This window comes from Ammospiza caudacuta, chromosome 23, assembly GCF_027887145.1.
Source record: "Ammospiza caudacuta isolate bAmmCau1 chromosome 23, bAmmCau1.pri, whole genome shotgun sequence".
Lineage (NCBI taxonomy): Eukaryota > Metazoa > Chordata > Aves > Passeriformes > Passerellidae > Ammospiza > Ammospiza caudacuta.
The window spans coordinates 6950876-7022255 of NC_080615.1; the positions used below are offsets into that span (position 1 = coordinate 6950876).

General features: G+C 45.9%; 1 protein-coding gene across 4 annotated transcripts; it reads left to right on the forward strand.

The window, feature by feature from the left end:
- Positions 1-913: 913 nt before the first annotated feature.
- Positions 914-29666, forward strand: TRIM29 (tripartite motif containing 29). Of its 4 annotated transcripts, none has more exons than XM_058819050.1 (9): positions 914-1860; positions 9897-9992; positions 11153-11386; positions 11839-12037; positions 16699-16782; positions 20175-20234; positions 22111-22212; positions 23673-23752; positions 26228-29666. In XM_058819050.1, exons 1-9 carry the CDS (start codon positions 1015-1017, stop codon positions 26288-26290), a joined length of 1764 nt encoding a protein of 587 aa, XP_058675033.1. In that variant the 5' UTR covers positions 914-1014; the 3' UTR covers positions 26291-29666. The 4 variants fall into 4 exon arrangements, with proteins under 4 accessions (XP_058675033.1, XP_058675034.1, XP_058675035.1 ...); XM_058819051.1 differs by having other exon boundaries at positions 22114-22212; XM_058819052.1 differs by lacking the exon at positions 20175-20234.
- The last annotated feature ends 41714 nt before the right edge of the window (positions 29667-71380 follow it).

Below are 71380 nucleotides of genomic sequence, written 5' to 3' on the forward strand. Positions count from 1 at the left end.
CCCAGGAATTCAGCTGCTGGAGACAGATAATTTTTAATTCTTTTGTCACTTATTTTCTCTGGCAAGAGATATTTTGACCATCTAAGCTGCACCATGTTCCTCTTCCAGGTGTGTTCCAGTTCTGAGGGCATTTATGGGAAGAGCTACATGGGATACACCTATCTCAGAGCACACAGTGGAGGTTTTGTTTCACCACTCATCTTTTGGAGGTTGCCTGGCCTGTGGGAAAAGCAGGCCCAGCCAATTTTGACCTGTTCTGATCCGTGGCTGGGTTATTTCCAGGTCTAGATGGACAGACCTTGCACAAACCCAAAATAAAACCAAAATAAAGATAATAGGGCCATTTAAACCCAGCATTAACCATGAATTTCTCCTCCCTCCTGAACGCAGCAAGCCCCGGGGGGAGCCTGCTTGAAGAATGCTTTATTCTAGGCGTTCATTTTAATTACAACCCTAATTATTTTGGTGCACGGCTATGACCCAGTTAACAAACCCACCTTGGGCATCTTGTGGACTCCCCGACCCTGCCCATCTCTGCAAGGAAGGAACAAAATTATTTTTGAAACAAGTGGTGGAACTGGTTGCTACATCTTAATGAAAATGACTTTTTTTTTCTTTTCTTTTCTCTTCATTTTTTTTTTTTTTTTGAAGGAGACATTTCTATGTATATAAACAGCCCTTCCTCCCCAACCTGGTTAGACAAGAATGTTCCTGGGTGTGGACTGCCTTGTATAATTAACTGCACAGCTGGAGCTCTTCTGATCCCTCCACGTCTGCTCCTTTCTTTCCTCCTTCCTTTCTTTCCCCCTCGCATCCACCTGGGCGCGATCCGGGCGCGCTGCTCCTCCTCGGGGAGCGTCACTGGGGCAGGAAGGTTCCCTGAATTCTGCATTCCAGAGCCATTCCTGGCTGGGAGCAGCACCAGGCAGAGCCTGCCTGCCTTGGAGGGGGCTGAGAGCCGGGAGCTGGAGCAGAGAGCGAGCAGAGAAACCCCTACAAACCCCTGTTTAGGCCATGGAAACGGGGAGTGCAGCCAGGACAAACGGCACCGCCAGCAAGCCCGAGGACGTGAAGAGCCCAACTACCCCCAAAAAAGAAGAGGAGGCCAAGAAGGCCACGAGCCCTGGCGGAGGCGAGAAAGAAGCTATAAAAGGCACGGGCGGCGCTGCGTTGGAGACAGGGCAGATCAAGAGCTCCCTCTTCTCTGGGAGTGACTGGAAGAGGCCCATCATTCAGTTTGTGGAGTCATCCGACGAGAAGAGGTCAACCTACTTCAGCATGGACTCGGCCGACTCCAAGAAGATGCAGTTCAACAGCGGCCAGATCGGAGACATGAGGAGACCAGGCCTCAACTTCCCGGAGAAGGGCGACCTCAGGAAATCCCTGTTCTCCTTGGATTCCAAAAAGAGCTTCCTGCCCGCTGATGGGGAAGGGAGGAAGTCCCTGTTCTCTGCGGGGGACCTGAAGAAATCCTCCCTGCCCCTGGTGGAGACGGGGGACCTGAGGAGACCCTTCAACAAGGCCGAGCGCGCGGCGGGCTCGCGGCCCCGCGTGAAGCTGGAGGACGTTCTCTGCGACTCCTGCATCGACAACAAGCAGAAGGCTGTCAAGTCCTGCCTGGTGTGCCAGGCCTCCTTCTGCGAGCTGCACCTCAAGCCCCACCTGGAGGGAGCGGCATTCCGGGATCACCAGCTGCTGGACCCCATCAGGGACTTCGAGGCCAGAAAGTGCCCCGTGCATGGCAAGACCATGGAGCTGTTCTGCCAGACGGACCAGATGTGCATCTGCTACCTCTGCATGTTCCAGGAGCACAAGAACCACAGCACGGTGACAGTGGAGATCGAGAAGGCGGGCAAAGAGGTAATTTTATTCTCCTCTCATTCCTCCTTTCATTCCTTAAGTTCCTAGCAGCCTGCAGATGTCACGGCACAGCCTTTGCTCCCCTGCTCCCAGGTCATTTTTGGGGTGGAATCCTGGATGCAGTGGTGCTAGTGGGAAGTGTTTAGTGGAAACTGATATTTCCTGGCTGCTGGTGGGAAGTATTTAGTAGAAACTGATATGTCCTGGCTGCTGTTTCCATGGGATTGGTGGTCTCCTGATACTGCCTGCAGCAGCACAGCTCTGCAAGCTGCATTTAGGGATGGAGAACCTGGCTGCCAGCACACCTGACTTCCAGCAGTGGCTGAATCAAAGCCCTAAATGCCAAGTTTTTAAAAATTTTCTTGAGTTTTGACAGTGGTTGTGTGGTGTTGCCCACAGAAAGTCAGGATCAGCACCTCCAGAATACAAATTGTCAAATCAGTGGCTGCTAAAGTTACTCATGGGTGCTAATGACTATTGAAAATTGCTATCTCAGCTCATTAGAGTGAGATTAGGTTTTGTTGCTTTTTTTTTTCTTTTCTGTTGAGCCACACCTATGGAAAAAAATCTTTTGAAGTTTAGATGAAAAAAAAAAACCAAAAAAAACAAACCCTGGTGCAAGCACGAAACCTGATAATTTACCCTGAAGTGTTACTACAACACGTTCAGAGGATGGACACCCAGGGAGATTTCACTTTTGTTTGCTCAAAGCCTCCTGTTGTTTGCTTTCTGGGTGGATGAGGAGGATTTCACTTGTTCTAGCAAAAAAATCAGGGTCTTACCACGTCTGTTGCTGCACATCCCCGTGGTAAAAGGAAGAAACTTTCTAAGCAGACAGGACAGGAGAGATGCCAATAAAGAGAGCTGTAAAATTTTAATTATATAAAACAAGGCGCCTGGAGTCACACAGTCAGGAGCAGGAAGGGCACTAAGATCTCCTAAACCCCAAACCAGTGCTGTGATGTGGTGACCAGGCAGACAGAGGTTCCCTTGAGTTCCCTTCATGGGAAGGACAATTTTACTCTTCCCAAGGAGCTCGGAAGATTCAGCTCATCAGGCTGAGAGAGCATCTTGTGCAGAGCTTATCTCTGGCTGCTCTGGTCTTTTCTTGCCGTGTCATCTCCAGTTTGCAGCCCTGCTGAAACCAGACAAAGCCTTTTCCACGTCTCAGACAGCCTTTCCCAAATTCCTGCAGGGCTTGCCAGCCTTGCTGTTTGTTCCATAATTGCCTGAACTCGTGGTTTTGATGTCAGCCCTGACATAAAGCCGTGCCTGGTGTCTGCCAAGGTGTCCAATTCCTGCCTGCAACGAGGTGAGCAGCTGCTTCCTGAGGAAGCAAAGCTGCTCAGATCCTTCCTCCTGTGCTGGAGACACCTCCAGCACCTTGGTTTTAAAGGCACAGCCATGGATGAGCAGAGAATGGGGTTTAAATGCTGATTGATTCCTGTCTCTGAGTCTTTTTGCCACCTTCAGCTCTGCTGCTACTCAGCCTAGAGGATTTAGGATTTATCAACATGAATCATGCCCATGTGTGAGTTTCTCCTGACAGAGTTTGATCGTGTTGTAACTCGAGCGAGCATTCACTCAGACAAAAACAGCAGCAAAGCTGTTGCCTACTAATGATTGTTCCCGCCCCTGATTTATTCACCAGAGGTGGAGCCTCAGCAGGAGCCACAAAGAGCAATGAATATTTCCAAGCCCCTGGTGTTTGACACCTCTCCTTATCACATCAGCCCAGCTGGAATTTGTGACCACAGACTGGGAGGGTGCCTGGTGCTGCTGCCCTTTTGGAAGGGATAAATCACAACCTCACACCAGGTCACCTTATCCCTGCCCAGTTCTCCTATCTTGGCATCCCAGCAGCTGCAGAGGGGCTTTAAAACCTTCAGATCCATCCTGCCGCTGGAATAAAGCTGTGTCCTGGCAGAGCTTTTCACTTTAAAACCTCAAAAATCCATCCTGCCGCTGGAATAAAGCTGTGTCCTGACAGAGCTTTTCACTTTAAAACCTCCAAATCTTGTGCCATTGGAGTGGTGACCAGCACAAAGCTGTGTCCTGACAGAGCCTTTCACACCTTGCTGGGTGTCCAGGATTTATCTGCAGGGATTTCCTCACCCCTGGCTGCTGTGTGGCTCCAGGACTGGGGAGGGTTCCAGAGCTGGGGTTTGCTTTGCTGCACTGCCAACCTGGGAGCTCAGCGATTTGGTGGCACAAAAAGTGTCACAGAATAAGCTTGGTTTGGGTGCATCTGCCCTTCAGAGCTGCAGAATTAATGCAGATTTCAGCCTGGCTTTGCTGCGGGGAGGAGAGGGGCTGTGCTGTAGAGAAAGGAATTAGGAAACGCTGCTTGTCTCACGGAGCAGACGGAGCAGAGTAATGCAAACAAGCCAGAACAGACACCTATAGTTAGGGCAGTGCAAACCTGATATCTCTGTCCCAGACAGAGAGCACAGCCCCATCTTCCACTTTTCAGCAGCCTGGGGTGAGAGTCACTCACCCCCTGTTCCTGCTGAGCAGACACAAGTGAAGGAAAGGCACAGGGACTCAGACACAGACATTTGCCTGACTTCCCACCCAGTGCTATTTGCCTATTTTACCCAGCAAACCTTTAATGCTCTCCCCAGATCCACTTTGCATTAATTTCCTGCTGCAGCTTTAGAGGAAAAGTAACAGTTTGCACCAGAACCGGCACAAAAAACCAGCCAGGAAAGAAAAATCTGTGAGGCTGGGGAATAACAACTCCCACCTGAAAAGTGAGAATGCTCCACAGCAGCTTGTCCAGGCCAATAAAACCCTGATTTATCAGCAGAGCCCCCCCTTGGAGCCAGCATCCTTCATCCTGAAAGGGGATCCTTCATCCCAAACCTGTTTTACAGGGCTGCTCTCCAAAGGAGACAACTTCACCTCTGCCTGCCAGTCCCAGAGCTGGAAACAGCCTGGCATTGCCTTCCAGCTCCAGCCCTGGTGCTCAGCATGCCAGGTCAGCTCTGCTGAAAACCACTTTGATCTGGTTGTGTTTTGCTCTAATTCTTTATCTTTTAAAGCAAAGTTCGCTGTGGGTACAGGAAGGGGAGCTGGGTGTTCCTCCTTCCCACAGAGCTGCTTTGAAAAGGGTTTTTTTTACAAAGGCTTTGAAGGAAACCATCCACAGAGATGGATCCAGAGGGGTTCCCATTCCTGCATCAATGGCACTGAGCAGAGAGCAAACCAAATTAAATTTTGGAAGGGTTTGGGGGCATTTCTCAGTGCTGCAGCGTGGCTGGGAGGTTTTACCCACACCAGCTGTGGCTGCTCTGTGGACGCAGCTCAAAATAAATTTGTCTGTTTGCCTGAATTCTGCATTAATCCTCCACACTGAGGACAGAATCCAGGCAAAATCCACGTGTTTTGAAAGCAAGGAATTCCACTCTTGGAGAGAATTCCTTGCCTTCAAACAAGTGGAATTCCAACAAATTCCACTTTTTTTCAGGCAAGGAATTCTCTTCCAGCTGTGCAGACTCAGCTTTTCCAGTGGCATTTTATGGGATGCTGGCAGAGTTTTCAGGGGTTTCAGCCCTCTCTGCTTAACAGAAACTGGGATGGGAAAATGCAGTTGTGCACCCAGAGATGGATCCAGAGGGGTTCCCATCCCTGCATCACTGTCACTGAGCAGAGAGCAAACAAAATTAAACTTTGGAAGGTTTAATTCTATTTAATTCTAACAAATCCACTTGTTTTAAAGCAAGGAATTCTCTCCAAGGACTCAGCTTTTCCAGTGGCATTTCAGGGGATGCTGGCAGAGTTTTCAGGGGTTTCTGCTTAACAGAAACTGAGATGGGAAAATGCAGTTGTGCACCCAGCAGGAATCATGTCCCAAACACCCCCCTGACTTTCCAGCCTGGCCCTGCACTGGGACAACAAGCTGGAGCAGCACTTTGTGCAGCTTTCCCTTGGTTAATGAGCAGAGCTGGGGACACAGGGCTGTTCCCAGGCCGTTCAGGGCGTGATGCTGCTTGTGCTGCTGCTGCCTCCTTGCACAAAGCGCTTGCATCATCGCGCGGGGCTCTGTAATCTCCCATCTGCAGCTCCTCCACAGCACCAGGGCTGGGTTCAGCTCCTTGGATGTACACTCTGAACTTTCACTGAAGCCTCTTAACTGCCCTAATTAGCTGAGGCTCTAATAGGGGATCCAATCTGAGCATGGAGGTTCTCAGCGCCTTCGGTTCTCAGCCTGCTGTGCTCAAAAATTTGTCTAAATGTGAATTTCCTGGCTTTTCCCACACTATTCCTGTTATTTCTGCTCTGGGGGACCCCCGCCATGGGGGTGTTGCTGTTTTAGCTCTCATTAGGATCTTCTGAACCCCAAATCCTCCAATGGATTTCTTCTAGAGGGTCCATCAAGGATTTCTGAGCCTGGAAAATCTGAGGAATGTGAAGACAGGTGGGAGTTTTCTCTTGGGGAGTGAAGCTGAGGCACTGCCTGTCTCTAACCCCTGTGGCCCTCATATTGTGATTATATTTCTGTCATACACATGGGCAGCCAAAGCAACCTTCCAGTGAGAAAAAAGGCATTAAAACCATGAGGAAATCACCTATTGAACCCTTGGTGTTGTGCTTCACCTCCAGAGAACCCTTCTGCCACCAGTGCTTCTCCTATTCCAGACTCTCCCTGAACCTCTTTAACATGTTTTCCTATGTTTAGGGTATTTCTTTGTAGTATTTATTTAATTTCTTGCAGCACTCCACAGTCCCACCTCCCCTCACCTCCCCTGCCCCTGCTGCACTCTGTGCTGGTGCTTCCCCTTTGCCAGATCTGGCTGAGTGTGGGATTTGCATCCTGGCCATTGGGAGCATCTCTGTAATTTCCATTTGCAAGTCATAAACCTGCTCCAAATTGTTGTGTGCCTCTGCTCCTAAGTGGCTGTTCCACCCCACAGCACCTTTCTGGGGGGTGTTTGAACTGCTGGGAGTCACGAGCACTTTTAAAATAATAGTTCCCAAAATTCCTTGGAGACCCATCTTAATTAAAAAGGAACCATAAAAGCATAATATTGTTATCACCACCTTCCAGCCATCACCTGATATTTTTCTTTCCTGTCATTTTCTCTGCAAATCCCTTGAGTTTGGGAGTGTCTAGGTGGCTGTGAAAGTTCTGCTCTTCCCCAAAAATTCCTTCCAATCCTTCTCTGTAGGACTTAACATCCTTAAAAAAGGATTTTACATCCTTTTTTTAAAAGGATGTCCTGATTTTTGGGGATGAGGATGGAAATAATTGCTCTGGAGATGAGCTTTTCACTTCCTAAGCAATCAATGCCTGCTGGATGCAGCTCTGTGGCTCAAGGAAATCCCTGGAATTTGGGTGTAATTTCTCACGTTGGTTAATGCAGTGGATAAAAGGACCTAAACCGTTTTCATCTCATTGCATTTCCCTGCTGTGCAGAGTCCCCATGCACAGGACATCTCCCCCTGCACGTGGCAGTGGAAACCAGCAGGAATTCCTCCAAGCCACTGTCTTGAAAATGTGAAAATTGTGGGATCAAACTCCTCTCTTTGTTCTTTCCATCAGTAGCAGGGCAGATTTCCTCATCTGGAAGCCAGTGTGGGCTCCCTGGTGAAGCTGTGCCACAAAATCCTTCCCTGTGTGCCCTGAATCCCTGCAGAGGGTGAGAATCAGCTCATGGCAGCGTTCAGGCCATTGCTGAGGGTGTGTGGGTGATATTTAGAAATCCAGAGCTCTCCTAACTCCTAAAAACAGTCTGAGGATGCACTGAGACACCTCTGACCATGCTTCCCTTTTTTCTGCCCACTTTTCCTGTGTTTTACAAGGCAACAAAACCACCATCCAGTCCTTGTCCCTCCACAAACAGAGATTTTCTGGGTTGGAGCAGCTGGGGCTGTTGGCTCTCAGAGCAGCTGTGCTGGATTCCAGCTCCAGAGGCTGCTCAGACACTTGGCTGGCATCAGGACAACAGCTCCTGTCTGGGCTGGTTCACAGCTCCTTCCCCGCTCTTCATTTCCAGTGCAGAACTGAAAACCTTCAAACCCTGATCAATAAAAACCCAGATTTTCATGTTCCACCACATTCTTGGGTGGACAGCTGGAGTGTGAGAGTGCATTTATCCATCTGTGCCTCTAATTGTTGGCCTGGATTTCAGTGGTTTGGGTGAATTTAATGATTTTGCAGAAGATCCCACACGACCAGCAGGCTCTCAGGACTCTCCTGACATGGCAGAACATGGAATTTCTGCCAGCTCTGGAATTCCTCAACAGCTCTGGGCTGGGTGTCCCGCAGCCAGATTGCCTCCAGCCATGGCTGAGACCAACCTGCACACACATGAAATGCAGAAATGCCCCAGCAAAGGGTGGGACAGGGATGGAGAATGGGAACAACCCAGGGAGGGATTGCTGGAGTTAATGGGGTTTTGACAACGTTCAGGTCCAGGGCTGATCCAAGGAAAAAATGATCCAGGGTAAAAATGACCCAGGGAAACAGTGCATGGTCTGCACTGCCACAAATTCCTGTGCAGGTCCCAGCTCTGAGCTTCTCTGGGAATCCACTGCACAACAAAATGCAAATAATCCCAGTGAAATTGCTGATCTCAGCCCAGCAGGTTGACTATACCTCTTCCCTCCTCCTTTTGTGGCTTTTTCTTTTTTTCCTTTTCAATTTTTTTTTTTCCAAGCATTCCCCAGCTCCATCGCTACATGAAAGCTCTCAATTCAGAGCAAATTAATCCACAATCCTGTCTAAACAGAATTCCTGCCGGAGGCATCGTCCTCTTGTTGCAACACTCGTCCAACGTCATTCCGTAATTGCACGAAAACTGTTATTGCTGCACAGGCACACCCTGGGCTGGGCCCTGCTCTGCACACACAGCTGAATTTTGAAACAGCTCCCTTCCCCTGCAGCTCATGACTCCCATGTGATTAAAGGCAGCCTGGGAGGTGGGTGCTGCTGCTTTGCTGAATCTGCTGGGTCGGTGCCCGCTGGCAGCACGTGATGCCAGCTGGACCTCCCTGCTGCTCTGCTCAGCACAGCAGCGTGGATTTGTGTCCTGGTTTAGGGCAAACTGGGGAGAAAACCTCCAAAAGGGGGCCCCTCCAGAAAGCAAACCCTCACCAACCAGTCTGGGAGGGATTCCTCGGAGAGAAGTGGAAAGAACCTGTTTATTTAATAGGAAAACACCCCCCAGCACACAAAATGAGCAATACCAGGTGACACCACTCTGTCACCGCTATGAAAAAGATGACAAATTCAGAAAGTCTCTCCTGTGGGTGCTCGCTGTGTTATCAATCCCTCGACCACTGGGGCAGCTGCTGCAGCCACAAGGTGCAAATTCTCGGTGTTCCCAGGTCCCAGTCTGGAGCAGGTTCAAGTTGGTCCAAAAAAGGGAGAGGAGAAACAGTCCAGGGAAAATTCAGACTGCTTAGCTAAACTAACTAATGAGCAGAAGCAAGAGCAAAGCGAAAAGCCGAGCAAAAAGCAAAAGCAGCACCATGTACTGCCCTGTCTCTGTGTCCCGCCAGCCATGGGGGAGCGGCTGATAGCAAAACCAAAACAAAACTTCACTTTTCAGAGCCAGTCTTGAAGGCACAGAACATGATATCCAGCATGAACAGAACACACAAATGGGGGTACAACCTCACAATGTCACCCTAGGACAGGGTGATGTGGGACAGAGAGAGAAACAGCAAGGGTTTGTCACAGTGGCTTGTGAGAACTTTCAGGGAGTTGTGAGGATGTGAGAACTTGTTAAGCACAATCAATTTGCAGGTGGTGTTATTCTACTTTGTCTTTCTGTTCTTCTCAAGGACGGTGTGTGAGAAAGGTGCTTTTGTTAAGCAGCCAATCAAACAGAATCTATCCTATCACTCTATAAAAAACATGTGGTTCTCTTGAATAAAACCTTCTTTTGCTCTTTTTACAATCCTGCCTCTCACCTGTGTCATTCTCTGTGCAAGAGTGACACAGCAGGGCAGGCTGGGGCTGGTGGAAGGGGCCACCAGCTCACCAGGGTCCCTCCCCTCTCATCTCCTCTCCTCTGCTCTCCCCACAGACGGAGCTGTCTCTGCAGAAGGAGCAGCTGCAGCTGAAGATCATCGAGGTGGAGGATGAGGTGGACAAGTGGCAGAAGGAGAGGGACCGCATCAAGGTGCATTCGAGGGGCCCAGTTCCCCTCTCCCTCCTGTCAGCCCCAATTCCTGCTCCCCTCCTCTCCCTCATCCCTGCATCCCTTCCTCACTCCATCCCTTCCCCAGCCCTTATCTCATCTCCAAACTCCCAGCCAAATCTTGGAAACAACAACTCCCACTGAAGTCATCTTGCGACATTCCCTGCGGGGAGATGCAGCCCTGATACAAAACCAAGGCACCTCCCTGCTCTGCCTCCTTTTTTAGGTCCTTTGTGGCCCTTCCATCACCAGTAGCCAGGCAGATTTAGAAACAAAATCCACAAATAACCTGCAGGAGGGCTCTGGGTTGCCCAGACTGAGATAAGACAGCAGGAGCCGATGAATTTACCCACACAAATGTCTTATTTATGGTGGAACAGCTTTTTCCATGCTGAGAGAGAGCTCCTTTGTAATTCTTGCACCGTGGTAAGGGTTGGAATAGAGTCATGGTATTATTTTTTTCATTTATAGCCTAACTGAATAAAGCAGTGAAAGCACAAGTTGGAGACACCCCAGAAAATTTGCATAATATTAACAGGCAAAGCCATTCTTCTCCCTTTTATGTGGTGCAAGCACATTGGCTCACCAGCTCTGCTTTTCATCTGCTTTATTATTACTATTATTACTATTATTATTATTATTATTGGAAACCTGACCTAGAAATTCTGACTCTCAATATAGTTACATCCCCAGTCCTTCTGAGGAATATTTCAGAGGCACCTCGAGGTCAGGCTTGTAAAAAGAGTTTCAGCACCTTTCATCCTTTGAAATGGTGGGAATTTGGTCCTCAAATAATCCAGGAGCCAGAGCCCTGATTTAGAAGGTGACAGAGTGTTTTTAAATGTCACCTGTGAGTGCATGAATTGAAATTGGAGAAGTGCTCTTACCTCTGGGAAGGCAGGGGAAGGCAGTGGCCCTTTTGGATTGCATCCATGTGAATATTGCAGGAACAGCTATTGCTTCTCTTGGCACAACTTTCCTGCAGCTGAGACATGCCTAGCTGGAGTTTCCATACCCTAAATGCTGAATCCTTGGATTTATCCCCCTCTGTGTCTCTCTGCTAGCAAAGAACTCAGTGAAATTTTAATATTTTCTTGCTCCTCTTTCCCGCTGCCTCCTCTCTGTGCCCCTTCCCCACCCAGAATTACACCACCAACGAGAAAGCCACGGTGGACCAGCACTTCAAGGAGCTGATCCGTGACCTGGAGAGGCAGAGGGATGAGGTGAAGGCTGCCCTGGACCAGAGGGAGAAGATTGCCTCGGAGAACGTGAAGGAAATTGTGGATGAGCTGGAGGAGAGGGCGAAGCTGCTGAGAGAAGACAAGGAGAACAGGGAGCAGATCCACCAGATCAGCGACTCCGTGCTCTTCCTGCAGGTGACACAGACCTCATTTCCCTTCCCTTTGTCCTTGTGAGGACAAGATTTGTCCCAAAGACAAGCCCAAAAAAGTGTGAGATGTGTGAACTCTGTAAATAAACTGCCGGCATCAAGAAGGCTTGTAAGGAAATAGTGGAACGGAATGATAATAAAATCCTGTGACTCTCAGACAGTCTGAGCCAGCTGACTGTGATTGGCCATTAATTAGAAACAACCACATGAGACCAATCACAGATCCACTGTTGCATTCCACAGCAGCAGATAATCATTGTCTACATTTTGTTCCTGAGGCCTCCCAGCTTCTCAGGAGAAAAAATCCTAAGGAAAGGATTTTTCATAAAACATGTCTGTGACACCTTTCCACTTTTGGATTCCAACACCAACCAGCTCCCTCCAATTCAGCCTCCACACCTTTATGCTCCTCATTAATGCCATCCCTTTCTCTGGCAGGAATTTGGGGCTCTGATGAGGAATTATGTGCCCCCTCCATCCCTCCCAACCTACAGCGTGCTGCTGGAAGGGGAGAGCATGAGCCCATCCATGGGGCTGCTCAGGGATGATCTCCTCAACGTCTGCATGAGGCACGTGGAGAAGATCTGCAAGGCAGACCTGGGCCGCAACTTCATCGAGAGGAACCACATGGAGAACGGTAAAACATCCCCAAAATTCCCCTCCCTGCTTCCCCAGAGGGCAGGCTCAGGGCTGGTGAGGATGATGAGCACTCCTGGTCAAGAAGAAAGCAAGCAAAGACCTTGGGGGAAGGTGGGAGTAGCAACTCCTGTAGCTGGAATGAATTCTGGAAGGAGCCACATGGAGAATGGTAAAACGAGATGGAGAACGGTAAAACATCCCAAATATTCCCCTCCCTGCTTCCCTGGAAGGCAGGGTCAGGGGTGGTGAGGATGGTGAGCACTCCTGGCGAGGAAGAAAGCAAGCAAAGACCTGGGGGGGAAGTGGGAGAAGCAGCTCCTGTAGCTGGAATGAATTCTGGAAGATGAGAGTTAGAAGAATGAGAATTCTGGAATATCAGAGGGGGATGGAATCAGCTGAGCTGCCAGATTTAGGGTATCCCATACAGGACACCAAACTGGCCCCACTCCCCTGAGTTTTGGTTCATTTTAGGGTTTCATGTTTAGGATTTAACGTGTGAAGTCAAGAGCAGCCACCCTTCCCTCCTGCCCTGTGCCAGGCTCCAGCAGTCCCCTGGAAATTTAGCAGGACATTTTCCAGGAGGGGAAACTCCACAGATCTGCTGAGGCAGCTCAGTGAAGGGTGAATTCACACAGGAGAAATGTGGGATGGCAAGTTTGGAACCCCATTTGTGCACTCAGCACATGGAGGGTGCTGGTGTGACATCAAATATTACAAGTGCAGGGTTTCAGCACTGGAATACCCTGCAAGCACCTGCCACTGAGAAGGAAATATTTGAAAATGTAATTTTCCAAGTAAAAAAAATGGCTCAATTTGGGTGTTCAGCTACAACTTGAGCTGGAATGATTCTGATAATATTCCCTGTTCCACGTGGGACAGCTTTCCTGCCTGCCCTGACCCAGGCTGTTCACTTCAGTGGTGTTTAAGGTGAACAGAGAGGTCACAGCCACCACCACATCAGCAAAACCAATCTTTTAACTTTATAGCCCACTTCCTCACAATTAGCTGTGAATAAAGGACTTGTCTTGCATCACACCTGAGATCAGGACATCCTGCTCACTCACACCTGAGGTCAGGACAGAGCACCACAACAGGGCTGTGCTGTCTGCACTTCCCAGACCTTTGTAACCCTGGGCACGTTGCCTAATCCCAGGGGATGACCTCTGGCAGCAGGGATGGGAATCAGTGGTGACCTCACCTGGATGGTTATCCAGGGATAGCAGGGATGGGAATCAGTGGTGATCCCATCTGGATGGTTATGCAGGAGAACAGGGATGAGTGGTTATCTCACCTGGATGGTTATTCAGGGATAGCAGGGATGGAAATCACTGGTTATCTCAGCTGGATGGTTCTCCAGGAGAGCAGGGATGGGAATCAGTGGTGATCTCAGCTGGATGGTTGTCCAGGGACAGCAGGGATGAGTGGTTATCTCACCTGGATGGTTATCTAGGAGAGCAGGGATGAAAATCACTGGTTATCTCACCTGGATGGTTATAGAGGGAGAGCAGGGATGGGAGTGAGTGGTTATCTCACCTGGATGGTTCTCCAGGAGAGCAGGGATGGAAATCACTGGTTATCTCACCTGTATGATTGTCCAGGGACAGCAGGGATGGCAATGAGAGGTGATCTCACCTGGATGGTTATCAGGAGAGCAGCGATAGGAATGAGTGGTTACCTCACCTGGATGGTTCTCCAGGGATGGGAATCAGTGGTTACCTCACCTGGATGGCTATCCAGGGAGTGCAAAGATGCCAATGAGTGGTTACCTCACCTGGATGGTTGTCCAGGGACAGCAGGGATGGCAATGAGTGGTGATCTCACCTGGTTATCTCACCTGGATGTAATCTCCCAGCCACTGAGGAAGCCCAATACCAGGGCAACAGTGGGTGATATCAGGATAAGTGGCACCCTGCTCTTCCAGGAGGATGTGGGAGGCCAAAAGGTGCAGGAAATAACCTCAAGGACAGCTCATGCAACTCAGGAGCTGAGGAACTCTGCTGCAGATCTGCAAAATTGTTGATAATTCACTCAAATTCACAGTATTTACTGGAGACCCCTCCTGTATCAATAATTACAGAGCCACCATTCTCCATCAGACATGAATTAAATGGACCAGATCCTTCTGGACCAACCTTTCAGGAAGGTCAGGGATCCCAGAAGGCTCAGGATGCACAGCTAGATGCAGGTTTCAAAACTCTCCCTGCCTTTAAAGTAGCACCAGAAATTGAATATTACTCATCTTCCATCACTGTAACATTCCTATTAAAATTCCCAACCCTCCACATGCTCCAGAATTACTGAGAAATTTGACAACAACTCAATATCAATAGATGACAAACAGATGCAAAAATCACTTCTGTGCATTTTTCTTTCTTTGTTCACCCGAAGCTGTGCAGAATTCCCATCTGCTGGGTTTTGCATTTTCCTTGGGCATTTTTAAAACCCAACAAGGTTCTGCAGCTGCTCAGTTCTGGTAGCTCAGGATAAAGCCTGATTACTTCTTGATTATTTTAATTGGGGTCTCTCCCATGTTACTGATGCCCGAAGCCCTCGTTTTTGTTTGAAATTCATAAAATCCAAGTGCCAAAATTGTTTTTAACTCCTGCCAGAAACCTGGGTGCTTCCAGGTGCTTTACCAGGGACTCAGCTTGGATTCTGCCCTAATGAAAAGTTGGGAAAAGTTATTTATGGCAAGTCCCAGGAGCTTCAGAGCTCTCCATTCTCCAAGCCATGGTTGCAGATGAAAGAGGGCAGCACTCTGCATCCAGTGGCTGCCAGGGAATTAAATCCATTAAGGAACTGTGGAGTTATTAACTCAGACTCCCCCTGAGTCACTGCAACAAATTCATTTGCAGCTGGCTTGATCTTCCACTGTAAAAAAAACCTTCCCAGGAAGAAATATTATATTAATGGAATGAAAGCTGGTTAATAGCAGACTCCAAAGGGAATCCATGTCCTTTTAGTTGTCATAACAGGCACCTGTGTGGTGAGGAGACAAATAATCAGGGAGCTTAAATAGCACTGAAAGAAATGGGAGAAATAAAAGAAAAGTTTGTTCAGTGACTTGAGAATCAAAGAATGGAGCTATTTAAACACAAAAACTGAATTTACTTCCTTGCAGAGAACAATAGGTTTGTGGAGGCCTCCAAAGAATGTTTTCATGAGCAAGTGTAGTGATAAAGCCTCATTGCCTGTGAATCAGTGTCAGAAATCCAAACCCAGGCTGTTTGATCCATGAAACCTGAACCAGCCACCCTTGCCCAAGGGTTTAGAGCTGTTTGCAGCTCAGCTTTAGCATCTCTCTCTGAAAACTGGAGAAGCCAACCCATGTAACCCCCCCAGAAGTGATTTCTGGGGCTTTCAAGAGTGGCAATTCTCCATCAGCCACGCTGTGCTCAGGTGAATACAGTAAAGGAGCCAAACTCAAACTTTTGGACTAATTTTTAGCCACACATCATCATTTTGGTAAAAATGCCTCAACTCTCAGGTCCCTATGGATTTAAAAGATACGGAGTTTGCTGTGAGGTTGAATGCTTCACCTGGGCTTTGCCTCTGAAGGAATCTTTTATTTCAGACCCCGGCGAGCTCCAGAACTGCTTTGGCTCCCAGACAGAGATGCCCCAGGGGGATAAAGACCCCCAAAGTGCATCCTGTGCTCCCTGGAGCTGGGGGTGCTGGTGACAGCTGGTTGAACATGAGCCAGCAGAGTGCCCTGGTGGCCAAGAGGCCAATGGCTCTGCCCGGGTCAGGAATGGTGGGGCCAGCAGGACCAGGGAGCTCACTGTGCCCCCGTACCTGGCACTGGTGAGGGCAAACCCTGAATGTTGTTCTGGCCAGTTCTGGTCCCTCAGCTTGGGAAGGGTGTTGAGATGCTCAAACACAAGGCTGGAGAGGGGCTTGGAACACAAACCCTGTGAAGAACTTTTGAAGGAGCTGGGTTTCTTTAGCCTGGAGAAAAGGAGGCTCAGAGGTGACCTTATTGCTCTCTACACCTTCCTGAAGGGAGGCTGCAGACAGCTGGGGTTGGTCTCTGGCAGAAGCAGAGGACACAGGCTCAAGCTATGGCAGGGAAGGGATAGGTTGGATATTAGGAAAAAAAATTTCACTGGAAGAAGAATAAAGCACTGGAATGCTCTTCCCATGGAGGTGGTGGAATCACCATCTCTGGATGTGTTTAACAAAGACTGGACATGAAACTTGGTGCTATGGTTGAGGTGTTATGGCACAGGTTGGACTCGATGATCTTGGAGGTCTCTTCCAACCTCATCATTCTGTGATTCTGTGATTGTGTGATTATGTGAAATTTCTGTGTCTCTGAGATTCTGTGATTCTGCAATTCTGTGACTCTATGACTCAGAGATTCTGTGACTCAGAGATTCTGTGATTCTGTGTCTCTGAGATTCAGTGACTCTGTGATTCTGCAATTCTGTGATTCTGCAGTTCTATGATTCTGCAATTCTGTGACTGTGATTCTGCAATTCTGTGATTCTGCAATTCTGTGATTCTGCAGTTCTATGATTCTGCAATTCTGTGACTCTGTGATTCTGCAATTCTGTGATTCAGTGACACTGTGACTCTGTGATTCTGTGATTAATTCTGTGATTAATTCTGTGATTAATTCTGTGATTCTGTGATTCATGCCCTGCTCTCCCTCCACAGGGGATCACCGGTTCATGATGAACAACTACGAGTGGAACCAGCCTGACAACCTGAAGAGATTCTCCATGTTCCTGTCTCCCAAAGGTAAGGATGGCATCCCACAGCTGGGCAGGCTCCCTTCCACCTCAGGAAAGCAACTTCACATGATCCAGCCCAAAATTTGCTATTTTCCATATCTCAGATCCATCCCTCTGCACATTTTCTCTCCAGTTACAGAGCTTTTGCCTCAAAGCAGGCAGAAAAGGTTCTCAGTTTTATGGGGAAGAGCTGGAGTGGCTGAACTCTATCCAAGAGTGAACACGGGGCAGTTTTGAAATGAGTTTCCAGGATAAAATCAGTGTTTTTCTTCACCCAAAACTTATCTCTCTGTGCTATCAAGTGAAAGCTGCATTCAGATTTTACTTTCACTACCAAACATAATTTTTCCTAACAGTGAAAGGACAGAAGAAGTCAGGAACAACAGAAGTCAGAAGTCCTTAAAAAAAACCCCAAAACCAGGAGTTTGGATCTCCTCTGTGAGCTCTGACAAGAGCCCTGGTGATTATTTTATGTCCCTCTTGCAGTGTGGCCACTGCAGGGTGAATATTTGGAGTGAACCAATATTTCCAACACACCCAGCTCTAAAATCACAGCTGGCATTCCCAAACTGGCATCCAGAGCAAGGAGCTGAGAGTGCTGAAAGCCCAGGGAAGGCGAGGAACAAATGAACAGGGAGAGTGGCACCAAACAAGTGACCAAATTTCAGCCCTGCTGGATTTGCCAGGTGTTTCCAGCTGCTGCTCTGGGCAGGGACAGGGCCATGGCAGCAGGGACAGTCCCTGAGGGCACATTCCTGCCCTGTGCTGGTGTTTCCTGAGGAGAACCCAGACCCCAACACTGAGCCCTTTGTCTGCATTGCCAATTTGCCCTTCTGTGCCCTCAGCCCACGCCTGGCAGCTCCCTGAGGATGTTTGGAGCAGGGCTGGGATTCCCATTTCAACTCGGCTCTTCCCAAGTTCAGGGGCAGAGTGGTGATTTTTTAGACTTGAGTTTGTTTTTCTGCTCTCTTTCCTCAGGGTTTGCAGGCCCTCTGCTGAGACCACAGGCTCAGCCCTGCACCCAAAACTTTCCAACCCTGAGGGAAATCTGAAAATCAATTCTAACCCAGCACAAGCTGAGCTTATCTCTACCCAAAATCTGGAGCTTTCAGGTGGAAACAGCCCCGAAGGCATTAAAGGGGTGTGACAGGGGGGAACACCAGGCAGTGTCATCCCCTGGGATGGGGACAGTGCCCAACCTGGTAAAAAGGAAGGGAAAAAAGAAGGGATCCAGCTGATCCAGGATTGCACCCAGAGCCTGTGCTGGGTGGGGATTGAGCAGAGAAAGGGCTCAGAGAGGATCCAGGTGATCCAGGATTGCACTCAGAGCTGTGCTGGATGGGGATGGAGCAGAGAAAGGGCTCAGAAAGGATCCAGATGATGAAAGATTGCACCCAGAGGCCATCAGGGCCAGGGCTCAGGAGGATCCAGCTGATCCATGATTGCCTGTGCTGGATGGAGATTTTGCAGAGCCAGGGCTCAGGGAGGATCCAGCTGCTGGAACCATTCTAGGAGAGAATTTAGGAGCAGGGTGAATCAGTAGGCAAAGCAGGAGACGTGACCCACTTGGCTTGCAGGCTGGCTGGCCAAGGATCACCCCATGAATAATGCGCCATCCTCATCCTCCCTGAACCCTCCTGAGCTCTCTGTGCCCTGTCCCTGTGGCAGCCAAGTCCAGCAGTGCAGCTGATTGCATCTCTGCTCAAGAACCCCAAAAAACAGGAGGGAAAAAATAACGAGGACCACCCTCTGCATTGTGTCACACCCTTGGAATCTCCAATATCTCATGGCAGCTCTGCTACACACCCTGTTCTCAGGCTGGGTCACTGCAGATTCTGCCCCAGGCCACAGTGGAAATTCTGTTTGCTGGATTGAGGAATGCTCTGTGCTAATTACAGCAGCCCAGACTGGGGAACTGCTTGGATTCCAGCTGAACCTTCTGGGTTTAAACCCTGCTTAAAATCAAGACTCCTGAATTTCATAATAAATGGCTTCAAGCTGAAAGAGAGGAGGTTTAGATGGGATATTAGGAAGAAATTCTTCCTGTGAGGGTGGTGAGGCCCTGGCACAGAGCAGATGTGGGTGCCCCTGGATCCCTGGAAGTGCCCAAGGCCAGGTTGGACAGGGCTTGGAGCAACCAGGTGTCCCTGTCCATGGCAGGGGCTGGAATGAGATGATTTTTAATCATCTCAACCCTTCCAACCCAAACCATTCTATGCTCCAGTATTTCCTTGCAGGGATGACAGGATGAGGCAGAGGGGCATAAAACACTTCAAACACTGCCCCAAAGACAGAGAGGAACAATCTGTCCAGCTGCTCCATCCTCAAACACCGCCCCAAAGACAGAGGGACAATCTGTCCAGCTGCTCCATGCTCCTTTCTGTCCTCTCCCACTGAGCTTTCTTCTCCTGGTGCGTCAAATAGTTTGGCCAAAACCAGGAGGAGGCTGGAAAAATCATTTTGGAATGAAGAGTAGAAGGGACTTGAGCACACAGAGAGAGAATTGTGCGTACAGAAACACATCTTAAACAGAATTGTGCACACAGAAACGCATCTTAAATAGAGAAGCAGCCCACAGGATGGCAGCAGAGCAGCTCCAAGGATCCCTCTTTTTGCTTTACTGGGTGTTCAAAGGGCTTTACTGCCTTCCCTACACACCAGTCTGTATCCTGGTGGGAGCCTGGAGCACACACCTGGCACAGGGCTGGGAAATGTTCCTGTCCTGGTGCACACACAGGGCTAGGAAATGTTCCTGTCCTGGGAAATGTTCCTGTCCTGGTGCACACACCTGGCACAGGGCTGGGAAATGTTCCTGTCCTGGGAAATGTTCCTGTCCTGGTGCACACACAGGGCTGGGAAATGTTCCTGTCCTGGGAAATGTTCCTGTCCTGGTGCACACACCTGGCACAGGGCTGGGAAATGTTTCTGTTCTGGGGAACACAGAGGGCAGGGAAATGTTCCTGTTCTTGTGCACACACAGGACAGGGAAATGTTCCTGTGCTGGGACACAAAGGGCTGGGAAATGTTCCTGTCCTGGTGCACACACAGGGCTGGGAAATGTTCCTGTCCTGGGACAGACACAGGGCTTGGAAATGTTCCTGTGCTGATGCCTGTGGAGCTCTGAACCCCAAGCTCTGCCTGCAGAGCTCTCATTTGAGTCCCCAAACCCAAACCTGCAGCTCTGTGGCACTGGCAGCTCTGATCACTGCAGAAGAGTTTTCCTCTCTCTGTTCCCCACTCCCCATCACCCATTGGTAAAACCCAGGCTCTCCTCTGCTGCCTGGGCCCAGATTTCTGCTCTGGGGCTGCTCCCAGCTCGGTGGGCACCTTTCCTAGAGCAGTGCCAGGCACAGCCTCGTCAGGAGCCCACTGCTGAACTGGATGCTCTTGTTTTTACAGCCAATTTCAACCCACGGTCATGGGAATTTTCCTCCTTCCAAGCGACCGAGGAAACACTTGGTACGGGTAATTCTGCCTGCAGCCTGAGAGGATCTAACCCCCCGTGCCACAGCTTTCTGCCTCACTAACCCACCCCTCCTGCTGCCCTCTCAGCTGCCCTGGCACCTAAAAACCCCAGAGCCAGCTCCTGCTGGGCTGTCACACCCTGCCCAGCCAGGGAAAGGCGCCCCTGGTTCTGCTTGGTCACAGAAAAATGAGGTGCAAAAACACAGGAGGCAGTTTGTAAAGATGCCCAGAACACTCAGAGCACCCCGAGGAGGTGGCGGCAGAAGCAGGAGGAGACTCCAAGTACTCCCAGCCGGTCTCAGAAGCACGAGGTGTTTCTTTCTGTCACACCTTTTATTAATAAAAGGTGTTAATACCTCTTAGGTATCCTTATTCTCTAGGGAGGATATTCCCAACTGGGCATTAAAACCCCCATTTTTTTTTCCCCTGAATTCCATGGTTATTCCTTCAGTGATGGGGGGGTATTAAAACCCCCATTTTTATCCTGAATTCCATGCTTATTCCTTCAGTGATGGGGGGATATTAAAACTCCCATTTTTTTTCCTGAATTCCATGGTTATTCCTTCAGTCGTGGGGGGATATTCCCAACTGGACATTAAAACCCCCATTTTTTCCTGAATTCCATGGTTATTCCTTCACCAATGTGGGGACATTAAAACCCCCATTTTCCCCTGAATTCCATGGTAATTCCTCCAGTGATGGGGGGATATTAAAACCCTATTTTTTCTTGAATTCCATGGTTATTGCTTCAATGATGGGTGGGATATTCCCAACGGGAATATCGTGTGTTCTCAAAGACACAGCTTGGCCCACGTTCATGCCTTTTCTTCCCAGATCCCCATCTTCCTTTCCCTTCCCATTTCCCTCCTTTGCTTCGTTCCTCCAAGGTCCTCCAAGGTCCTCCAAGGTCCATCCTTTGCCGCTCCCTGGAATCAGCCAGGGCCACCCAGCCTGGGGAGCTCTGGTGACTCAGAGCCACACCCGAGCCAGGGCTGGCTCGCTCTCATCTCCCTGCTCTCAGGAGGGCAGCAGGGGAAGCTTTGATGGTGTTTGGAGGAAACCTGCAGTGCTGGGAGGAAGGGCAGTGCTGGAGTCATCCCTCCTGCCTCAGGGAGCTGCTCTGCAGCCACACCTGCACTCTGGGGCTCTCAGGAGCAAGGCTGGGCCCTGCCTGGGGGCTGGCATCACCTCACACCCACACAGGGCTCACAGGGGTCCCAGGGTGAGGGAAGAGATGAGGATCTGACTCCATGTTTCAGAAGGCTTGATTTATTATTTTTATATATATTATAATATATATATTATAATATATATTATAAATATATTTTTATATTTTATATTTATATATACTTATATATTTTTATATATATTTATATTTTATATTTTAATATATTTTATATCTATTTATATAATTTTATATTTATATATATTTATATATACTTATTATATTATATTAAAACTATACTGAAAGAATAGAAGAAAGGATTTCATCAGAAGTCTGGCTAAGAATAGAAAAGGAATGAAATAGCTCTCGGACAGAGAGTCTGAGCCAGCTGACTGTGATTGGCCATTAATTAGGATCAACCCCATGAGACCAATCCCAGATGCACCTGTTGCATTCCACAGCAGCAGATAACCACTGTTTGCATTTTGTTCCTGAGGCCTCCCAGCTTCTCAGGAGGAAAAAATCCTAAGGAAAGGATTTTTCAGAGAATATCATGGCTGCACAGAGCTGCCTGCCCTCACTTGCCTCTGTTCCTGAGGGAGAAAAGGGACAAGAGGCACAAGGGACTCGTGGCAGTGTCACGGGGGTGTTTGGAACTGTCCCCCTGCAGCCCTTTGGAATAACAAAAACCTCTTTATCTTCCAGTAGGCAATGGCACTAAGCTGCCTTTTCAGTTCTCCTCGGTGGGACAGAATCCGCCCGGTGACTTCAGCAAACAGTCTGATGGGAGCCTCTTCACTAAGACCGGTACTAGGAACTGACTGTCCCCCTTCCTCCTGTCCCTTTGAGGTGCCAAACCCCCTAAAATGCCTTCCTGGTAATAAGAGGTATTAATACCTCTTGGGTGTCCTTATCCTCTAAGGAGGATATTCCCAACTGGACATTAAACCCCCATTTTTGTCCTGAATTCCATGGTTATTCCTTCAATGATGGGGGATAATAAAATCCCCATTTTTTTCCTGAATTCCATGGTTATTCCTTCAGTGATGGGGGATAATAAAATACCCATTTTTTTCCTGAATTCCATGGTTATTCCTTCAGTGATGGAGGATATTCCCAACTGGGCACCTTTTGACACCTTTGAGGTGCCAAACCCCCTCATCCTGATCTGCCTTCCTGCCCCATTTGAGGTCCCAAATGCCCTAATCCTGCTCTGCATTCCTGCAGAAGTTCCACACCTTGGCCTCACTGCCCATCTCTGAGGCACCTGCACAGGTGAGACTCTGCTGAAGCAGGGCAGCAAGGAGTGTTAAAAACCATTCAAGATTTATATAAGGAACAGGTGGAGGGATTTTAAATTCTGTTTGTAATGGGCAGGGATAAATTTTAGATGATTCTTGAGGAAGACACCATTTGCCCCTCTGGTTTCTTGGCTGAAAAATAACACAAACAGCATAACCTTAAAAAAAAAATTAAATGCAGGAGCTGCTTCACCAGAACCAAACCCTCATTCACTATGTCATCTCCCTGCTGTCACTTCCCACCAAGGGTGGGATCCAGGATTTTAAATTTTGTGTCTAATGGGCAGGGATAAATTTTAGATGATTCTTGAGGAAGACACCATTTGCCCCTCTAGTTTCATGGCTGAAAAATAACACCAAAAAAAAAAAAAAAGAAAGAAAAATATGCAGGAGCTGCCTCACCAGAACCAAACCCTCATTCACCATCTCATCACCCTGCTGTCACTTCCCACCAGAGGTGGGATCCAGGAGCTCCAGAACCTGCCAAGCAGAGTCAGGTGTGATTAACTGGGCATGCTGGGCCATGGTGACACTGGCTGTGACATTTCTGGGGGGCTGCAGGGGGGTCAGGGCATCTCAAGCTGCCAGAGGAGCTGCAGGAGGGCCAGGCTCAGCTCTGTGCTCTAATTAAACAGCCTGCAGCGCTCTCTGCAAGAGCCACAACGCTGACTCTGGGACCCGGCCTGAATTTAATTGGGCTGATTGCATTCCACCTCTCTGCATTCCTCAGACGTTTTAATTAGCCAGCCCTCCTCTCCTGCCCTTTCCTGCCTGATGGGGTGGTGGCAGAGGCATCTGTCTGACGGCTGTCTGTGTGTCCCACCCGGGGCATGGCTGCATTTCCACGTTGAGCAATGCAAAACTAATGAGGTGGCGCTTCCAGTCCTGCTGCTGCTCCTGGGGACACCACGGGGGTGGCAGTGGCAGGGGCTGCCACCAGTGTGACTCTGTTTTGTGTTGTCACAGCCTACCCTTCCATAGTGAGGCACCAGTCTGCGAAGGTGACGCCACAGACGTGGAAATCCTCCTCCAAGCAGTCTGTATTGGTAAGGAAAAGAAGAATTTTTATTCTTGGGGGAGCTTCAGGAATAAGGATGGGAGCATAGAAATAAAAGTTTCAGTCCCACTGCTCCTGTTTGGGATCATGGAAATAAAAGTTTCAACGCCACTACTCTTGTTCAGGATGCAGATTAACCCCCCCAGCGCTGATCAATGCTGCAAAAATGATGTTTTGAAAAGGTTTTGGTCTAAAATATGATGCAGAGATAGGGAGAGTGTAAATGCTGTAAAATTATACTGATAGCACTTTTCCCTGTCACCCACCCTGTCCTTTGGGAATGTGGAAATGAAAGTTTCAACCCCACTGCTCCTGTTCAGGATGCAGATTAACACCTCCCAGCTTTCACAGCTCTGATGAATGCTGCAAAAATGATGTTTTAAAAGGTTTTGGTCTAAAATATGATGGAGGAGATAGGGACAGTGTAAATGCTGTAGAATGGTACTGATAGCACTTTTCCCTGTCACCCACTCTGTGTCACTCTGTGACATCCACAGAGTGTCAGTGACCCCAGAAACAACCACAGCAAAATTGTCATGTCCTGCAGGATGCCAGATGAGGGGTCAGAAATCCCCACAGCATCTCTGAGCCCCTGGTTTCGCGCTGACCATGATGAGGGGCACAGGGCAGTGACCTTTCAGGGCTCGTAGTCTCAAATACACAACCACTGCCTAAGGAGCAGCCAGTTAATCTGGTTTTATTCACACTGTGCTGCATTAAGGCCTTGCATGATCCGAATTAAGATTGTGGAGCTTTTGCCATCACAAATGAAACAATTTTTAAATTTATTTTTTTGTCATTCTGACGTTTGTGAGAGATGAATTAGTGTTTGGTGGAAGTGAGCAGAGATCATTCCCACACTGAGGGAAACCACAGCAAGTAGAAATTGGGGGCTGCAGCTGGATCTGCCCCATTCTCAAGGCTCCCCAGGAGGAGATTTCCTGTGGAAGGGATGTTCCTTGGAAATGCAGCCTGGAGCCTTTGAAGGGGCTGCAGCAAACCAGCAAAACTCTGCCATCCCTTCTGCCTTGGGTTTGATCTAAAACATCATCACCATGGTGTTCCCAGGGATTTTTCTTTAATCCCCGCTGAGAAAATCTGAGCAACTTCACCCACCATCCCTTCCCTGTGTCCCTTCCTCTCCTTTTTACACATTTATAATGACCGTTTCCTTTTTATAGCCAATATTCACCACACAGCCCTGAACCCAACAACTGAGCTGATAAATATAAGCATTTCAAAGCACCAAAATAGAAAATACATACTGCAGTATCTCTGCAGGAGCTTTTATGGTCTGTTGGGCCAATAATCTGGCTTTTAAACCAGCCTTTAAATGTGTATTTAAGTAATCTACACCCTAGAAGGCCTGTAAATATGAATTTTCACAAAGGATTTGCTGTTTAAGGAGGAAGGTCTTTTTCACACACAGGGAGCTGTTTTAAATGCAAGCCCCCCTCTTTCATATCTTAATTCTGTTGGAAATTAGAGCCATAAAATGAAAGTAATCTCGACAAAAGGGAACATTGAGGAGGGAGATGGGCTGGGTTTGCTCTGCTGTTTCCTGCTGTTCAATGGGGCTGCACCAAAAGGGGCCTGTGGGGTTTTCCCACCTTCTGCACCTGAGAACAAACCCAAGGCAGACTGGGCTTAAAAACATCAATTTTTCCTGAATTCCATAGTTATTCCTTCAGTGATTGGGGGATATTTCCAAATGGACATTAAAACCCCCTTTTTTTCCTGAATTCCTTCAGTGGTGGGAGGATATTCACAGCCAGGAGATTGTGCAGCCAGGGATAATATTTATATCTATCTATCTATCTATCTATCTATCTATCTATCTATCTACTATTTATATATATTTATATATGTATATTATATATATTTTATATATACTATTTATATATTATAATATAATGAATTAAAATTATAGTATAACGTAAATATATAACATAAAATATTTAAAAAATTAAGTTAAAATAGGAACATTTTATTATATAGTATTTTATTCATTAATACATATTTTTAAAGTCTTATAATTAAAAGTGTAGTGTTAAATTAGTAGAATTTAATTAATTAATTATATTTAATTTAAATTAATTTAAAAATTAAATTGATTTAAAATTTTTAAAATTAAATTATTAAAAGACAGATCATACTATATAAAAATAAAATTAATTAATAAAATTATTTATTATTAGACTATATAAAAATAAAATAAAATAAATAAACCGCATACAGATTTTTAAAATTAAATTATTAAAAGACAGATCATACTATATAAAAATAAAATTAATTAATAAAATTATTTATTATTAGACTATATAAAAATAAAATAAATAGCATCATGAAAAACAATTAAAAAATCCAATTCCTCGTGGTGCTGAGGCAGGAATTAGAGAGATGAGGGTGGATGGGAGGGGAAAAGGAGGGGTGAGACTGACTTTCCCCAAATTGTCCCTTGCAGTCCCATTATCGCCCCTTCTACGTCAACAAAGGCAACGGAGCCACCTCCAACGAGGCGCCCTGAGCTGCTGCGTGAGAGGAGAGCTCAGCTGAGGAATTGTCACAGATGTCCCCGCTCCTGCCGACCCTGCTGCTCCCCCGGGCAGGGCAGGCATGGCCCTGCCCTCAGCACACCAGGACTTCTCCCTCCTTGTGCCCTCCTTGTGCCCTCCTTGTGCCCTCCTTGTGCCCTCCTTGTGCCCTCCTTGTCCCCCCAGCTGCTCTGCCCCTCTGGGAATTGTGGATGCTTGGGTGGCACCCCCTGCTAGGCAGCTGTCCCCTTGTCTCCAGAGCTCTCAAACCCTGCTGGGTGCCCCAAAGCTCTTCCCAGGCTCCAGATTTCCTCTCCACCCTTGTGTCACATCCCCTGGTGGCATCAGGGTGCTCTATCAGCTCAGCTCTGCTCCTCATCTCACAAAAAAACCCAGCAGGGTTTTCCTAGAGATGTGGGATGTGGCACCCCCTGCTAGGCAGCTGTCCCCTTGTCCCCAGAGCTGTTAAACCCTGCTGGGTGCTCCAAAGCTCTTCCCAGGCTCCAGATTTCCTCTCCATGCTGGGGTCACATCCCCTGATGGCATCAGGGTCCTTTCAAGCTCAGCTCTGCTCCTCATCTCCCAAAAAACCCAGCAGGATTTACCCAGAGCTGGAACTGTGTCACCACCCCCTGCTAGGCAGCTGTCCCCTTGTCCCCAGAGCTGGACACTCCAAAGCTCTTCCCAAGCTCCAGCTTTTCCTTTCCATGGTGGGGTCACATCCCCTGGTGAGATGGAACCTCCATCAGCTCAGCCCTGCTCCTCACCTGCCCAAAAACCTCATCAGGATTTTCCCAAAGCTGGGAATTGTGGCACCTCATGTCCCCAGAGTTCCTCCATCAACTCAGCTCTGCTCCTCACCTCCCAAAAATACCCAGCAGGATTTTCCTAGAGATGTGGGATGTGGCACCCCCTGCTAGGCAGCTGTCCCCTTGTCCCCAGAGCTGTTAAACCCTGCTGGGTGCTCCAAAGCTCTTCCCAGGCTCCAGATTTCCTCTCCATGCTGGGGTCACATCCCCTGGTGGCATCTCATGTCCCCAAGGTCCTCCAAGCTCAGCTCTGCTCCTCACCTGCCCAAAAACCTCATCAGGACTTTTCCAGAGCTGGGAATTGTGGCACCACGCCCTGCTAGGCAGCTGTCCCCTTGTCCCCAAAGCTGGATGCCCCAAAGCTCTTCCCAAGCTCCAGATTTTTCTCTCCACCCTGGGGACACATCCCCTGGTGGCACCTCATGTCCCCAGGGTCCTCCATCAGCTCAATTCTGCTCCTCACCTGCCCAAAAACTCCATCAGGATTTTTCTAGAGATGTGGAATGTGTCACTCCCTGCTAGGCAGCTGTCCCTTTGTCCCCTGACCTCTTAAACCCTGCCGGACACCCTAAAACCCTTCCCAAGCTCCAGATTTCTTCTCCACCCTTGTGTCACATCCCCTGATGGCATCAGAGTCCTCCAAGCTCAGCTCTGCTCCTCATCTCCCAAAAAACCCAGCAGGATTTTCCCAGAGCTGGGAATTGTGTCACCACCCCCTGCTAGGCAGCTGTCCCCTTGTCCCCGGAGCTGTCAAACCCTGCTGAGTGCCCCAAAGTTTTTCCCTCTCCACCCTGGGGACACCCAGTTCCTGCTTGTGTCACATCCCCTGGTGGCATCATGTCCCCAAGGTCGTCCAGGCTCAGCCCTGCTATTGACCTGCCCAAAAACCCCAGCAGGATTTTCCCAGAGCTGGGAATTGTGGCACCTCATGTCCCCAGAGTTCCTCCATCAACTCAGCTCTGCTCCTCACCTCCCAAAATAAACTCCATCAGGATTTTTCCAGAGCTGGGGAATGTGTCACCCCCTGCTAGGCAGCTGTCCCCTTGTCCCCAGAGCTCCTAAGCCCTTCCAGATAACCCAAAGCTCTTCCCTCTCCACCCTGGGGACACATCTCCTGCTTGTGTCACATCCCCTGGTGGCATCTCATGTCCCCAGGGTCCCCAAGCTCAGCTCTGCTCCTCACCTGCCCCAAAACCCCACCAGGATTTTCCCAGAGCTGGGAATTGGTGCACCCCATGTCCCCAAGCTCAGTTTTGCTCCTCACCTCCCCAAAACCCCACCAGGATTTTCCTAGAGCTGCTGGAGGTTTCCCAGCCCGTTCAAGTGCCCCTCCAGCCACCTCTTGGAATTAAGAAATAAAAAGCAAATCCATCCTAGTGATACAAGATTGATTAGATGCCATAGGTGCTGGGTGCTTTTCTAGCTTGTGGTGGTTTTTCTTAATTCCCTTAAACCAAAATTGATTTATATGCTGTAGTTCATGTATTTTATATATATATTTTTCCCCTGCAGTGAGAATTACTGCTACAGCTTATTTTTGCTCAGGATAATATTTTTATATTTGCCCCCTGGACAGATGAATCACATCCAGGGCTGGAGAACCATTCCATGATCCCCCTGAGGGGATTTTCCCTCTCCATGGACAAGCTGAGGGGTTCAGTCCATGCAGTGCAGGGAGAGAAATGGAAATAAGAGCCCTCAAATGCTGAAAACCAAGGCCCAACAGCTCCTTTTCATGGTTTGCTCTATTCAAGCAGCTTTGGAATGGCTTCCCCCCCACTTTTTCCTGCTTCCAGCCCCTTGCTGAGGGAGGTCCCACCTCAAAACTCCTTCCTGGCTCATCCCTTTGCAAAGATACTCCTGGCTTTTAACCCAACACCTCACCCAAAGCTCCTGGGGCTGAATGTTGGTTGTCCAGAGCACTTAAAATGTCACTTTATGATGATTTTTAATTTTTTTTCCCCCCATAAAGAGCAGAGGGGGAAGGGGCGGGCGTGGTAATGCAGGATGTGACAAAAAGGATGTGAAAAAAGGGACGGAATTGCTGGGAGAAGCACTGAGGGCTTTGAGGATGCGTGTGAGAAGATAAAACCAGCCCCCTCCAGGTCTCACTGTTTTGCCATTGAGCAGGTCCAGTAAAACCTTGCACCACCTCCTTGTTATGCTCCAAAACATGGAAATATTTTTCCTTTTCCTCCTCAGCTTGGATGTTAAATCCCCCCATCCCTGTGTGGTGCCAGCTGGACCCTCCTGAGGCCACCCCTGTGCCCTCTTTGCTCCCCTTGCCCTCCCAGCCCAAACTCCCACAGGAATGGAGCTGCTCCCTGCTTGCCCCAGCCCTGGAGACACCAGAACCCCCCTGGAAACCCCATTTTCCCCCCGGGATGGGGCTCAGGGGGGTTCTGGAACCTTCCCTGTGCTTCTCAAGGGGTTCCAGCCAGGCTTTGGGGTGTGCAGGAACTGTTTGTGTCCAGTCTCGGTCAGCAAAGCCCCAGGGATTATGATGATGATGATGGTGGTGATGATGATGGTGATTCCTCCTCAGACAGGACAGGTGATGTAAACGAGGCCCCTCACGTGTGCACCACACTGCAGAAATAAAAAATAAAGGAGAAAGCTCCACGTCTGACCAAACCCAACGGGCTCTGCTCTGTCTTTGGTTTTTCTGTGCTCTCACTGAGGCTGAGCCTCTCCAAATTATCCTTGAGATCCTTGAATATCCAAATTATCCTTGGGCAGCAGGCTTGGAGAAGACATTTTCGCAGTTCTCTAAGGCTGTTTCGCTGCTTTTTTGGATATTTGAATTATCTGAATATTGGAATTTCCTTTGGAAATTCCTTTGGAATTTCTATTTTGAATATTGGAATTTCCTTTGGTCAGAGGAAATTGCCACATCCTTGAGACTCTCCTTGAGATTTAAAAGGCGATGTGCATTTCTAGTTTTGCTGCTTTTTGGATATTTAGGAAATTCCCACATTCTTTAGAGTCAAAAGCTGATGTACATTTCTAGTTTTGCTGCTTTTTGGATATTTAAGGTCAGAGGAAAGTCCCACACCCTTGAGGGTCAAAAGCTGATGTACATTTCCAGTACCACACCCCAAAATTACCCAGTTAGATCCAGCTCCCAAGCACTGGTGCCACAAAAGTCCTTCCCTACAAGGGCATTTCTGAAAAAACCCCTCAGCCTGTGCCGGAGTTGAACCTCCCCAGTTCCCTCTGGAGGGAAATGCTTGTTCCTGTATTTATTGGCCAAAATCAGATTATTTTGGCCCAGCCTGGACCTGGATCTTTCCATGAGGTTGGTTCTGGGACCCTCCACCCTCTTGGGCCCTTCTGGTTGTGCTCAGCTCAAAGCTCTTGGGACCATCAGAGCTTCTCCTTCCCCTCAAGGAGAGACAAAACCCCTGTGGGGTGCTGAAAATGCAGATTCAAGACAAAACACAAGTAGGTGCAGCTCTGATAGCTGCTGAAAGGAGCAATTGTACATCCCTCTGTGTGGGCAAGGGTTTTCCACAGATTTCCAGAGGATTCCTGGCATATTTTTTACTCGCAGGCTTTAAATACCAGCTATTTTCCCCCACCACTCATGCTGAAGAGCCAGGGTGCCACCAATCCACCGGAGGAGCTGGCAAATCCTTTTTGTTTACCCCACAAGGGAGCCAGCAGAGGAGAGAGCTCAGCTCTTTGCCATCAATTCCACTCACTGCCTGCGTTACTGTTATTACTGTGATTAAAAAGCAATCAAAGAGAAATCTCCTGCCCGTCCTGGAGCTGCTGCACAACGCCTCAGTTCCACCAGTGGAGCAGCAGAAGGGAGAATTTCCAGCACCCCCTGAGCTCCTGGGCTTGGTGACAGCTGGAAATGATGATGGAGCTCCTGGCCTGAGCAGGGAGCAGGGCTGGAATGGAGAAATGAATGTTTTTAGTGCAGGGGGTTGGGTTAAATGAGGGGTTTTTTGGTCTCTTCTCACCCCTTATTTTCCATGATTATTCCATGATCCCCTAAGGTATAGGGGTGATGGGTTATGGGTTTCCCTGGCCCACTCAGGGGGGTGCAGGGGACATTGGGACACCCAAAGGGGCTGTAAGAGCAGGGCTCAGTGACACCCACAGGGTGACTTGGGGTGGCACCAGCAGCTGTGACAGCCCTTTGGGGGCCTGGATCAGGGAATCACAGCATGGTTTGGGCTGGAATGACCTTAAAGGTCACCCTGAGGACAGAAGGTGGCTCTGAGGCTGCTCCTGGGGATGGAGGTGGCTCCTGGATGGATCTTGGGACAGGAGGTGGCTCCAGGATTGGTCCTGGGGCAGGAGGTGGCTCCATGGACAATTCCAGGATGGATCTTGGGACAGGAGGTGGCTCCAGGATTGGTCCTGGAGTAGGAGGTGGCTCCATGCACAATTCCAGGGTGGATCCCAGGGGCAGGTGGCAGTTCTGGGGTCATTCCTGGGTCCAGTCCATTGGAGGAGGTGGCTCCAAGGACAGTCCCGGGATGGACCCTGGGGACAGCAGGTGGCTCAGGGATGGTCCATGGGTCAATCCTGGGGACAGGAGGGTCCTGGGGCTGACCCCAGAGTGGATCCTGGGGCTGGAGCCAGCTCAGCACCGTTGGGAGGGACAATCCTGGGGATGTGCTGGGTCCCTGGACAATGGCAGGAACAATCCCAGGGGTTGTGTTGGGTCCCTGGACAATGTCAGGGACAATCCCGGGGCCAGGAGGTGGCTCAGGTCCATGGGACAATCTCAGGACCGGAGGTGGCCCTGCCCCAGGTCGCTGCTGCCAGCAGGTGTCACCGCTCTCCTGCTCTGCGTGCCGAATTCCGGCTGCCCGCACCGCATCCATCGCTTTTTACCCCAAAACCAACAACCCCCGGCTCCATCCTCCTCCCTGATGGGGAAAATGCCAAGGAAATTGTCACTACCCGGGCACAGGGCCTCTGCCCGGGGTAAATTCCCTGGAATATCCAGCTGAGGATCAAAGCAGCCGCTTCCAAAGCATTTCTCTCTCCTAATTCATTCAGCTCACTCAGCCACTTGACTTCAGTCACCAGAGCAACGCAGGGCACGCTTTTATCTCGGTACATATTAACTATAAAGTTTTAAAATGAACAATCCTTCAGAGGCATAAACAAGAATTACAAAATCTAATTGCCTGCAAACCTTTAAATTCTTGCCATATTTTATAATGCCATAAATTTGCCACTCTCTTGCACAAAGATAACACGGAGATAAAGTGTTTGAATTTGCTAATTAGCAAACATAAAACGCAGGGACGAGGCCTTAATGAAACTATTGGGATGTTCAATCAAAGGCTGTGATAGCTCCTGCATTTTCATTGCCAGGACTCACATCTTTGGGCTTTTAGCTCTTCAGCCTACAGACCTGGATAGAGCTTCCTACAGGTTAATATTTCCCTTAACCTGGAAAAAACCAGGCCAGCATTTAAGCCAGCTAAAGCACGCTTGGGTAGTTATGGTAATTAATTTGCACATTTTAGTGCTTTTAAACGAATAATCTTACACTCCTCGTATCTAGACCTGGAGCAGTAAAGCTTTGAAGGATGAATATTTTGTCCTTTCTGTTTGTTATTATCGGGTCTTCAGTGTTTTGTAAATAAGAGTTTTAATGCTGTTGTGACTGGGATTTTCAATGCCCGCCCCTTGAGAGGCCAGGCAGCATCAGGACACAGGTGCACCAAGAGGAGCAGTGCTGATCCTGAACCCCCTGCTCTGGGATGTGTTTTGGGGAGGATTTGCAGCAAATTCTGTCAAACTCTGCCACAGAGGGTTTAACCTGATAGGACCCAATCCCAGTCAGTCTTTCCATCAGAAATCCAGTGAAACAATCACTGACTAATTTATTATTTTATGATACTATATTATATTAAAGAATACTAAACTACATTATACTAAAGAATACAGAAAAGATACTTACAGAAGGTTAAAAAGATAGTAATGAAAACTCGTGACTCTTTCTAGAGTCCTGACACAGCTTGGCCCTGATTGGCCAAAGAGTCAAAACACAACAGAATCCAATGAAACAATCACCGGCTAATTTATTATTTTATGATACTATATTATATTAAAGAATACTAAACTATACTAAAGAAAACAGAAAGGATACTTGCAGAAGGCTAAAAAGATAATAATGAAAACTCGTGATTCTTTACAGAGTCCCAACACAGCTTGGCACCGATTGGCCAAAGAGTCAAAACAACTCACAGCAGAACCCAATGAAACAATCACCTGAGGGTAAACATTCTCCAAACACATTCCAAAGCAGCAAAACACAGGAGAATCAATCAGATAATTATTTCCTTATTTATTTTCTGAGGCTTCTCAGCTTCCCAGAAGAAAAGTCCTGGGTGAAGGGATTTTTCCAGAAGATGTGACTGCCACATGCAGAGTCACTCCCAGGGGTGTTTTTGTGGGATCCTTGGCCCCAAACCCCGGCAAGATCTCTGGCACTCTGCACCCAGCCCTGCTCCAGCACTCTGACCAACCCCATCACCTTTTCCCTGCCCTTGGCCCCTGTCAGGAGCAGGAAATCTCCTTAAGAGGGGCACCTTGAAAGGCCACAGCCTGCCCATGGTGCTCTTTAGGCAAGATTTTCTTCCCATCTCCTCCTCCTGGCTCCTCCAGGGGTCGGCAGCTCCACAGCCCTGCTCTCCCTGCTGCTTGTGGATTCTGTGAGTGCTTTGCCATTGCAAATTCTGCAGGATTTAATATCCACTCTGTAATCTACTGGCACCAACAGGCATTATCTAACTAAAGCTTAAATTGAAAATGCTCCTGTGCTCATTCTGCCCTGGCCGCGCGGAGCAGGACGGGCTCGCTGAGTCTCACTCTAATTAAAATCCAGCAGCTCTGCCCAGTGTGACACTCGGCTGGTGCCACCAGTGTCACAGGGGCTGGGACAGCAGTGCCAGACCTCCAGCCTGACCCTGCTTTACCTCACCTGCCCCTGCCCCATCTCCCATGCAGCATGGGCTGAATTCTGGGCTTTATTTTTCTCTGCTCAGTCAATTTGGGGCCCAGTTTGTCATTGAGGGCATCCAACTCCTTGTTCCAAGATATCACCAGAACATAGTGACCAGGGCCATTCTGTTTGATCCAGTTTGTCACTGAGAGTGTCCAATTCCTTGTCCCAAGCCATCACCAGATTTTAGTGATCAGAACCATTCTATTTGAGCCACACTTTGTCATTGAGGGTGTCCAATTCCTTGTCCCAAGCCATTACCAGGTTTTAATGATTCTGTTTGGACCAGTTTGTCATTGAGGGTGTCCAACTCCTTGTCCCAAGCCATTGCCAGACTTTAGTGACCAGGGCCATTCTATTTGGGCCATGGTTTGTCACTGAAAGTGACAATTCCTTGTCCCAAGCCATTACCAGACTCTGATGATTCTGTTTGGGCCAGTTTGTCACTGAAGTATCCAATTCCTTGTCCCAAGCCATTACCATACCTGAGTGATTCCGTTTGGGCCAGTTTGTCACTGTGGGTATCCAACTCCTCATCCCAAGCCATCACCAGGCTTTAGTGATCAGCAAGGACATTTTTCAGAGTCCTGTTTGGTTCCACAAGGAAAGGGAACTGAGCAGCATCCTCAGATCCTCCCTCCAGCCCAACGACCTGGCTGGGCTAGAAAATCTCCCAGCTGGGCTGGCAGAGGTGAGCAATGTTTAGGATTTTTGGTTTTATTAGGGGGAAGAAATGGTCTCAGTCCCAAGCATGACTGCTGTGTGTATCAGATGGATTGGTCCCCACTGACACCCTGCAAATGGAAAATGGGAAAATTCTGGAGGGTGAAAATCAATCAGGAGGTGCAAGAACAGAGCAGGGGGGAGGCAGAGCAAGGGCAGCTGCTTGAGGAGCACATCTGGAGAAGCAGCTGCTCCTGAACACCCCAGATGTGGGGGAACTGCCTCTGGAGAGGGTCCCATCAGTGAGCACTTGGCTTATGGCCCTAATTAATGCCACTTTTAGCACTTTTAATGCCACTTTTAGCACTTTTAAATCCTCTTAACCACACACCAGAGGTGGCTGGCCCTTGGCAGAATCAGCATCTCCACTGGATTGATTTCCCAGCAAATGTGAGTCCCCATTTTACTACCAAACACAGAAAATTGGGAATTTTATCCTCATTTCCCCTGTTTCCCTGGCAGGTGGAAGGAGGATAACATCTCCTGGTTCATCAGAGTGTGCAAATCCCTCTGCCATTCTTACCCTGAGCTTTATCAGCTACTCTGCCACCTTGTGAAATTCCCTTTTTGCCCACAGCAGGGTGAGGAGCCACCAGTGGGGCTGAGATTTGTGCTGCTGGCACAGAAATCCCACCCTGGCATTTTGCTGTTCCAGAAATAAACTTCAGCTTAGCATTTAGCTGCTCTTGGTGAATGCCTCGGGAAAGCAGCCAAGGAAGAGCCCTGAAGTGCTGTGGACTGGCCCAAAGGGAGCTGGTAGCTAAAAACCAGAGAAATTCTGGCTCCTGAGCCGTGCCCTATTTGTTTTGTGGAATTTGGAACCCAAATCGCTTGGATTTTTGAGCTCAGAGATGCCCCAGGGATTGCATTGCCTCAATTTCCACCTCGGAGTCACCACTGGCACGTGAAGTTTGGGCTGCAGCGACCCAGAGCTGGAATTTGGTGAAATCTGCCCAAAAATCTGCTCAGGAAACTCTCAGCCCTGGGGAGATTGTGGTGGGCAGAGAGATCCTCTCTGCTCCTCCTTTTCCTGCCAATTTAAAGTTCACTTTCTGCCCCCAAAGCCTCTCTGAATTGTTATTCTCCCTGACCAGGGAGGGATGGGATGATCCTTGCTCCATCTTTGCCACCTTTTCTCTGTGCTGGGAATTCTCTTCCCAGTTATCCACCTTGTCCCCATAAATTGGGGTCTTGCTGACCCCTAAACAAGGAGAAAAATTTAGTAATACAGGAATCCTTGTGTATTTTGGGATTTTGTGGGATTCAAGGAACACAAAGCAGCGAAATCCTGACCTCCTCTCCCACCGAGGGGGATTGCAAAGGAGACAGCAGCATTAATTATTGATCCCAAATGGAATTAATAAAGGAAGAACATTTCCTACAGCTGATAAAATGCTCTGTGCCAGATCCTTATCCCCGGGTCAGCGGCAGGAATGAGACAACAGTGACAAACAAGATGTGAATCCTCATTTTTCCCAAAGGAGAGAAAAAACCCAGGAGCTGCTGAGGACACAGAGTGAGTTTCAAAGTTTGGGATCAGGAAAAGCTCTTCAGGCCCTGTTAATTCTGGGACAACCATCACCAAATCCTGTGGGAATTTGGGATTTTGGGGTGTGCTGTGCTGAGCTCCCAGGAGGAGCTGCCTCTCCCTTTGCTGTGGAATTTGAGCAGCAAAAAACCCTCTTGGAATTATCACAATTCAAGGTTTCTCTGATTTTCTCCCTGTTGAGGTTAAGATGGTTCCTCATGTCCAGAATTAGGGAATTTAGCTTGGGTGCTGAGCCCCTCCAAATGCTCCCCTCACTCCGGACATCTCTGAAAATGACACAATTTCCCCCTTTTTTCATAATAAATACTGCCAGGGTGCATAAATCTGCATCAATTAGCACCCCCAATATTAGGAAAGCTCTAATCAGCAGAAAGAAAACTGATTAAAGATAAAGGACTTGCAGCAAGTCTGTGCAAGTACTGGGATTTTGTCACACCTGATGGAAGAACACAAAAGCAGAGGATGGCCCAGGTATAAACTGAATTTTAATTTTAATTCAGTTTATGCCACAGTCAGGATGTTTTATGACCTACTTGCATTTATTTGCACCCCCAAACTCACCTGCACCACAAATTATTGGCAAAGAGAGAGAGATTTTTTTGTTGTTGATTGTGATTCCATAAATAATTAGAGGTAGTGCTAAGATGCATAAAAAACCCACCCAAATTATGCTAACGAGCAGGATTTGGGGAAAGTTTAACCCAAATTGTGATTGGGAGTCACAAACAGCAAAAAAAAAATGCTGGATTTAAAAAATAAAAGCTTTGGATTCTGTCATCACAAATCCCCTAAAAACAGAGAGAAGCAGAAGGTTCAAAGGTTGAGTGTTGGAAATTAGGCAGGGCACTTTTCTCCTCTAAATATTCTGAATTTGCATTGCCAGCAGCAGCATCAGAGCAGTAAAATGTGATTTTTAAACAGTAAAATGTAATTTTAAAACAGCAAAGTGTGATTTTAGAACAGTAAAATGTGGTTTTAAACAGGCCCATTGGAGGAGGGAGTTCAGGACAGGATAAAGGTTTGGGTTTGAGGTTTATAACAATGATGGCACAGCCAGGAACAGCAGCAGCTCCTGGTTTGGGCTTTTCCCCTTTAGTCTGGAGCCCCAAAAATCAGCTCAGTCCCAACCCATCCTTCCCAAAACCAGTTTGTCCCAGTTTGTCCCCAGCAAAAAAAACCCAGTACCCAGTGAGGTGGGAAAACATCAGAAATCTGAGTGGGTTTCGAAACAATTCTCCTGCTCAAAATCTGGGATTTTAAGGCCATTTTGAGGCCATTTTGAGGCCATTTTGAGGCCATTTTGAGGCCATTTTCCTGCCTGCTCCCAGGGCTCCTCTCAGACCCATCTCAGGAATTTCATGGAGCAGGGAAATGAGGAGGGAGCAGAGCTGGAAATTCCCAGCAGGAAAAGCAGGAGCAGAGAGGATCTCTCTGCCCACCACAATCCCCCCAGGGCTGAGAGTTTCCTGAGCAGATTTTTGGGCAGATTTCACCAAATTCCAGCTCTGGGTCGCTGCAGCCCAAACTTCACGTGCCAGTGGTGACTCCAAGGTGGAAACTGAGGCAATGCACATGCCTGGGGCATCTCTGAGCTCAAAAATCCAAGTGATTTGGGTTCCAAATTCCACAAAACAAATTCAGGAGCCAGAATTTCAGCCGGAAATTCTCAATGTTCCACAGCACCCTCAAGGAAAATATTCCAATCCTCCAATGAGGATCTTGTGACAGCTCCCAACTTTCTGAATCCCATTCCAGAAAATTCCAAACTGGCCCAGTTATTCCTGCTCCCAGCCCATCAAATCTCCCAAATCTGCCCATTCTACCTGTCCTTATTTCACTTTTCTTCTGGAATTGCTCTTCCCTCCCTTCTCCAGCACATGGCGAGCACCACTGGAGGGCCCACAAGTTGTTTGAAGGAACCTCGCCTATATTTGCCACCCCCTGGAGTTAAAATATAATGAGCTCTATAAATAATAAATAAATCAGCAATTCTTTTTCATGTCTTTGGAAAGGCTATTCTCTAAGGCTACAGAGCTTTTCGAATTTTTAATGGCACTGCAAGGCTGGGGGGAGCCAGAGAGTTTTTCTTTTTGATTTTTCAAGATAAACACATGATTCATGGAGGTGAAGTTTTAAGAAAATCCCAAAAAAAGAATCAAGGAAATCTGATGAAATCATCTTTTTTTTTCAGTTCAGTGGAAAGATTGGGGAAAAGTGGACTAAGTTTTGCTTGGAACCTCCTAAGAGAAAACATTTCCTCCCACCAGACAAACAGATCAAGCTTTTTTAATGCATCTACACATGGTATTTTGAACAACTCCCCTACATGAGCACGGTGCTTGAAAGGATGAGCTCAGTGTCTGACACATCCCCAAAAAGGGAGACTCTAAAAGGGGAAGAGGAGACCGAGCTGTGCTTGTTTATTTGGGATTTTTTTGTTGGTGTTGCGACAACAGTTCAGATTGTTTTTAGGGTATCAATAAGAGAAACCCCTCAAATCTGGGGGATTTCTATTATTAATACTCTAATATCCTATATTACCTTTTCCTTAATACCCAAAGTATCATATATCATATATAATGTATAATATATAATGTATAATATATAATGTATAATATATAATGTATAATATATAATATATAATATATAATATATAATATATAATATATAATATATAATATATAATATATAATACATAATACATCATATATCATATATCATATATCATATATCATATATAATGTATCATATATCATATATCACATATCATATATTCAACCCAAACATCCTTGGTGAAAATTGAGTTTCACAGCCACAGCTGAGCAAAAATAAAAAATAAAAAAATAAAAATAAAAATAAATAAATATTCCCCTGCTAGGTCCTGTCTCAGCAAAGCCTTCCCTGCCTGTTTTTCCTGCCTAATGAGGCATTTTCCAGCCCTGAGGAGAGAATTCCCTGTGGAATGGGAGCACCAGGATGAGAATGTGCTGGAATTTACAGCAGGGCTACAGGGAAGGGGGCAAAAGGATGGGAATCAAAATAACTCACACAAACTTTGATATTTCCACACTCTCTGCTTCCATCTCTGCCCCAGAGAAAATCCCAAACCCAAAACCTGTGGTGGAAAACATCCCCAAACTCCTCAGCTACCCCTGGTCCAGCAGGGTTTTATTTTGCTTCTGTTTTCCCAAGAATCACAGCAAAACCCTCCAGAGCAATATCAAAATAATCAATGTGAATAAACACCCACGGGAGCATGGCCAAAGGGAGCCAGGGATGGAACAAAAGCAAGGCCAGGGGATTATTCTGGGATTTGTTTTGTTCTTCTGTCATTCCCTATCCATTTCCCCCCACGGAAAATAGAAGTGGAACAGAATTCTTGGGCATTGCCAAGGAAAAAACAGATTTTAGCTGAGCCTAAAATACCCTGGGTAAAAATCTCTTTTCTTGAGGCAATGGGAAATACATCGCAAAGTTATGACCCCAGGAAGGGGTGCTCAAATTTCCTGTCAGTCAAGAGTTTGGCTGCTTAATTACCTGTCTAATTACCTGTCTAATCACTTGGACACTGTCTGTCTAATTAGCTGTACCACTGTGGCAAGGGAGGATGTGTGGGCAGCGATTCTGCTGTCCCAGGAAAAGCTTTTCCAGGTGGGAATCACAGAGCAGAGGCTTCACCTGCATCTTTTCCATTTGAGGAGCCTCACAAAACCAACACAGCACAAGCAGAGCACCTGAGACTTCCAAAACACTTCCCACAAAACCCTAATTAAGGCAGGTTTGTTTTTTTTTTTTTTAGTGCTTTCTCATACCTGGATGAGAAGCTGAATATTTCTGAGTCTATATTTGCGGGATGAGTCATTTCCTGCCAATTTGGGAAAACCTGGGGCTTGCTTTGAAGGGGGGAAGGTTTTGTTTCTGCAGAGCTGGGAGCTGTGGGAGGGGGATTTGTTTCAAATCGAGCTGTGTCTGCATTTTGGGTTGCCAGGCAGGTTCTACCAGAGTGATCACAGCTCGCAGCAGCAAACTTTGGGGGAAAATCCCCATTTTTTGGGGTCAGCATCTCCTGCTCTGCACCAGCAGCGCCCTTGTCTCACTTTAAATCTCAAATAATTGTTCTAAAAGCTCTGAGATGGTCCCCAGAGGCCAGATGAGAAAACAGGAATTGAAGGAAGGTTAAAATGCTGATTTAGAGTTGCTGATGCCCCTCAGGAGTTCCGCAAACATCCACTTGGAGCGGGGCCCATCTGGATAAGAGCAAGAATTGCTCAGGAGCAAACCCTGAAGGTTAATTAACACACCAGCCTCCTCTAGAGCTCAGATTTTCTTTATTTTCACCCATTCCCTGCCCTGGACACCACTTCAGATCTCTGAACCTGGATTTGGGATCCCCGGATTTGGGATTTTATCTGGATTTTATTTATTTGGGATTTAATGAGGCGCTGATGGGGTGGGAGAGCCCTGGATGGTCTTGGTGCCATCCCTGACCTCCCTGAGCCTGTCAGTGAAGGATGGAGGGAGGAATTCAGGGCCATCTTAACCCTGTTGAGGTTCAGATGGCTCCTCACGTCCAGAATTATGGAATTGAGCTCAATAACCCATATTTAGGAAGGGTTGGACCAAAACCCTTCCTAAAAATCTAAAAACCCTTGGATATCCTCAGTCATGGGGACACACAACCCTCAGCCTCCAAAATTTGGGTTTCCGCACAGCCTTGAGTTTAATCCAGAGAAATTCTGGATCCCTGACCTCCCTGAACCTGTCAGTGAAGGATGAAGGGAGGAATTCAGGGGCATCTTCGCCTGCTGAGGTTCAGATGGTTCCTCATGTCCAGAATTATGGAATTGAGCTCAATAACCCATTTTTAGGAAGGGTTGGGCCAAAACCATGCAAGAAGCAGGCAGAGCTCATCAGGAGAATGGGAGAATTTGGATTTCACCTTAAAAAGCACCAAAAATGAAGGGCAGGGTTCAGCTGGGATTGATTTGCCCTGGCCCTGCACTCATTGTTTCTGTTTCTCCAGGCTCCCTTTCAAGGCAGGCAGGGCTGGGAGCTGAATGAAGCCTCGGATGCCTTGGCAACCTCTTTTATCTCCCCTTTGATCCCTCCCCGGCCCGCTGCAGCATCAATGCCCACTTTGATCTCAGCATTTCTCGCCTCTCCCCATTATCTGCCCTTCCCTCGGCAGGAACACGCTGATTTCCCACCAATTCTGAATTTCCCCTTCTCTCCTTGGCCTGCCAGGCTCGCTCTCCTCAGTGCCCACAGAACATTTCTGATTCTTCATTTTTCTATTCTTTATTTTTGTATTCTTTATTTTTGTATTCTTTATTTTTGCATTCTGTATTTTTGTATTCTGTATTTCTGTATTCTGTATTTCTGTATTCTGTATTTCTGCATTCTGTATTTTGTATTCTGTATTTCTGTATTCTGTATTTCTGTATTCTGTATTTTTGCATTCTGTATTTCTGTATTCTGTATTTCTGCATTCTGTATTTTGTATTCTGTATTTTGCATTCTGTATTTCTGTATTCTGTATTTCTGTATTCTGTATTTCTGTATTCTGTATTTCTGCATTCTGTATTTTGTATTCTGTATTTCTGTATTCTGTATTTCTGTATTCTGTATTTTTGCATTCTGTATTTCTGTATTCTGTATTTCTGTATTCTGTATTTTGTATTCTGTATTTCTGTATTCTGTATTTCTGCATTCTGTATTTCTGTATTCTGTATTTCTGTATTCTGTATTTCTGCATTCTGTATTTTGTATTCTGTATTTCTGTATTCTGTATTTCTGTATTCTGTATTTCTGTATTCTGTATTTCTGCATTCTGTATTTTGTATTCTGTATTTTTGTATTCTTCATTTCTCTACTCTTGATTCAGTCTTGGATATCCTCAGTCACGGGGACACTCAATCCTCATCCTCCAAAATTTGGGTTTACAAAGTCTTGAGTTTAATCCAGAGAAATTCTGGATTAAAAAAATCTTCTCAGCTGCCCATTACTGCCAAGATCATCACCAACACTCCCAGCACCAGCAGCAAGTGTTGAAGGCTAAAAATGTCATTTTTTCCTAGCAAGACAGGACCAGGAGGGGAGATTTCCTGGGAGGAATCTTTTTATTTTTTTCCTCTGATAAAAAATAACTTGTGGCCTAAGCCTGTCCTCCTGGGAAAGGTCAGGCTGCTTTCCAAAAAGGGATTTTTAGGTGCTTAAAGGTGAGGAGAAGGACTGGCAGCTCTTTGTTCTCAGGCTGAGCTCTGGGAGGTTCTTGGCCTCACCTCCAGCTCTCTCAGAGTTGTTCTCCTCATCAGTGGAATGAGGAATTTGGATTTGTGTTTCCAAACAAGCTGTGGGGCTGCTGGTGGATAAAACCAGCACTGGGAGGGAAAAGAAACAATGGGAAGGATTCCACTGATTGATGAATGGAAAAACGTATTTGCTTTTATAAATAAATTTTAGGTTTGCTGATAAATGAGAGGGGACATTGAAAGATGAAAGAAACAAGGGGGAAGAAAAACCCCTAAATTCAGTAAGAATTAAAAATTAAAAGGGAGGGTTATACATTGGAGGGAAATCTTTGGGATCAGGTGTTCTGGGGAGTCTGAACCTCTCAAGTACCTCAGAAATGCGGAAAGACCCCTAAATTCTGTAAGAATTAAAAAATTAAAAGGGAGGGTTATACATTATAGGGGAATCTCCGGTGTCAGGTTTTCTGGGGAGACTGAATCTCTCAAGTACCTCAGAAATGAGGAAAAACCCCTAAATTCCATAAGAATTAAAAATTAAAAGGCAGGGTTATACATTAGAGGGGAATCTTTGGTATCAGGTGTTCTGGGGAGTCTGAACCTCTCAAGTACCTCAGAAATGGGGAAAGAGAGAAGGGAAATGTGGCTGGAAATTGGGGTAAAAAGGAGGCTGAGTCCTCCAAAAATTGGAGAGACCCCAGGGGATGCCCCATGGCCTCTGCCTTGATTGGAATGAAGCCAAAGGACTCCTCTGTCTCCTTTTTGGACACAAACCCCTGGTGTTTGTGGGTTAATTTTCCTAACATCAGTTAAGCATGTTCTCAATATCTAAATTAAATTCTGTCTCAATCCCACCTGGACACAAGGATTTGAAGGCCAGTGTGGTATTTTCTTGAAATATTTCCCTTTTCTTGCCCCCTTCACAAGTCCCAATCCCAGTGAAATACTGAAATATTTCCCTTTTTATTGCCCCTTCACGAGTGCAAATCCCACTAAAATACTTCCTTTTTCTCCCCCCTTTTCCACGAGTGCCAATCCCAGTGAAATATTGAAATATTTCCATTTTCTCCCCCCCTTCTCCACACTGAGAGCTCAGCTGGGTGCACAGGGGGCTGATTAAAGCAATCAGCTGGTGTGTAATTAGTGCCCAAAGCGGCTGCTGAAGGCCCCTGGGATCCAATAACCACCCATGGATCAAATCCAGGATTTTCCCACCCTGTATTTATGGTTAAGAGCCACGAATGATCCTCCAAGCTCAGTTTTTGCTGCTCTCTGAGGCCTTCTGAGGGCACACCAAGAGCTCATTGCTCCCTGCCCTGTTTGGGTCACAAAGACCACAGAAAAATAGAGCAACTGTTCCTCAAACCCACCCTGCAATTCCCACTCTTTTCATTTATTCCCATTATTTTCATTTATTCCAAATTTTATTTATTCCCATTATTTTCATTTATTCCAATTATTTTCATTTATTCCCATTTTTTAATTTATTCCCATTTTTAATTTATTCCCATTTTTTATTCATTCCCATTATTTTAATTTATTCCTATTATTTTTTTCATTTATTCCCTTTTTTTTTTCATTTATTCCCATTTTTTTTTTTTTTTTTCATTTATTCGCTTGTCTTTTTTTTTTTTTCATGGACAAGAGTTTCATTTGCTGGTGCCATGGGAATCAATACATAATGATAAATTCTCTGTGCCTCAGCAGCTGATTCCCAATCTTTTATCTGAATTACTGCATTGATCCTTGGGTAAAAAAAAAAAAAAAAGAATTGCAAATAAAAATACAAGACAATTAAATGCTGCGCAATTAGCACTAAGCCTCAAGGTAAAAATCACTTAAATATAAAGGGGAGAGCTCAGTAATCTGCTTTTATTCCTATTTTTTTGGAGGATATCAGTCCTGATGTTAGGGAGAAGAAACAGACTCTTGGAGAGAGAAGCTCAGGAAAGTTGCTCTGAAGACTCATTTTTATTCCAGAGGGATTTTTCCTTGTCCACAGCAGCTTTTGGATGTAAGGGAATGACCTGGAATCGTCTCTTGCCCGGCCAAAGCGGCACTGACAGCTCAAACTGCAGCTCTGGCTTGTGACACCCATCAGTGGCAATGTGGTGACAGAAACAGAGGGAAAAATGTCCTCAGCTCTGCTCTGGAATGAGAAGATCCAGCCTTGCAGGAAAAGGAAAATAAAAAAATAAAGACCATTTAAAACCATTAAAGACCATTTAAGGTATTTTTACTTTTTTCAAGTTGAGGAGTAGCAAGAGCCAGGCTCAGTTTGGGCTATCAGGTGAACCTTCCCCAACACATCCCCTACAAAAATTATTTCATAATAATTAATTTTTTTAAATTTTCATAAAGTCCCAGAATGGTTTGAGGTGGGAGAAACCTTAAAGTTCATCCAGTTCCAACCCTTCAACCACCCCAGGCTGATCCAACCTGACCTTGGACACTTCCAGGGATCTCTGGGCACCCTGTGCCAATCCCACCTCACTCTTACATTGAAAATATACTGAAATATTTAGGTGGGACATTTCTTCCCAATATCCCACCTAAATATTCCAGTATATTTCACTCAATACACTGAAATATTTCTTCCCAATGTCCTGCCTAAATATTCCAGTATATTTCACTCAATATACTGAAATATTTCTTCCCAATGTCCTGCCTAAATATTCCAGTATGTTTCTCCCAATACACTGAAATATTTCTTTGCAATGTCCACCTAAATCTAATTTCTCCAGTGCTACTTATTAGCAGAACAGGCTCCTTTTATGCTGGAAATTTGTGTTCACATGGGGAGATAAATGCTGCTGAAAAGCCTCTGTGATCTTGACCAGAATTAAGCACGATCGGGATAAGTAACAAACAAATGTAGGCAATGAAAGAAAATGGATGAAAGCTCTCGAGATAAGAAGTGTCCAGAGGCTCTTCATGTTGGTTTGGGTTTTTTTGTAAAGAATCAAAGTAAATTGATTGCTTTAAAAAAAGTGTCTTTGACACCGTTTTAAGCAGAAATCCAAATCTGAGCTTGAAAATCACAAAAGTTTCTACAGGAAATGATTTATGCTCATCCAATCAGAGATTTAAAACATGCCACCAACAAGAATCAAAGCTGCTCCAAATACTCTTCCCAGACACCCAGAAGTGACAAGCTTTAGGCCAAGATTTATCAGGAGAAACTCTTTTTTGGAAGCTGTTGTTGCCAACACACACACGTCTGAGAAAGTTGCAATCACAGAGTATTCACAGAAAGCAAAGTGTGTGAAACTGCCACTAAAAAATTCATTTCCAATCAAATGAATGAGCAGCTGAATGGGGCCTGTTTTCCATTTGAAAATGTCATTCATCCCCAAGCAAATTATGTTGTGAAATTGTGCTAATTTTGACCAGAGGGGGATAAAAGAATATTGACAATGATGAGGTGTTCTGCTTTGGCAGTTTTGGAATAATTTCTCTGCTGCGGCTCTGGGAGATGATTTAAATTGCAATTTATCATCTGAGAGGTTACAAACACCAACACTGAAGCAAACCTGTTCCCTTTTGAAAGCTGACCAATTTTTACCTAAAAACAGTCGAGGGTTTGTTGTTGTTTTTTTTTTTTTTTTAATCTGCTCCTGTTAAACCAGTGCTTATAAAAACCTCCTCGTGTCTGAGCTAAATGTATGCATGGACCCATCTGCTGGCTCCTTTTTTAGCTGCAAGGAGCTGACATGGGCTGGGACCTGCAAAAAGTCATCTGCAGGATGAGCAGCACCTCACCAGGGCTGGCTGAAGGGGGGAATCCATCCTGAGAGAGGTTCTCAAAGAGATTTTCCTTCCAAAATCTAAATATTTTGGGACTTTCATTCCCTTCGTCTCCCTTCCTCCACTTTGAAACACTGAGGTGGAATTCGAGGGATGCATTGTGTGTTTGCTTTGCTTGTGCTGGGCTGTTCCTCCTTTTCACAGCCTTTAACCCACAAAATGTGATATTTACACTAAAAAAAACATGCTATTTTTCCTGACCTAAATAGCCAGTGTGGCCAAATGCTTCAGTAAAATGGGAAGGGACTGACTCGGCTCAGTCTTTAGTATTAAATAACTGCGGTTTGGAAATCCCACTCTCCCATTTTCCCTTTTACCCCCTTATTTCTGAGCTTCTCCTTCCCCTCCTCCTGCCCTGGGGATGCACAGCCCCCTCAAAGGTACAGAGGGAGGAAAAAAATCAAAAACCCTTGAAAAGTGCCAAAAATGCTGAAATAAATGGGATGTGGAAAGGGCAGAAGCAGCTCAGGAGCAATTCCCCCAGCAGAGCTTGGGGCTGGTCCCATCCCAACTCTCTGAATTCATCCCCTGGGGCAGAGAGAAGGGAAAAGTCCCTGCCTGGTGACATTTCCTGTCCCTGGTGACATTTCCTGTCCCTGGCACCATCTGTGGCCACCCAAAATTGGTGTTGCCTGTCTGGGAGGTGTCACAGTGAGGAATTTTTGGGGTGCCCAGAACGAAGGAGGAATTGAGAATCTGATTCAATGGTATTAGAAGGCTAATTTATTATATTATATTACATATTATATTATATTATATTATATTATATTATATTATATTATATTATATTATATTATATTATATTATTCTATACTAAAACTATACTAAAGAATAGAAAAAGGATAGACAGAAGGTTACAAAGAATGATAATTAAAAATTCATGACTCCTTCCAGAGTCCCAACACAGCTTGACCATGATTAGCCAATAAGTCAAAATAATTCACATGACAGCAATCAAACAATGATCAGTTGATAAACAATGTCCAAACCACATTCCAAAACAGCAAAACACAGGAGAAGCAATCAGATAATTGTTTTCATTTTTCTCTGAGGCTTCTCGGCTTCCCAGGAGAAGAAATCCTGGGCCAGGAGATTTTTCAGAAAATGTGACAGTGACAAAACAGTGCCAGGAAATATTCCCAGGCCATAAACTCCAAAAGGAAAATCTCTGTTGCCCTTGAATATCCAAATTAAAAGGTGGAGGTGTACAGAGATGTGTCCTGGATGTCCCTCCCTGTGTGACAACACCTTCAACCTGGCAGAGATCAGGGAACAGGATCATTTTTAGGAAAGAGAATAGAAAATCTCTGTTCTGCTCTACAGTGGGATTGGGGAAACGAGGAAACAAAAAAAAATGGAGCTGGGTTTTGAAAAGTAAGGCAAAACTTTGGCATTTATTGAGCAAATTATGTGTTGAGTGCCTGAATGTCTGTGAGGGATCCTAGAGAGGGATTGGGATGGTTGGGATGCTCCAAGGGACAGCAGGAAGGAGCCACACAAAGGTGTGAATTCAGCCCACACAGCCAGTCCTGCTCATTCCCTCCCAAAATAGGCTCTAAACGCTGTGAATCACCCAATTCCCAATTTAATTCACCAAGTCATTCAAGGGAGGGACAACAACACAGCAACGTCTGTGCTGGTGAGATACACCAGGCCCCAGATATTGAACAAGGATTTCGAGCAAATTAAACTTTTTTTCCCTCTCCTCACTGACAAGGATCTCCAAACAACAGAGTGGCAGGAAATAAAAGCATTTAGCAACACCTCAGTGGTTGTTTTTTCCCAGCCAGCTGCTCGAGCAGGGTTTTGATCTGCCCAGAGGTTACAGCTGACTGGTTGTGCTAATGTCATCTCCAAAAAAAAAAAAGAAAAAAAATCCCATCAAAGCAGCTCTTCTGGAAAACACAAGCATCCATTTATCCCCTGCTGGTGTCAGGGAATGGCCTGGCTTGGAAATGACTTCAGAGATTTCCTTTCTGAAGGGACACCTTCCACTACCCAAGGCTGCTCCAAACCCTGTCCAACCTGGCCTTGGACATTTCCAGGGATGGGGGAAATCCATTCTGGGCCTCCCCAGCCTCTCAGGGAAGGATTCCTCCCCAATATTCCACTTAAAACCTTCCAGTTTAGACAGTGGGGAACTGAGGATGGGTGAGGGAAGGCTGGCTGCAGCTTTAGGGTTCTCCTGGATCCCAATCCCACCCTGGCAGCTCCTCAGGACTGGGACAAGGCCTTGCCTTGCTGCCAGCACAGCTCAGCCCAGGAGGATTTCCCAGGATTTGACTCAGACAAAATCCTTCTCATGGAAGGATTCCTCTCCAATATCCCACCAAAAATCCTCCAGTTTGGACAGCAGGGAACTGAGGATGGGTGAGGGAAGGCTGGCTGCAGCTTTGGGATTCTCCTGGATCCCAATCCCACCCTGGCAGCTCCTCAGGGCTGGGACAAGGCCCAGTACAGCCCAGGAGGATCTCTGTGCTAAAAAATGACTTTGTGGCAACCGTGCCTTGACAAAGTGCCTGCCAAAAGCCAGGGATTGACACCCAGCAGCTGGATTTCCACAGGAATTCCCAGGATTTGAATCAGACAAAATCCTTCCCGATATCCCACCTAAAACCCTCCAGTTTGGATGTTGGGGAACTGAGAACAAGTGAGGGAAGGCTGGCTGCAGCTTTGGGGTTCTCCTGGATCCCAATCCCACCCTGGCAGCTCCTCAGGACTGGGACGAGGCCCTGCCTTGCTGCCAGCACAGTCCAGGAGGATCTCTGTGCTAAAAAATGACTTTGTGGCAACCGTGCCTTGACAAAGTGCCTGCCAAAAGCCAGGGATTGACACCCAGCAGCTGGATTTCCACAGGATTTCCCCGGATTTGACTCAGACAAAGTGCTGGGGAGGCCACATGGACTTGCTGCTTCTCTGCATGGGCTCATTAATTAAGGGCTCATCTGAAAGCATCCCGTGGCTCTCTCCCGTGGTGCCCGGGCTGTTCAGAGCTGCTGCTGCTTTTCCAGGGTTCTTCCTGAGCTCCCAGAGCCATGAGCAGCTGCTGGGATGTGGGAGAGCAGCCCCAGCACGTCCCAGCTCACAGTGCTGCAGCAAATCTGCTTTTTTCACTGCCATCACTCCCCTCTGATTGATCAAACAGCAGCAGCTCCGAGCACTGCGGGGATTTTTTGGGAATGTTTGGTTCATTCAGAGGCTGAGTCACGCTGGGGAGAGGCAGCTCTGCTGCTGGGGATGGGGAGGAATAAGGGGGAGGCAGAAATATCCCCTTAAAAAGAGCATTTCAGGCCAAAAAAAGGGTAATTTTCCGTGATGGTGCTCCATTTAGGATTATATACTGAGGTAAAAATAAGTCCCTAAATACCAGGCTGGGGCATTTACAGCCTGGGTTTGGAGATATAGATCCCCAGAGCAAGGCAAATCTTCATCTGCCACAATTCCAAGCCCAAAATCTGTACGCTCCTAGATTTTCCTCTCAGTGCTGCTCTTTTTTTTCCAAGCCCTCTCACAAAAATCAGATTTTTAGTTGCAATTTTGGGGTAGTCAGGGATCTCTCCCTTCCCTCCTACAGCAGGGATGCTTTTTTATGCTTTTTTTTATTTTTTATTTTTTTTATTTTTTTGCTACTTTCCCTCCTTTTTCTGCAGTAAAATTGGCTGCAAACCCAAAAGGAGCCATGATGTCACCTGGGTGGGACTTTCAGGCATCAGGGGCTTGGACATTCCTTCCCTCCTGTCCTTAGCAAGAAATTTCCACTTATCCAGCATTTCCCAGCTCTCTCCCCTCCAAATGTATCAGACAGATGCTGCTGGGAGTGAATTCCTAAAAAAAACCCAACCCAGCTCCTTCATTTTTGGAAGCTTTGAGCTTAATTAGGCTCGTTCTGCACCTGTCTTGATGACACGTGAAGGAAATTAATGGGACCAGCAGCCATTTCAGACTTCCCTGTGGCCTGTGGGAACTTCCAATGACTTCCAGGATTGGGCTGTGTCAGGGAGAAGAAGAAAGGGCTTTAATTATTGACCCTGCTGTGCTGGGGGATGGCAGGGAAATGGAGATTTGGCTGCATGACACGACCAGCACTTGGAGAGGGACATGGCAAAGGCTCTCAGGAGCCTTGCAAAAAAATCACAGCTGGAAAATGAACCAAAGCAGAGCTGCAGAAGTTCAGGGCAGAGCTCATGATGCAAAACCCAGCCCTAAAATAGAGCTGGTGATGCAAAACCCAGCCCTAAAATTACCTGTGCAGGTAAATCTCCTGAATTCCCTGCCCTTGGTTTTCATCCCACTGACTTGGTGGATGCACGACCTTGAAGGTGAGAGGGAAGAGGGATGATGTGCAAGGAAGAGCACAGAAGTCGATATTTTTTCCATCAAAGATGCTTTCCTCCAGTAAAACCCTTTTTCACAAGAAAAGAATGAGGTGAAAAATAAAAGCCAGAGGTTTGTTACTCTGGATTTTTATGGGTGTCTGGGGAAGTTGGATGGGAAGTGTTTGGCTGCTGATGCAGCAAGGCCAGAGAGGAGGGGATCAGTGAGATCTCGGTGCAGGCAGGTCTGTGTTCCAGCACACAGGTCCCTGAGCTGTTCCCCTGCAGGGCAGGGCTCGGGAGGGAGCTGTGGCTCCTCTGTCGTGCCTCACATCCCCGGGGCTGTCACAGCTCCCAGCCAGGCTGCGTGGGCTGGGCCATATGGAGCCAGGCACAAACATCCACCCAGGGCTGCACTGAGCAGGACTCAGCCTCTTCCTTCCCCCTCCCTGCCCCAGATCTTTCCCTGGGTCAGCTTGTGGTGGCAAATACAAATATTGTGTTTGTGGGGTGCCCAGATGAAGGGAGAAATGATGAATCTGACTCCATGTTCTCAAAAGGCTCATTTATTATTTTATGATTTTCTATTATGTTAAACAAATGCTATACTAAACCATGCTAAAGAATACAGAAAGGGTACTTATAGAAGGCTAAAAAAAAATAATGAAAACTCGTTACTCTTTCCAGAGCCCTGACACAGCTTGGCACTGATTGGCCAAAGAGTGAAAACAATTCACATGAAACCAATGAAACAATCACCAGCTAATTTATTATTTTATGATACTATATTATATTAAAGGATACTAAACTATACTATACTAAAGAATACAGAAAGGATACTTACTCAGTGCTAAAAAGATAATAATGAAAATTTGTGACTCCTTCCAGAGCCTTGACACAGCTTGGCCCTGATTGGTCAAAGAGTCAAAACAATTTACATAAAACCAATGAAACAATCACCTGAAACAATCACAATGTCCAAACACATTCCATATATAAGCACAACACAGGAGAAGCAAATCAGATAATTATTGTTTTCCTTTTTCTCTGAGGCTTCTCAGCTTCCCAGGAGGAAATCCAAGGGATTTTTCAGAAAATGTGACAGTGACAGTGTCCCAGCCAGCTTTCCCCACTCTTTTGGAGCACAGGAGAGTTAAAAACAAGACCAAGACTGAAGCTCTGTGGTCATGAGCATCACTTGCACCAGGAAGGCAACTTCACCCTGCACACCCAAAGCTCCACGCTTTGTACCTTTAATTAATTAATGTTATTATCTTCAAATGTGGCCACCACCCTCTCTCAAGGCTCTGAAGGAAGGTGGAGATGAAACCAATTCCCACTTTCCCAAATCCCAGAATGGTTTGGCTTGGAGGGAACCTGGAAGTTTATCTCATTCCAAACCCCTTTAGGTGATCAGGGACACCTAAACCAGGATTCTCCACACCCTGTCCATGAACACCTCCAGGGATGGGGCAGATTCCTCATTGCAATAATAGATCCCATTCTGCATATCCCAGTTCCCAGGTTCTCCCTTCCCTCCTGGAACAGAGAGAAAATATCGTAATTTTTTTGGTCTGGTTTTGGCTGGAATGGAGTTGATTTTCTCTCAGCACATGGAGCTGGAGGGAGGAGAAGGGGAAGGAGGAGAAGGAAAAGGAGAAGGAGAAGGAGAAGGAGAAGGAGAAGGAGAAGGAGAAGGAGAAGGAGAAGGAGAAGGAGAAGGAGAAGGAGAAGGAGAAGGAGAAAAAGGAGGAGAAGAAAGAGGAGAAAGAAAAGGAGAAGAAAGAGAAGGAAAAAGAGGAGAAGGAAAAGGAGAAGCAGAAGAAGAAGAAAACAACAACTACAGAGGGGATGTTCAGAGCCCATCCTGGCTGAACACCTGATGATGGAATGTACAAAATTAATTCCTTGTTTTCCTTTGCTTTCCTGGCTTTTGCTGTACCTATTAAACCATCACTAACTCATCCCACGAGTTTTCTCACCTCTCCTCCTCCACCTCATCCCACCCTGGGGGCCGAGCTGAGTTTCTGCCTGGGGTTAAACCACGATGTGTTTTTTGGAGCCACACAAAAACAATGAAGGCTGGCAGGGTTTGTAGGTGGATGCGACATGTGAAGGACAATTTCACTCAATCCTCCAGCTGAATGATGGCTCTTTGGATAATTAGCAGCAGATATTTTTAACCAGATTGGTCCCTCTGGCTGAGGGCAACTCTGAGGTTGAAATCAATCCTGTACAAGCGTTATATTAATTTGCGAGATCTTTGTCTCTGTGGACAAAAGCCCCACTGTCTTCCTGTGAGCGTCATGATGATGAGACCATTAATATTAGATAATTATGGCTTTGAAAGATTAAATGAAAAACGGTGGTGAGGAGGAAAAGGCATCATGTTAAATAAAACTGCTGCACATGTAGGCTGCTAATGCTCCTCTGTTGACAGATTCACAGTGAAACAATCAAAGCAAGGAGAAGGGAGAGGTGGCTCCTGTGTCTGTCCAGAGAGACAGAGGTGCAGCTCTGAGGCAGGGAAAACAGAGTTAATCACACAGAAAAGGCATTTCACTGATCCCCAGCAGAAATTCAGCCCCTTTTCCCCACTGCTGCTCATCCTCAGAGCCTGCTCTGGGTTTTGATTTGCAGGGCATGCTCAGGGTTTTGATTTGCACCAGACACAGAATCGTCCTCTGAAGGATCTGGGGGGAACATCTGTGGTAGGGAATATCACAGAGATGTGAGATGGGAGGGACCCCCAGGGATCATCAATCCAAAATCCCCCCCTGTGCCTGGGAGTGGTGTCCAAACCCTCCTGGAGCCCTGGGGTTGTGCAGAGAAATTTTTCCAACCTTATCCTCCCCTGGCACAGCTCCGTTCTCCCTCCAGCCCTGTCCCTGGTCAGGCTGGGCAAGCCTTGGAACCAGAGCCCAGCACTGAGTTTGAGACAAATGCAGCACCTGAAACTCCAAACAAAACCCTGACTGAGCCCCAGAGCTGTGGGATGAAGGGAGGATGGCAGAGGGGAGGATGAGGAGGTGGCTCTGGATGAGGGTGAGGTGGGAAGGAGAATTTTCACAGCAAGGAGAAGGAGCACAGCCCTGCCCACAGCTCCTGTCTTCACCCAGAGCCTGGCAAAGGGAGAGCAAAGCTTAAAAAATAAAATAAAATAAAAAAACAACCCAGGAAGCAAATCCGTGATCGTTCCAGGCTGTCCCCCCTTGCTTTAGGTATCCTTCACCTCCTTTCTCTCCTGATCAAATCTCAGAGCTTCTCAGATGTGTTAGAAAGTCTCTTTTCCCAGTCCAGTGGTTGAAGAAGGAGTCAGAGCTCTTCAGTTCTTGTTCTCAAGGTTGTTTATTGTTTCTTATCTATAAAATTCTTTCTCCTGACCTGCCGAGATCCATCCAGCAAGACAGAGGCACTCTGCCTGCCCCCAGGGCAGTGTTATCTTTTTATACTAAAAACTATCTCTACAATATTTACCACAACTTCTCAATACCCATCACCTGTGTTAGACAGTGAGCTTCTACTCTAAACCAATCCCAAAGTGCCAACATCACAGCAGAAGATGGAGGCCAAGAAGAAGAAGGAGAAAGGCTGGACATGCTCAGATTCCTCCATCTTGCCCCCTGAACACCCATTCTAAAAACCCCAAAAATCTATTTTTCACCCTGTGATAAATTCATTATCATTCTACTTAAACTTTTGTGGCTTGTAATTCTTCATGTAAGGTTGGTAATTGTTTTTTCCAAGGGCTCAATCAAAGGCACAGGGGTCCGGGGCTGTGTGCCAGGGTCTCTGAGCCCCCTGGGCAGGGGCTGGAACACTCCAGGGCAGCCGAGGAATTTCCTGGGTTCTGACACCAAACTGGCTCTGCTGCCTTGGATGGCTCCAAACAGCCCAAACACCCCTGGCATGGCCACGTTCCTTCCCTACAATTCCGGATTTGTTCAGGATTGTTGCCTGGCTCCCCCTGGATATGCTCAAACTCGGTAAAAACCTCACTTGAAAGAGGCCCAGCCCAACCTGTCCACACCTGTGTCTTTTGCCAGCTCAGGGCAGGATTTTAGTTGCCAACCCAGCCCCATTCCAGGGCAGCTTTTCCTTTTCCCTCCCTCTTCTTTTTTTTTTTTTTTTTTTTTCTTTTTTTTTGGCTCTCTCTGACGGAATTTTATGAATATAAAAACATTACCAGTGTGTAATAGGCAGAATCCTCTTAGAGCAAATCTGACAGGCACTGAAGGTGTCTTAATGGATGTATTATTTCAAATGCTGCCTTCTGTTTTGGAGCTGGCGAGCAGAGGGAAGCAGAATTACAGGGTGCTGGGGACACTGTGCAGCTGCCCTTCCTTCCCACCTCTCCTACCCAGATTATTTCCCCTCTGTGACTTTTATAATCTGGCTCTGATCTGGATCTGAGCGAAAATTTGTGACCCTTTGATGAGCAAGGTAAAAGAGTTTGTGTGTGCTAAATTCATTTTCTTCTCCTTTAAAAAAAAAAAGTTCTTAAATAAGGCTCAACCAAATCCTTTAAGCCAGTTGCTTTTATCTATTTTTATATGGAATTTAAGGATTTGTGTCCTTTTTTTCCCCACCTCCCTGTCGGTTCCTTTTTGATTGAATTACATCAGGAGCTGGGAGTTACAGCATTCACTGGAGCTGTAGTAAAACTCCAAAAATCACAGAATCTGTGACAATTTCAGCGGGTGAGGACGCAAAATCCTCCTTCACCCTCCTCATCATTAATATTTCAGTGCACATTTGGCTTCCAGGCTGAATTTTTTCCAGCCAGGAATGCCCAGCCTACCCATGGTCAGTCATTCCTTCACCCCTGGATGGAGAAAATTCTGTTTTGTAACAGATTTTGGAGCTTCATAAATTGGGCAAAGCTCCTCCCTTGAGGAACATTATGTCAACAGATTCTCATCAAGCCCCTAATTATAATAATTAGAGCAGGATGATTTGGAGTTAACAAGCATGGAGAAACCACTTCCCTCTCCTCATCCTCCTCACCCAGCAGCCCACAGCTGAGAGGATTCCTCTCCTTGTCCTTCTTTCTCTTTCCTCCTTTTCCTTCTCCTTCTCCTTCTCCTTCTCCTTCTCCTTCTCCTTCTCCTTCTCCTTCTCCTTCTCCTTCTCCTCCTCCTTCTCCTCCTCCTTGTCCTTCTCCTATCAAAAAAAAAAAAAAGGGAAAAATCTCAAAACTAAAATAAAAAAAGTACCTTTTCTCCATTAAGGTTATTGATGGTCTCAGACCACAGCAAGATCAAAGAGAGAGAGGAAAAACTTCAGCTAATTAAAGAAATGACCCAAGATGAGATAAAAATCAGGAAAGAAGACAAAAGCCTGACAGAGATGGGGACAGAGCCAAGCCCAGCTCACAGAGGGCAAAGCATTTGCAGGGAGCAAACATTGGGCTGAGAACAAAATCTCAGTCTAAACCCCGTCCTAGGTTAAACCAAGCCCTAAATCCTAAATCCCGCACCAGGAAAAGCTTGGACAACAGGAAATGTGACAATTCCAGATCCAAAGGCTGCTCCGATTCTCACCAATAATCACAATTTCAGCCTCCCCTGCCCTCAGAGCTGCTTTACCCATCACTGCTTTGGGATCAGACATTTCCAGAGACATTTGGGATGTGCCAGGAGAACCCCACTGCAAGGGAATTGTGCTTTTAGGGCCATTTGTTCAATTTTGGTTCTTTCAGAGGTGCCAAACAGCTCCTGCCACCTCAGAAAAAATCAGGACAAGGAACATTGTGTCCCTGCAGCGCTCTGGGGGCTGTGTGAGGATGAGCAGAACAAGATGAGGATGAGGGCAAGGCTGCTCCAAGGTGTTTGTAACTCCTGGCTATTGGCAAACACCGGCACGTCCCTCTTGAAATAAATCCATCTCACTCACAGCTGCTCTCTCACATGGATAAACCTGCACAAATGCTCAGAGAAATTCAAATGAGGGGAAAGGCTTTATTGACATGACAGGCACTACAAGCGCTGCCAAAACACGAGGGGAGAAACCTGGCAGGGGGAGATAGGATTCAGCAAGCCAGGCTGAACGTGCAGCCCTTCACCTGCCCTGGGAATGGGGGAAAATGGTAAAAAAGGGGGGAAATGGCAGAAAAAGGGGGGGAAATGGCAGAAAAATTGGGGAAATGGCAGAAAAATTGGGGAAATGGGAGAAAAGGGGGGAAAATGGTAGAAAAGGGGGGGAAATGGCAGAAAAATTGGGGAAATGGCAGAAAAGGAGGGGAAATAGGAGAAAAGGGGGGAAAATGGTAGAAAAAGGGGGGGAATAGCAGAAAAAGGGGGGGAAATGGAAGAAAAAATGGGGAAATGGCAGAAAAGGAGGGGAAAGGGTAGAAAAAGGCAGGATATGGAAGAAAAAGGGGGAAAATGGGAGAAAAAGAGGGGAAAATGGCAGAAAGGGGGGAAATGGCAGAAAAAGGGGGGAAATGGAAGAAAAAGTGGGAAAAGCAGCCCTGAGTCACCCTCTGTGCCAGGGTGAGCTGGGCCAGAGCCCTGCTCTCCTCATCCCTGGCACCCACCGGGTATCCCATGCCAAGAGCACCTTTCCTTGTTCTGGAATGCTCCTTCCTGCCTCCAGCACATCCCTCCCTGCCCCGAGGTGTGTTTGCTCCTCAGCTATCACACATTCCTGTCTGCTCCTGCTGCCTCTGCAGCCCGAGCAGCTCCAAACCTTGGCCAGAGCATCTCCAAACCTTGGCCGGAGCCTCTCCAAACCTTGGCCAGAGCTTCTCCAAACCTTGGCCAGAGCTTCTCCAAACCTTGGCCGGAGCCTCTCCAAACCTTGGCCAGAGCTTCTCCAAACCTTGGCCGGAGCCTTTCCAAAGGGGCACCCATGGGTTCTGGTCTCTCTGCACCCATCTGAGAGCAACATTTTGGGAGGGTTGAGTGCTCCAGGCTGTGGGTGGGAAGAGCTGGGAAGAGTCCAGGAGCTCAGGGGTGAATCACCCAGGAATGGGATGGAATTTGCCCCCGGGATCTGAGGGTGCAGCTGAAGGAATCCTCCCCAAGGGACTTTGGCAAGGGAAAGGAGGGCAAAGCCAGGAATTCAGGGAATGTGCTGGTGCTCGCCTTCATGGAAATATTCTCCCAGATCAGTCCTGAGTCCCTACAAACACCAGTGCTGCCTCTTGAACATCTGAGCTCCAGGAGATTCATGGATGGGCAGGGGAACCCTGAGGGTGCCTTTGCTGACCCCTCCAGCTCCACATCAACATGAAAATCCCTGAATTGGGTCAGGCTGTGAGCCCTTTGAGCCATTTTTTCATCCCAAAATGCCATCAAGTACCGTGGAACTCAACAGGTAAACAATTATTCCGTGGGTTGTGGAGAGCCAAGAGATTTCATCTGGAGTTGAGTGGAAGGGGTCCCTGCCATGGTCCTTAAAGTCTCTTCCAACCCCAGCCAGTCTGGGATTATGATTCTATCCCAGTTCCAGCTCAGCCCAGCAGCACAAGGAGAGCATTTGGTGTTTCAAGGAGCAATATCTACTCCTGCCTGCTCTGTTAAGGTGGAATTGAAATGAAATGCTGGATGAAAAGCCCTTGTAAGAGCTGAAATGAGAGATGTGGGACTCCAGGCAGCTCTCCAAAATGCAGTTTATTGTGTCCAAGACGTCACAGCAGTCCAGGGTGACAGAGCTGTGCCTACAGCTGTCAGCTCCAGCTGCAGGCAGGCCTGGAGACCCTGAGTTTAGGTTACAAATGCATTATAGACTTTTCTTTTGGTGACATTTCATTATATACTTTTCTTTTGGTTACATTGCATTATATACTTTTCTTTGCTGAGCATCTTAACACAGCAGAACCAATCTATACCTTAACTTTTACCTCTAGCCTATCATAACTGCTATAATTACCATATTCATGTTACTGTTCTCCAATCACTAAAAGTCAGTACTTTATAGTTTAAGCTAGAAGTTGTTTTTCAATTTTCTTGCAGTGGAAAATTCTGAGAACTTTTTCTCCTTGCCACATTTGCTGCCTTGTTTGCCTGTGCTCTCTTTCTGCTTGGTAAAAACATCTTCTGGTTTCTGGTGGGTTTATCCTTTGCTCTAAGCCATAAAAACCCCTTCTAACTAACACACCCTTTGCCTCACTGGTTATCCAGTGAGACTGGCTCAGCAATTCTTTTCTTCTGTATCAAAACTTGCTTTTATTTCTATTCCTTCTTCAGATTCTACGTTTAAAAATCTTTCTGCCAAGCATACAAAACTGTGAGACTTTCTTGTCAAACTCTCCTCCTTCCCAACACCACCTCCATTCCCATGGGAAGGGTTGAGTTCGAGGAGCTTGTGTTGCCTTGGCTGATTGCAATTACACCATGTGCTGGCTGGCTGGAAATAAAATGAAATTGCAACAGAGTTCCAGCTTTAATTGAAATTTCCTGGGATCTGTTATTACACGGCAGTGATTGTTCTGCAGCACTAATGAGCCTTTGCTCAGATGATTATCCAAGTGTCTCTCCAGTCGCTATTTCATTATTGTATTATTAATGATCAGATAGGATTGTCACAGCTGAGATGAAACCTGAACATCAGACAGAGCCAGAGCACACAGACACTGCCTTGACACATCCCCTGCACTGCTGCTGCACCAGCACAACGTGAATTCCAATTTTTTGGGGGGTGGGAGAAGGGTTGGATGTTTATTGGTGCTTTGCTGTGTTATTCTGTAGGAATTCTGCCAGCCTGCTGATATTTTTGGATAGTTGGGAAGATTGGTGCTCTCCAGGCTTTGTTTTTCAAGTCTTTGGTTGTTTCTTGGTTTGGTTATTGAAGGCTGAAGATTTTTATTTGGTCATTCAATGGAACAAGGGCTGTCACCTTCTCTTACCCTCTCAAAGGGTTTTTCTGGAAGATTGGTGCTCTCCAGGCTTTGTCTTTCATGTCTTTGGTTATTTCTTGGTTTGGTCATTGAGGTTGATGATTTTTATTTGGTCATTCAGTGGAACAAGGGCTGTCACCTTCTCTTACCCTCTCAAAGGGTTTTTCTGGGGATGATGGCTTTTTGTTTTGTGGTGTTCTGGGCTGTCACCTTCTCTTCCCCTGTTAAAGGGTTTTTCTGGGGATCATGGCTTTTTGTTTCGTGGTGTTCTGGGATGGGGAGACCCTACAGAGCACGGGGGTCACTCTTTTGCTTTGGGTCCATCAGGGATGAGAAGGGGGAGCTGGAAGCAGCTCAAAGTGGTGACACAGCCCAGGTGTCACCGTGTCCTTCCAGCAGCAGCTCTGCCTCCAAAATCCACCCCTGGAGGCAGGGAAAAGCTGCTTCCAAAAGAATCTGGGGCTGCACCCAGCCAGGGTTCGCCCTGCCCTGAAAATCCTGGGATTCTCCCCAAAATGAGCAGCTCCAGCCCCATTCTGAGCCTGATCCTGCCTGATCCCACCCAAGGAGAGGGGGCTGAATTCCTGCCAAGCTGCAGAATGTGGGCTGGGGAACAGCTCCTAAATATTAAAGTTCTTTCAGTGATGAATCCAGGAAATTCAGGCAATCAGGGGGAATCCTGGAGGCTCTGATACCCAGAAGGAAATGGGAAGTTCTGCTTTTGCTGGGTTGTATTGTTTTGGAATTAATTTTTTTTTCTCCCTCATTTCACAGGCTGCTTTTTGCTGGCCGAAATCTCTTCTCTATTCCAGTGACTTCAGATGTAAAAAGGGAGCAAAAGTTCAATGCTGGAGCTGGGTGACATTTCAGTTTCCTTGTGAAATGTATCCAGAACCAGAAAAGGAACAGTTTGAAACCAGCAGGAAGCAACTACAAAAATCAGCGTGAGTTGAGGGAAGCTTTGCAGTCAACAGAAGAATCTGTAAAAAAATCAGGACTGCCAAAAATTTATTTATTTTTGTCACTGCAATCACTTTTAATTTCTTCTCTTAAATATTTTTTTTAATTATTCTGCTCCTACTTAAGCCAAATGTGGTGTTAACCCATGAGTGAAAGATAACAGCTCCCTTGGGGCTGCCTGAGTGCTTCAGCCTCTATTAATTTTTTACTGGGGCTTTGCTGCCCAAGATCCTGAGCGTGCATTGGTAATTGGACCAAAAAAAAAAATTAAAAAGCTGATTTCCATAATATTTGGATTCATTTGAAATAAATATTCCAATATTTGGATAACCTTCTCCACCCAGCATTGCAGGAAGTTTATGGAGGAAAATCCACTGGGTAAGTGCTTGCTATTGTTCTTAGTGTTGGGAAAAGACAATCTAAATGTCCAGGAATTGTTTCCATAAAATGCTTGCAGAAACTCCTGCTCCTCTTCCCCTCCTTTCTCACAATCACAGCACACACCATTAGATCATTATGGTCTATCAATTTGTCAGATTTCAGCAATTTCTTCCTTTAAGGCTCTGGGATGAGAAGCCACTAAAAAGGCCTGAAACTGGAGAGAAATCATTTCGCAAAAACAATTGCTCTATTTGGATGTCAAAACACACAATATTCTCCTGCTTGGAAAGAACATCTTCTAAAAAATCATCCCCCTCAGCAGCAATCATTTCCCCCTGTGATTCTGGCACTTTGTGGTCATGGATAACTTTCCTGGGAGTGATAACAGAGCTTTAATTTCTGTTGTTTGATTTTTTTTTTTTTAAGGCTCCAACTTAAATCCTCGCCTGTTTCAGAACATTCCTGTAAATTTATTTATCCTGCATATATTATTACAACTTTTACATTTTTAACTTATTTTATACTGTTATATTACTATACTAGATTTTAAAATAATTATATTGATATAGTTTTTTATTTGTTTAATACATTAAGGATGATATTTTATTTAATGTACATGCATTGCTGGGAGCTGGCTGAGATTGGACAGGGAGATTTCAGCAGCTCCTGGTTTCCCAACTTCCCACAAAATCCACATCCTGGGAGGAAAAAGGCTCCAAGGAGAGCTCAGAGCCCTTTCCAGAACCAGATAAGAACCCTCAGTTTCTCCATGTTCTGCTAATCTGGAATGTGATTTGGAGAATTCTTTACCCAGCATGTGAATCGTTTTTAATTAATGACCAATCCCAGTCCAGCTGTGTCTGGATTCTGGTCTGTCATGAGTTTTTATTATTCATTCTTGTTTTAGCCCTCTGAGGTCTACTTTGTTTAGTATCGTTTCAGTATGTCATTTTCATACAATATAACTATAACACAGTACAATATAATTATAATACAAAATATAATACAATACAATATAATTACAATGCAATATATAATACAATACAATGTAATATAATTACAATACAAAATATAATACAATATAATATAATATTATATTATAATATATATATTATATTATATTATATTATATTATATTATATTAATCTCATTCTTGTTTTAGCCTTCTGATGTCTCCTTCTTTTAGTATAGTTTTAGTATATTATTTTCATATAATATAATACAATACAATTATAATATGATACAATATAATTCAATGCAATATAATATAATATAATATAATATAATGTAATGTAATGTAATGTAATGTAATGTAATATAATATAATATAATATAATATAATATAATATAATATAATATAATGCAATATGATATTATTAATACAATACAATGCAATACAGTACAATACACTATCAGCCTTCTGAGAACCTGCATTCAATTCTCATCTCTCATCCCGGGGACCCTCACAACACCCCAAATATTGGTGCCCACAGCCAAGCCTGGGTTTGGGCTCCCAAACCTCCCCTCTGAGCTGCAGGGCGGCGCCTGCCATGCCCAGGGGCTGTGGGATTCCTCCAGCACCAAATGAAGATGTGCTGAGGAGACAGCCCCGAATTAAATCCCGGCCCAGGCTGACTCCCAGAGGAGTCAGAGCAGAGCAGCCCTGATCCATGACAGAGCTAAATTTGCTTTCTCCACCTTCTTCAGGCTATTCCCTGCAGCCCCAGGCCATTAGCGAGCCGTGCTGGCAGCTCAGGGAAGACAAAAAGGTCCCTGTAGCTCCCATCTGCCCCAGCAGCAAGGATGAGCTGATTATGTTCTACATTCAATCACCAGAAAGAATCAATCTGTAATTAAGAGACTCCTCTCCCACCCCTCTGTCAGGTTTTTGCCTCTTCTCCCCTTCCACCCCCAGCAAACCTTCCAGCGCCGAGACAGTTTAATGAGATTTCTCTGTAACAAATGACCAGTTTGTAATAATTATATTTTCTTCTGCAATTGCTGTGGAAATGATTTAAAGCAGAGAAGGCTCCAATTTATTAAGCATCAAATTTTCTGCAGTGAACTTTTAACTACGAGAAGAGCCTGGAGACTGAGGGAGCTCTCCTCCCCCACGCTGGGTCCTGAAATATTGATGGTTTGGAGATCAAGATTTGGCTCCTTGATGAAAATAAATGAACCCCGTGTCAGACAGGGCCCAGCTGCACTTTCTACCCTTTCATCAAGGCTTGTGGAGAGGGGAGAGTGGGGTAAGAAGTGGTGAAAGGAAAAACAAACCCATCCTTAAGCTGTTCCATCTTTTCTAGTTCGTATCTGTGGCGTCCCTCACAGGCTGTCAGGGAAAATCCAGAATAAAAGAGCTCAGCTGGAGAAGCCTCAGCATCTCCCAGGGATGCTGAGAACACAACATTCATCCTGAAAAGCATCAAATCATGGCTCCTAAACCTTGGAAAACCAAAATCCTGCTTCAGCCCTGAAATATTGATGGTTTGGAGATCAAGATTTGGCTCCTTGATGAAAATAAATGAACCCCTTGTCAGGCAGAGCCCAGCTGCACTTTCTACCCTTTCATCAAGGCTTGTAGAGAGGGGAGAGTGGGGTAAGAAGTGGTGAAAGGAAAAACAAACCCATCCTTAAGCTGTTCCATCTTTTTCATATTTGTAGGTGAAGGTTTCACTGCTGCACCCTCACAGACTGTCAGGGAAAATCCAAAATAAAGGAGCTCAGCTGGGGAAGATGCCAAGATGGCGCGTTGTGGTCATGGATAACTTGGGCTGAAAGGGATGCAGAGAACCCAACTTTGATCCTGAAAAGCATCAAATCATGGCTCCTAAACCTTGGAAAACCAAAATCCTGCTTCAGCCCTGAAATATTGATGGTTTGGAGATCAAATTTTGACTCCTTAATGAAAATAAATGAGGGAAAATCCAAAATAAAGGAGCTCAGCTGGGGAAGCCCTGGCCTGACAGGGATGCTGAGAACACAATTTTCATCCTGAAAAGCCCCAAATTGTGGCTCCTGAACCTTGGAAAACCAAAATCCTGCTTCAGCTCTGCTCCCAGGTGTTTGCAGCTCATCATTTGACAGAATTTAGGGAGGAAGGAGAGGATTTATTTCTCTCAGGAACCTCCACAATGACAACATTCCCACTGGTGTTTCACAGTCTTGGCTTTCCACCCTGCCATCCCAATTAAACTAAATTAAATTAATTAAATTACACATTCCAATTAAGTGCTCAGGCAGAAAGGGACCTCTCATAGGTTTGAAATCTCCTCAATTTTTCTTTTTTTCTCACCAACCTGCCACCTGGACTTGAGAGAGAACATCTGGGGGAGACAGAACATCTGGGGGACTCTTAGAACAACATCCCAGCTCAAATCCTCCATTGGAAACTCTCTTTATTTGCTTTGATAAACCACAGCTCTCAAGTCCTGCAATCATTTCTGCTCCAGAAAGGCACCACAGCCAAATGAGCTCTTTAAAGCTCAGGAAGAAGTGAGAGTTCAAAACTTTTTTTCAGCTATTGCTCTGTCTCAGCAGCTCCCTAATTAATGGAAGTTTCATCCCATTTTGTGCCATTTTCTACAGAGCAGAGAGTACAGAAAGTTTAAAATACTCTGTAAAGTTTAAAATTTGAATTTTAAACTTTAACCAGGGTTCCAAAAGGCAAAATTTGATTTTTTTTTTTTTTTTTCTGATTAATACCAGTGAAAGGCACTGCCCGGAGTTTTAACCTGCACCTTGTTTACCCAAGGCTGTGGAAATCCAGCTTCCCTTTCAAAGCACACTTGTTACACCAACCTAAAAAGCCTGTTAATTTAATTAATTATCCCTGCTAAATCGGCCCCTGAGGGCTCCCAGAGGTAAAATTCATCTTGGCAGGGAAACAACAGAACTGACAGGAGCATCTGCCAGGCAGAGAATTACAGTGCCCACCTCGAGATGCCCGATGGAGCAGCAGCCAGGTGTCCCTGCTCCTTCCCTCAGCGCTCCCCGTGGCAAAAATACCAAAAATTCCACTTTTGTGTGGTCACATCCACTGTTTGCCAGCTCTGAGTACATTCACACGCTCAAAAATCAGAGTTTTGGGTGTCTGGCTTGAAAATTTCTGCACAAAACCGGCTCAGGTAGGTTTGGGTTATTTAAAAAGCAAAATTGGTTTTTGTTTTTAAATGAGATAAACTCAGTCCCATGCAGGAAAAAGGGATTTGGGGTTCGTGCAGCAGTTGTCAGGAGCTGAGGGATGAAATTTTGGCCAATGTGGGGGAATTAGCAGGGAGGGAGAGGAGGAGATCAGGGGGATCCAGGGCCCTCCAGGGAAGCTTTGCCAATATTTGGGAGCCGAGGATCCAGCTCAGAGCCCTTGGCAAGGACATTTCCACATTATCGGCAAAGATCTCGGTTCCTTTACCTGGAGAAAGGTGCCAGAGGTACCCCAAAGGCTCCATTTTGTTGCTTTTCTTCCCACTCCATCCCCACTTTGCTCATTTGAATTTAATTTTAATTACATTCAAATTTTAAATTTAAATTAAATTAATTTTAAATTAGAAATTTAATTACTATTTTAAATTTTATTTTTATTTTTTAAATTTTCCATATTTATTTTTAGATTTATTTTTTTTTATTTTCCATATTTATTTTTATATTTAAATTTATTTAAATTAAAATCTAAAAATATTTAAATTTTTTTAGATTTTTCCATATTTATTTTTAATTTTTCCATATTTTTTTATATTGATTGATTTTAAATAAAGAATCTATTAATATTTCAAAATCTATATTTATTTATTTATTTTAAATTTTATTAATTTTATGTTGATGCATTATTATTCTATTTATTTTTATTTATTTTTATTACTATTATATTTTTGTTATTTATCATTATGTTTTATTATTATAGTTTTATATATTTTTATTTATTTAATTTTATTTATTTATATTTTAATATTTATATTTATTTGTTTGTTTAATAAATTATTATTTTTGATATTTTAATTTTATTTCTTTATTTAAATTTAATTTATTAATTTAATTTATTATTTTTTTTTTATTTCTGACAAAAGAAGACACAAAATTCTCCAGCAATGCAAACATTTTCAACAACTCCTGGCTGCCTATTATCCTTTGAAACCCTAAAAAAATTTCCTCATTAATAATTTCATTTTTTTTAGCACCAACCCCTCCATGGCTGCAGTGGAACTTCCACTCTAACAAGCCAGGAGCCCAAGTGCAAATGAGTGATTATCCCCAGCTTAACCAGCAAGAGGACAAACAATAAAAGAGCAAGGACAATGCATCACCAAATGTACTTTGTTCATTTATTTGACAACTGCAGTTTAGTTGTAATTAATTATGATAATATTTCATGGCACACCAGCTCGTGTTCTGGAGGGTAATTTGTTCAAGTCTCAGGAACACCAGGCCTGCCCTCCAGCCTTGTGCTGCTAAATTTTGATTGTGAAGTGAAAAAAAAAAAATCTGATTTTTTGGGGATGAACTCAGAGGACACTGTGGAAGGAGGGCAAAAATTAAAAATTGCCCTGGGAAATCTGTCAGGGTTCCAAGGACAGCTCTGTGTTGGATATTTGAATTAAATGTGAGGGTTTATATGAAATAAATTTGAGGGCTTATATGAAATAAATGTGAAGGTTTATATGAAATAAATGTGAAGATTTATATGAATTAAATGTAAGGATTTATTTGTATTAAATGTAAGGGTTTGCACAAATCTCTGTCACTGCAAAGCCAACACGAAGCCAGTGCTGCTGCCACTCTCGTGCCATGCATTTGTAACTCAGGATTTGTGAAATTGCTGCCCAAATCTGACTCCTGGCACAGCCCAAGGGCTCAACTTCATTTTCTTCTCTGTCCCAGAATTTTGTGGCTGTTGCCATTTGTTCTTTCAGTGTTTTTTTTTTTTTTTATTTTAGCCCTGGACCATTCATGGATACAAAGGAAAAAAAAAAAAAAAAATCTGAGGCAGAGCTGCTTTCAGAAAATGTGAATTAACTGCAGGTCAAAGAGAAATGGGAGGGATTTGCTGAGCAATCAGTTCAGGATCCTTCTGTTTAATTATCAAATTCTTTAATGAACTGCTGCAGCCGTGGGTGTATCCTTCAGAAAGTCACCATGGATTGCACAGAAATCCTCTGCTCACAAAGCCCTGGGACACCCAGGGCAGCTCTACAGGACCTAAAAAACACCAGAAATGCCAAAAGTGGTGCCTGGAATCAAACACCAGCTGGAATTTTTAGGATTTTTGCAGCAAGCAGGGCCCTGCCTTAAACTCTGCTGGAATTTTGGAGTGACCTTGATGAGCCCCTGATTTTCCTTTTCCCCTCAGCACAATTCCTTCCCTTCACTTCTCCTGCCCAAATTTTCCTTTATGGTGGACCTGGGGAGCCCTGAGCTGTTCCCAAACCACAATTAATGAAAAATAGACCCAGATTTTGGTAGAGCAGAATGATCAGGCTTCAGCAGGGATAACAATATCCAAATTATCAGGTGAAAGCCTTCTGGAAAAGCAATTAGATAATAACAAACCTGTGCCAGAGTCATCAAAGACTTTTCATGCTGGGCTAGAAAATCAGCACCCAAGAATGAATGGGATTGGATTGGATTAAATAAAAGAAATGTTCCAACCTCCTCACCAGCTCCTACGTGGGAACTGGAGCTTTACAGAGCTTTGAAAAAGCAATCACAGCGTTTTGTTTCACAATTTCCTTTGTTCCTCCCAGATTTTGGAACGAAAGCATGAAGTAGAAGTCACCTCAGTCCACCTTCTACCCCCCAAGAGTTTCTGCTTTGTTGCATTTTCCAGGAATTTATCTGAAGAAAAAGCAGAAATCAAAGGTAGAAGAGGCCACCAGAGGATTTTCCTATGAAAAGCACTGGAAAATTTTAAGAAAGATCATGGAAAAGTGTCACTCAGGATGGGTACACAGATGAGAGAGCAGGAAATAAATCCCACAATGGCTGAAGGACAAATCCATCAACACTCAGTGCCTGCCCAGAGATCCCCAAAAAATACTGCAAATATTTAAGGGAAAACCAGAAAAATTGAGACAAAAACATTCCCAACCCTTCCTGTGCCACCTGGAGATGTTCCGAGTCCTTCTCTGCCTCCCTGAGGATAGATTTGGGGTTAAAAATCGAGGTTTTGGGGAAAGGGAGAAGTCAGAGGATTGATTTGGGGTTAAAAATTGAGATTCAGGGTCGTTTGGGGAAATGGAGAAGACTAAGGATTGATTTGGGGTTAAAAATTGAGGTTTGGGGTGGTTTGGGGAAACGGAGGGGCTGTGCAAGGATCTCTCTTTTGATTTCCCAAGCAGCTGTGATGATTAATATCAAAGTTATTGCACTGCTGACATTCAAACCAGGCAATTTCAGTGGCTGGAATAAACCTGGATAAAAAAAGGAAGGTGGTGGGGTCAGCTCTGTGCCAGTCCAGGCTCTTTTGGTGTTTACACTCATCCAGAGCAGAGCTGAACGTGCAGAGAACACACAGGAAATATCAGCTCTGCTCACAGGCTTTGGATTAAAGATAAAAGCTGAATATTTATCTTCCCTGCCAGGCTCTGAACTCCACAGGTCCATTAGCTCAGGGCAGGGAATAAGGAACGCTGCGGATTTAGGATCCCAACCCTTTTGGGTGCATCTCCCTTCCTCAAATAAACATCCTCCAGATCTGCGAATCAAAAGAAAAAAAGAAGAATCAATGTTGTTTTTTCCTTCGAGCTTGAAAGAGGAAAAAAAAAACCCCAAGTAATTCAGCAAATATTACTTAAAATAAGGGTTTCATAAAACGAGTTGTGCTCTGCCTTTCTTCTTTTAAATTGTTTCTTCTCCCCCGCCTGACTGACAGCTCCCTGATAACAGATTCCCTCAGTTGCAGATATTTTTTATAATGTTTCATGCATGGCACTGCAAGCTCCCTCTGCAGCTCCTGAACTTTCTCTCCCTTTTCCAATTGTTCCGGGAGGAAAAATCGTCCCAGTCCCTTGGGAATGCCTCTGCACAGCCCCTTGTCCCTGTTTGGGTTTCCTAACCCCACAAACCCTCCGGTGACAGCAGAAACAGAGAGAAAATCACATCAGGGCAGAGGATAAAGAACTTTTTGCTCTGAGATGTGTTTCTTGCTCCCCCAAAACCCTCCACAAGCAGCAATCGGGGATTTCTTTTCATCATTTTGGGTGTGGTTGAATATTCCAGAGGACAAAGCCAGAACTCTCTGGTCTTACAGGTGGAATCTAGCAGGGAAAATCTGATTTCCAGCTATTTCCACACCCAGGAAGATTGGGCACTTGTTACAGTGAAAAAAAACCTTAATTCCTGCATAAGGGAGAGGGGAAGTCAGAGATAAAAATGGGATGAGAGGCGGGGCTTCACACTTGGACTGAACACAGCATTTCTGCAAACAGCAAAGTTCCTGCCTGGCCAGCTGTGGGGTTCAATCAATGCCTGATTCAGGACTGGAGAGAAAGGGAATAACATCCCAAGCTGGGCCAGCAGGGAACACATTCTGCAGGCTGGAAAGAGCAGCTTGCTCTGGCTAATTAATGGCTAATCAGGGCTGGAGCGGTAATTTTGCGAGTGGTGACCAATTTCCCCTGCACAGGTTTCCCCTGGGGGATCTCCTGCTCCCTCTGGATGGTCCTTGATTTGAGGTTTTTCACTTTAGCAAAGTAAAAGCTTCAACTTGGAAAAAAAATTATCTGAAATAGCATCAAGGGTACCCAGTGTGTGGCTGCAGAGGGAAAGGAAAATAAAAGGAAGTCCATGCAGGCTCAAATCCAGCTTGGAATGGGCTTCAGAGGAATCACTGGGAGCTTAAATTACCTAAAACCCACTCTGGTGCCCTTCCTGGCAGAGCCCATGGTGACAGCTGCAGGTCCTGAGCAGCCCAGAGATGTGTGGCCTGGAATAATCCAGAATTTAGGTGAAAAAAACAAAAAACCAAAAAAAAAACCCCACAAACAAAAAAAAACCGCAAAAAACCAACCAAACAAACAAAAACAAAACAAAAACAAACAAAACCAAACAAACAAAAAAAAACCACCAAAAAAAGCCCCAAAAAAACCAAAAAAAAAAAACCCAAACAAACAAAAAAAACCCCAAAAAATGCAAAACAAGGCTGACAATTTTGATCAAGTTCCAGAAAGTTGTTCCCCATTCAGTGCCTGAAGAGGATATGGAAGCAAGGCTGGAAAAAGCTTCCTGAGAGCTGTCCAGCCGCGTGCTCCAGCTGAAATGCTCCTCTCAGAGGAGGTTTGTAGAGATTTTGGTTCCTCAGCTGCAGACACTGTGATCAGACAGCACAGAAAGTGCCCAAAGCCAGCCTGGCACTCCTGATCCCATCAGAAATTTGGGATAACAGAGCCCTCCTGCCTCTCTGGGCTGGAGGGAGAGGAAAGGCTGTAAAGATTCTGTGATTCTCCCCTAAATAAATAAATCAATCCATCACCTCAGAGCTCCTGAGGAGGCATTTGTAGCCTCCTGCTGATGCTCAAATGTGGTGTCACAGGTGATCACCCTGCAGAGCATCCCTGGAGGGACAGGAGGGAGCTGAACCCCAGGAATTTCTTTGGAAATTGGGGGATGTTGTATTTTCTGTGGTGCCCCGTAGCAGGAAGGAATGAATCTGACTCCATGTTCTCAGAAGGCTCATGTATTATTTTGTGATACTATATTATATTAAAGAATACTATACTAAAGAGTGCAGAAAGGATACAGACAGAAGGCTAAAAAGATAAAAATGAAAACTCGTGACTCTTTCCAGAGTCCCAACACAGCTTGGCACTGACAGGCCTAAAGTCAAAATAATTTGCATGAAACCAATAAAACAATCACCTGTGGGTAAACACATTCCAAAGCAGCAAAACACAGGGGAAGCAAATCAGATAATTATTGTTTTTCTTTTTCTCGGAGCCTTCTCAGCTTCCCAGGAGAGAAATCCTGGACAAAGAGGGGATTTTTGCAGAAAATGTGACAGTGACATTGCTCTGAACACCCCAGCGTCAAAACTCCACACCATCCAAAGCTCAGCCTCATCTCCAGCCCTAAAATCTGGTGCTGTAGAGCATCTGAGAGGCACAGCACGAGGAACAGCAACGTTTTGTCTCTGCAGCAGCCTGGAGCTGCCCCTAATCACAGCAAAACTCCGAGCACATCAAGTGGCTCCGCTCCAAGCTGGCACGGCACGAGACACCAGGGTTTCACAGACAAGCACGAGAGGGCCGGGGAATTTTAATATCTCCTTCCCCTTACAAGTAATTTCCAGTGTTTATGCTCTGTGGAGCTCCTTAGGAGTGTCAGAGCAGAACAAATGTCATTTTTAATGGACTTGCTAAATCATAAAAACCATTTGGAAAATTGCATCTGATTAAGAGATGAAAACGTTCCATTATTCACGGGGCGATCGCGGCAGAGGCAGGAGTGGGCTGCAGAGAAATCTTGGCCCACAGGACTTTCCA

Excerpts from the sequence above, each read along its gene's own strand:
- TRIM29 (XM_058819050.1), top strand. The coding sequence starts at position 1,015 with ATGGAAACGGGGAGTGCAGCCAGGACAAACGGCACCGCCAGCAAGCCC. Across the intron at positions 16,783-20,174 it reads CATGTTCCTGTCTCCCAAAG|CCAATTTCAACCCACGGTCA; the intron begins GTAAGGATGGCA and ends TTGTTTTTACAG. Across the intron at positions 20,235-22,110 it reads AGCGACCGAGGAAACACTTG|TAGGCAATGGCACTAAGCTG; the intron begins GTACGGGTAATT and ends TTTATCTTCCAG.